At 38.5% G+C, this 72,089-nt stretch overlaps 1 pseudogene; it reads right to left on the bottom strand.

Moving 5' to 3' along the window:
* Window positions 1-4,805: 4,805 nt before the first annotated feature.
* LOC111154013 lies at window positions 4,806-47,584 on the bottom strand (annotated as a pseudogene).
* Between the last annotated feature and the right edge of the window lie 24,505 nt (window positions 47,585-72,089).

The raw sequence follows: 72,089 nt of genomic DNA on the forward strand, positions 1-72,089 counted from the left end.
TTAGGTCTTTGTCCATTTTATGTTAACTTTTGTATTTGGTGTAAGGTAAGGGTCCAGCCTAATTCTTTTGCATGTGAATATCCAGTTTTTTGGCACCACTTGCTGAGAAAACCATCCTTTCCCTATTTGTAGGCTTGGCAACCTTGTTGAAAATCATTTTACCATATATGCAAGGGCTTATTTTTGGGTCTTTATCCTGTTCCATTGGTTTATGAATCTATTTTTTATGCCCATATCATATCATCTGATTAACTGTTGCTTTGTAATATCATTTTGAAATTGGACAATCTGAGACCTCTAACTTTGTTCTTCTATTTCAAATTTGTTTAGGTTATTTAGGATCCCTTGAGATTCCATATTAATTTTAAGATATTTTTCTATTTATGCAAGAAAAATGTCACTGGGACTTTGATAAGGATTGCATTTGTAGATTGCCTTGGGTAGTATGAACATTCTAACAATATTGTCTTCTAGTCCACAACTATGGGATGTCTTTGCATCTAGTTGTATCTTCTTCGCTTTCTTTTAGCAATGTTTTATATTTTTCAGTGTACAAGTCTTTCACCTCCTTGGTTAAGTTTATTCCAAAGTATTTTATTCTTTCTAATGTTATAGCAAATAGGATTTTTTTCTTAATTTATTTTTCAAATTAGTCAGTGTTTGCTATAGAAATGCAACTAATTTCCCAGTGTTGAATTTGTGTCCTGCAAATTAGCTAAATTTAGTAGTTCCAACAATTCTTTGTGGAACCCTTAGGATTTTCTAAATATAAGATTCTGTCCTATGCAAACAGACTTTTACTTCTTTTCTGATTTGTATATCCCTTATTTCTTTTTCATCTTTAATTGCTCTGTCTAGAATTTCCACCACTACTCGAATAGTTTCGTGAATTGTGCTACAAGCCCTAGTTTTGTTCCTGATCTTAGAGGAAAATCTCTTTCTTTCCCTATTGAATTTTTGTTGGCTGTGAGCTTTTATATACAGCTTTTATTATTTTGGGGTAATTTCTTCTATTCCTTGTTTTTTTTTTTAATGTTTTTCTTGTAAAAGGACATAGAATTAAATTTTTTTTTCTGCATTGATTAAAATGATGTGACTTTTGACATTTTGTCAGTGTGGTACATTACATTCATTTTTTAATCTGCTGAACTATCCTTGCTTCCAGACGTAAACTCCACTCAGTCGCAAAGTACCATCCTTTCAATGTGCTGATGAATTTACTTTGTTAGTATCTTGTTTAAGGTTTTTGAATCAAGGGTGCCTTGGTGGTTCATTTGTTAAGCGTCTGCCTTTGGCTCAGGTCATGGTTGCAGGGTCCTGGGATCGAGGCCCATGTTGGGCTGCCTGCTCAGTGGGAAGCCTGCTTCTCCCTCTCCCACTCCCCCGGCTTGTGTTCCCTCTCTCACTGTGTCTCTCTCTGTCAAATAAATAAATAAAATCTTTTTGAAAAAAAGATTTTTGCATCAATATTCATCAGGGATATTGGTCTACAGTTTTCTTTTTGTGTCTTTATCTGGTTTTTGTATTGAAGTAATGGCCTCGCAGAATGAGTTAGTCAGTGTTCCCTCCTCTTCTATTCTTTGTAAGAGTTTGGGAAGGATTGATGTTAATTATTCTTTAAATGTTTTGTAGAATTCTCCAGTGAAGCCATCTGGTCCTGGGATTTTCTTTGTTGGGAGGTTTTTTGATTACTGCTTCAATCTCTTTCTTGCATTAAATGTAGTTCTATATTTTCAGATTTATTCTTTCTTCATGAGTCAGTCTTGGTAGGTTTCATGTTTCTAGGAATTCATACATTTCTTTTGGGTTGTCCAATCTGTTGGCATATAATTGTTCATAAACTTCCCTTTTGTAGCACTTTTGCAACATCCCAGAAGTCTCAATATTTTGTGTGTTTATTCTCACTTGTCTCCAAATATTTTCTAAATTTTATTTCTTCTTTCACCTATCAATTAGGAGTGCATGGTTAAATTTCCACATATTTAAGAATTTTTCTGTTTTCCTTATGCTAATGATTTCTAGTTTTATTCCATTGTATATACCTGGGTTCTTGAAACAGGCCTACTAATACCAGTAAAGAACATTTGTAACATTTCAAACGGCTTGCTCAAGTCTTATATATTAGCAATATAGTCAATATCTTCAATCACCTGAAACTATAACTTCAAGGCCCAAACATTATAAAATATGTAGGTCCCGGGTTTTTTTGTGTTTTGTTTTTTTTTTTTTTTTTTTTTTTTTTTTTTAAAGGCTGAGCTGGAAGTCTTGAAATGTCTTAAAAGTCAAGAGTTTGATGCTTAACAACATTTGATGATTCCTTTTACTCACCATAAAATTAATAAAATATCACTGGCTTATTTTTAAAAATATAGCCAAATATCACAATGAAACATTAAAATATATATATACATACACATACATACATATGCTCTCCAGAAGCAAATGCAAGCAAATATTGTGCTGTCAGTATAGTGCCACTCGGTGCATGTGTCTGCTGAACACTTCAAATGTGATTACTGCAACCAAGGAGCTAATTTTTAATTAAACAGTCACGTGTGGGGGCACCTGCGTGGCTCAGTGGGTTAAGCCTCTGCCTTCGGCTCAGGTCATCATCCCAGGGTCCTGGGATCGAGCCCCACATTGGGCTCTCTGGTCAGCGGGGAGCCTGCTTCCTCCTCTCTCTGTCTGCCTCTCTGCCTACTTGTGATCTCCGTCATCCTGTCAAATAAATAAATAAAATCTTAAAAAAAGAAAAAAACCCAGTCATGCATGGCTTGTGGCTGTTCTGTGATACGGTGCAACTGTCGCATAAGAGAAGTGGTAAGTCATGATTTTGTACTAATTGGTGACACTTTCGTTAGGGCGTGTGAGATGGGGTGGAAGGCATGTTGTAGAGTGACATAAGACAAACTTCAGTGTTTCCGGAGAAGAACCATGATAAAACCAGATGCTTTGTCCTATTAGAACTAGGATGAAGGAATTTGAAGTGGCCTTGGGGAGGGGAAGTGCTAAGTCACGTAAGCAGGTGAGAGTACATTAGCTGGAAGAATAGATTTATTTCGGAAGTTTCCTTTAGGGGCTCCTGGCTGGCTCATTCAGTAGGGTACGTGACTCTTGATCTTGGGGCTGTGAATCCAAGCCTCATGTTGGGTATTACTTAAATAAAACACCTTAAAAAAAAGTTTCCTTTAAAAAGAATTTGGACAAGTAGGTAACTTGATACAAGAAAGAGCTTTCTTTTTTTATTTTATTTTATTTATTTATTTGACAGAGAGCAAGATCACAAGTAGGCAGAGCGAAAGGGGGAAGCAGGCTCCCTGCTGCTCGATCCCAGCGCTCTGAGATCATGACCTGAGCCCAAGGCAGAGGCTTAACCCACTGAGCCGGCCAGGTGCCCCACAAGAAAGAGCTTTCTCCTGTGTGTTCCCTCCTCCTTGAGAGGAGCCTTGACCATGGCACCATTGCTCTACTATTACATTTTCACTTCTCACCGAGAAGCACATTCCAGGAATCATCCTGGAGTAACAACAGTTCTACTCTTCACACTTCGAACATGTTAATGGGAAGAGTACATGCTCTCACACTAAAAAGAGTATTTAGAGACAAAGTTTATAAAATCATTTCCAGTCCTCTGGAGGGGATCTCACCTCATACCTCTAGGGTCTGCAAGAATCAGTGTTTCAGGATCTGTATGTTAACATAATACTTAGTTTCTCTCAATGCATTTGTGCATTTTGACTGTGATCTCTGACTCTTACTGGAATCCAGAAGATGACTGGTTACCAAATTCTAAATAATTTTCTTAGGCAAGAAGACTTCTTTTCTGATTCCACCAAGTTTTCTCCTACAGATCCCATTTTCTCTAAACTTAAATTATTTAGACTATTCATTTCTGGGCCATGCATTTCTTTCAACTAAATTATGAATGATGATCTGCTATTCTGTCACTACACTCAGCATTAAAGACATTCCTTCACGTTTGGTTTCTTCTTCTGTGCAGCATTATTCACAATTGCCAAAAAGTGGAAACATCCATCAACAGATAAACAAAATGTCGAGTATACATCGTATGAAATGTTACTCATTCTTAAAAAAGGAAATTTTTTAAGGCAAAATCATGGATAAACCTTGAGGACATTATATTGAATGAAATCAGTGGGTACAAAAGACAAATATTGTTGGGACACCTGGGTGGCTCAGTGGGTTAAGCCTCTGCCTTCGGCTCAGGTCATAATCTCACGGTCCTGGGATTGAGCCCCGCATCAGGCTCTCTGCTCAGCGGGGAGCCTGCTTCCCCCTCTCTCTGTGCCTGCCTCTCTGCCTACTTGTGATCTTGCTGTCTGTCATATAGATAGATAGATAGATAGATAAAATCTTAAAAAAAGACGAATATTGTATAACTCCACTTATATGAGCTACCTAGAATAGTGTAATTCACAGAGACAGAGTAGGATGTTGATTGCCAGGTGCGGTGGGATAAGGGAGAATGAGGAGTTAGTTTATGGGCAGAGTTTCTGTTTGGGATGATGAAAGGTTCTGGGGATGGATCATGATGAATGATTGTACAATACTGTGAATGTATCTGAATTGCACAGCCACTGAATTATACACTTAAAAATGGTTTAAATGGTAATTTTTATGTTATGTATATTTTACTGTATTTTTTTAAATTTCATTTCTTCATACATGGATTGCATATAACCTTATAATGTAAGTTAGGTCATCTATAGAGAATGGCTAGTACTGGTTTTTCTATATTTTTCCTCTAGCGAAATAGTTTAAGAACATGGCAATCCAATTTCAAATCACATGTCCCAGGCATCAATAATACCCCCATTGAGAACCACAAAAATATCCCTCGTGATAAGATTTTGAATATTGCCATAATTATTAAACATCTCCACATTTAGTTTTTCCCCCCTGGTATTTTCAGTTTTAGGGATCACCTTGGTCTCTGGACTTTTCAAGAGTAGATATTCAATGGCCTTTTGTACATTAATGGCCTTAACGATGAAAATCATAACAGAAAAGGGTCTGAAATGCTGGCAGAGGGTAATGATAATGGCTCTGTCTCTCTCTGGCTACCAGATCAATTTCCCTTGGGATATATAGTTTTCATCTGTCACTGAAAACAGATTTTTGGTGATAAAAGAATGATCATGTTTTTCCATTGAATCAAAATACATTTTTCAGCATCCAGAAACATACATGTGTTTTGTTTTGTTTTGTTTTGTTTTGTTTTCTCTCATGGTTAGTTTTGTTCCTTCCACAATATTCAGATGTGCAAGAAATTTCACAAGAGAACAGGTCAGCAGCAAGCTCGAGAGGTGGCAAATTCTTTACAAGTCAACAGGCTCTTAAACCCACGAAAAGACAAGCAGGTTTAAGATCATAAAATGTTAAAGATGAAATTCCATCACAATGTCCTCTTTTCAGCTCTATTGCAAATTTAACATAAATCAGTGTTAATTATACTTTGTCATATGAGTTGCGCTTGCTTTAACCTCATACACTAAAAGCAATACTCCTTTCATACACAAAATCTGTTACACATCTGGCTTCTTTAAAATGAAGGTGAAGGGGCGCCTGGGTGGCTCAGTGGGTTAAAGCCTCTGCCTTCGGCTCAGGTCACGATCCCAGGGTCCTGGGATCGAGCCCCACATCGGGCTCTCTGCTCAGCGGGGAGCCTGCTTCCTCCTTTCTCTCTCTCTGCCTGCCTCTCCGCCTCCTTGTGATCTCTGTCTGTCAAAAAAATAAATAAAATCTTTAAAAAAAATAAATAAAATGAAGGTGAACATTTCCAGAGCCAAAAAGAATTTAGCAAAGCTAAGCTACAGGAATATGCAAGTTAGTAAGCTTTTCCTTGGTGCTACTGAGTAACAGTGTAAAGTCATCAAACTGATACTTAGAAATGGTACAAACATGTTATCTTGATAGTTTCATTTTAGTTTCAACACCAAACATTGTAGAAAGCATACTTGTTTCTGTTACCATTTTCTAGTTTAACTTAATCATGATGAGCAGTATTTGGGGTCAAAAGGTAAGTGCCCCAATTCTTTTTTTTTTTTTTTAAGATTTATATATTTGAGAGAAAGCATGCACACCTGAGTGTGCAAGAGTAGGCAGAGGGAGAGGGTGAGACAGAAACGTCAAGTAGACTCCAGGCTGAGCACCACAGGGCTCCACTTCATGACCCCTGAGATCATGATCTGAGCCAAAACCATGAGTCGGACGCTTAACCAACTGAGCCATCCAGGCTCCCCAAAGTGCCCCAATTCTATTTCAAGATTTGCCGTGCAACTTCCATGAGTGTGACCATATTTATGCCACTTCCCTTCCCTTTTATAAGGTTGTGGCTGAGGGTGCTTCTGCTAGTTTTTGAAGCCTGGAGTTTTCAATATCTACCATATGCTGAAGACCCCGGTTCATTGATGATCAAAATATTTTAAGGCTGATGGAAAACAAATCAGTATATCTTTTTAATGAAAGGAAAATAATCATAATTTTTAAATGCACACATTTGTAAAATTCTAACCAAGAGAATTTCTAACTATAAAAGCTTCACTGTCTATGGGAAGAGGAGAACTATATCAGATACATTAAAATCTTAACACAATTTTTGGGTGTGCCTGGTGGCCCAGTCGGTTAAGCACACACTCAGGTCATGATCTCTAAGTCTTGGGATTGAGCCCCATGTGGGGCTCTCTGCTCAGCAAGGAGTCTCTGCTTCTCCCTCTGCCTCCTCCCCCCTGCTCATGCTCTCTGTCTCTTTCTCTCTCTCTCAAATAAAAGCTTTTAAAAAATAAAATCTTAACACAACTTTTAAACTTTTTATTAGGACATAAAAAGAGGAAGAAAAATGTTAATCGTCATGAATGAAAAAATAAAATTTAACTCCCTAAAAGCCCAAATCTAAATGTTTGGCAAATTTTTAAAGCAAAACAAACATCAGAAAAGAGATATAATTATTATAAAAACAACCTCAGAAGCCAACTGTAATTTCAAAATAAAAATAAAGTACGTACTTTTCATCACTTTTTGTAAGTAGTGAATCCACTGTTGCAGTGTTGAGACTCCCATGAGGTCAATAAGTTTTCTCTTCAAGCAGTCATCTATATTTTGCATTCCATTTGATTTGATCTATTTACAAAATGCTATAATCCACCTTCTTTTCATGGTATAACCACTGAGGAAAGGAGTCTTCATTCCAATCTGACATTTCTTTTTTGTGTTCCCACTCCCTGGCAATAAAAATACCCACAATAAAACATTATTACCACAAATTATTTCTGAAACACATTCTTAATTTATTCCATTCTTTCCCTCTTTTCCCTCCATCTTTCTTGATTTATACCCTCTTCTCTTCCATAAATATTTATTAAACAAGATCCTGTTAAAGGAGTGAATTAAAAGCTCTCACTTTCGAATCTCACAAATGAATAGTTAATCATGGAGTGGTGATAATTTTTCTCATGCACTTGCAAGGTCTTTCTCAGCCTTTACCCGGTCCCCAAAGCTACTCCACTGCTAGCCAATTCAGGAGGAAATATTTGGGCACGAAATAGCAGGATTCAGTACCCCAGCTAAATATTGTGCCAATAACATTGACCTCATTATATAACAGATCTTCTCCTCAAACTCTACTTATCCATGAAGAAATCTTGAACGTGTTCATGAAATGATGTCCCACATTGTTTATTTTGGGTGCCCCAGAATCGGGTTCTCAGGTTAAACATTTCATTGCTGTGCCCAGGCTGAACAGATTATCGGCCTGGTCTGATTAGTGCTGAAAAAGGGAAGACCTCTTTATTCAGAATATTCTCCTATGAAATTAGCCTAAGCTTATTCATTGATTCATGTCAAGCTTTCACCCAGGTAAGACTCAGGTCATTTAAAAAAATTTATTATTGAAGTATAGTTGATATAAAATGTTATATTCGTTGCATGTGTACAATATAGGGATTCCACAATTCTGCTCATTCCTTAGTGCTCATTGCAATAATTATAGTCACTATCTGTCACCGTACATTATTACAGTATTATAGTCACCATCTGTTACCATACATTACTACAGTATTAGTGACTGAATTCCCTATGATGTACTTTCTGTCTGTGACTTATAAACTGCAAGTGTGTACATCTTAATCCCCTTTACCTAGTTCATCCATCTTCGTAGCCCTATACCCTTCTGTCAACCAACATTTTGTTCTCTCTACTAATGAGTCTGTTTATGGTTCTCTTTTTTTGTTTTGTTTTGCTTAGATTTCACACAAAAGAGAAATCATAGAGTATTTGTCTTTCTCCTCCTGACTTATCTGTTGAACATAATACCCTCCAGGCCTACCCATTTTGTTGCAAGTGGAATATGTAATTCTTTCTATGGCTGAGTGATATCCCATTGTGTTCATATATACAACATCTTTTTATTTTTCCATTTGTCTATTAATAGACACTTAGGTTGCTTCCATATCTTGGCTATTGTAAATAATGCTTTAATAAACATAGGGGTGTATGTATCTTTTTGAATTCATGTTTTCATTTTCTGTGCATATATACCCAGTAGTGAAATTACTGAATGACATGGTATTTCTATGTTTTGAAATCTCTATTTAAACTTGAGTTAGTTAGCATATAGTCTGTTCAGTTTTCCCAGTATCAGTTACTGAAAACATTCCCTTTTTCCCATTACATATTTTTACCTCTTTTGCCATAGACTAATTAGGTAAGTTCCACTGATCTATGCCAGTAGCCTACTGTTTTGATTACTATCGCTTTAGAGTGTATCTTGAAATTTAGGGTTGTGATACCTTCAGCTTTGGTCTTCTCTCTTAGGATTGCTTTCCTATTCAGGGTCTTTTGTGCTGCATACAAATTTTTGGATTATTCCAGTTCTGTAAAAAAAAAGATACTGTTTTGGTAGGGATTGCGTTGAATCTGTAGATTGTTCAGTGTAATATGGACATTTTAACAATATTCTTCCAATCCATGAGCATGGGCTATCTTTTCATTTGTGAAATTTTCAGTTTCCTTTATCAATGTCCTACAGTTCTTTTCAGAGTACACTTCTTTCATTTCTTTCATTAAGTTTATCCCTAGGTATTTTATCCTTTTTGGTAAACTTGTCAATGGAGTTGTTAATTTCTCTTTCTGACACTTCATTATTAGTGTATAGAAATGCAGTCAATTTCTGTAAATTTTATATCTTGCAACTTTACTGAATTCATTTATTATTTCTAGTAATTTCTTGGTAGAGTCTTTAGGGTTTTCTATGTACAGTATCATGCCATCTGCAAATACTGGTAGTTTTACTTCTTTGTTATCAATTTGGAAGCCTTTTATTTCTTTTTGTTGTCTGATAACTGTGGCTAGGACTTCTAATACTATGTTAAGTAAAGGTGGTGAGAGTGGACATCTTTGTCTTATTTCTGATCTTAGAGGAATCACTCAGCTTTTCACCATTGAGTATGAGGTGAACTGTGGGTTTGTCCTAGATGGCCCTTTATTTTGAGGTAGATAGTCGCTAAAGCTACCTTGAGAGTGTTTATCACAAATGTATGTTGAATTTTGTCAAGTGCTTTTCCTGCATCTATTAAGATAATCATAGGGGCGCCTGAGTGGCTCAGTCTGTTGAGCGTCTGCCTTCGGCTCAGGTCATGATCCCAGGGTCCTGGGATTGAGGCCCATGTAAGGGCTCCCTGCTCAGTGGAGAGTCTGTTTCTGCCTCTCTCCCATCTTATGCTCTCTTTCCCTCTCTGTCTCTGGTTCACTTTCTCTTTCTCAAAAAATAAATAATAAAATACTTTGAAAAGATAATAATATGGTTTTTATCATTCCTTGCCTTAATGTGATGTATAATATTGATTTGCAAATATTGAGCAATTCCTGCATCCGCAGAATAAATTGCACTTGATCATAGCAGGAGAAAAAAAATCCTCTTATTTTATTGTTTTGTTACTTAAGCACAGTTGACACAATGTTACACTAGTTTCACAAGCATAACATAGTAATTGGACAACTATGTGTTCAGCTGTGTTCACCACAAGGGTAGCCACCATCTGTCACCATGCAGCACTACTAAAATACCATTGACTCTATTCCCTATGCTGTACCTTTCATGCTAATGATTTATTTATTCCTTAACTGGAAGCCTGTACCTCCCACTCCCCTCACACTTTTTAACCATCTCCTCACCTTCTCCATTCCAGCAACCATCAGTTCGTTCTCCCTATTATGGGTGTGTTTCTGCTTTTGTCAGTTTCTTTGTCCATTTGTTTTGTTTCTTGGATTACACACATCAGAGTGATCGTATGGTAATAGTCTCTCTCTGACTTAATTCACTTGGAGCAATGCTCTAGGTCCATTCATGTTGTAGCAAACAGCACAATCTTGCTCTTTTTTTATGCCTGGGTAGTATCCCATTTATATATCACATCATCTTTACCCATTCATTTATCATTGGACACTTGGGTTGCCTTCATAATTTGGCCATGGTAAATAATGCTGCAATATACATAGGGATACCTATTTATTTTCAAATTAGTGTTTTTATTTTGGGGGGTAAATACCCAGTAGTGGAATTACTGGGCCATATGATAATTTTATTTTTAATTTTTTTGAGGATACCCATAGTATTGCCCACAGCAGGTGCACCAATTTACATTCCCACCAAAACCGCACAAGGGTTCTTTTTTTTTGTTTTTTTTTTTTTTTTTTTTTTTTTTTTTTTCCCCATCCTTGCCAACACTTGTTATTTCTTGTCTTTTTTATTTGGGCCATTCTGACAGGTATAAGGTGATACCTCTTTGTGTTGATTTTCATTTGCCTAATGATCAGTGATGTTGGGCATGTTTTCCTGTCTGTTGGAAATGTCTGTCTTTTTTAGAAAAATGTCTGCTAAGGTCCTCTGCCTATTTTTTTAATCAGATTGGGTTTTTTTTTTTTTTCGTGTTGAGTTGTAGGAGTTCCTTATATATTCTGGGTATTAACCCCTTGTAATATATATCATTTGTAAATATCTTTTCCCATTAAGTAGGTTGCCTGTTTATTTTGTTGGTTTTCTTCCCTATGCAAAAGCTTTTTATTTTAGTATAGTCTCAATAGTTCATTTTTTAAATTTTGTTTTTCTTGTCTAAAGAGACCTATTTAGAAAAATATTCCTAAGGTTTATGTCAAACAAATTACTGCCTCTTTTCTTCCAGGAGTTTTATGGTTTCAGGTCTCACATTTAGGTTTGTAATCCATTTTTTATTTATTTTTGGGTATGGTATAAGAAAGTGGTCCAATTTCATAATAAAGTTGCTGACAGAGAAATTAAGAAAACCATCCCATTTAAAATTGTACCAAAAGATAAGATACCTAGAAATTTAACCAAAGGTTAAAGGCCCATACTCTGAAACCTGTAAGACATTGACTAAAGAATTGAAGATGACACCAACAAGTGGAAAAGTATTCCATGCATGTGATTAGAATAAAGGGTCCATATTACCCCAAACAATTTGCGGATTTAATGTAATCCCTATCAGAGTTCCAATAGCATTTTTGACAGAACTAGAAAAAATAATCCCAAAATTTGTATGAAGGACAAAGACCCTGAAGAGCCAAGGCAGTCTGGAGAAAGAAGACCAAAACGGCAGGTATCACAATCTCCGATTTCAAGATACGCTAGAAAACTGTAGTAATCAAAGCAGTATGGTACTGGCACAAAAACAGACATGTGGATCAGTACAACAGGATAGAGACACAGAAATAACCCATACTTATCTACAAGTGACCCAACTAATCTATGACAGGAGGCAAGAATATATAATAGGGAGAAGACTATCACTTCAATAAATGGTTTTGGGAAAAACCATTGGACAGCTATGTAAAAGAATTTTTAAAAAATGGATTGTTGAATTTGGTTTGCTAATATTGAGAATTTTTGCATCTATATTCATTGGGAATATTAGCCTACAATTTTCTTTTTTCCTAGTATCTTTATCTTTATCTGGTCCACAATAATGCTGGACATGTAGGAGGAGTTTGGAAGTTTTCCATCCTCTTCTGTTTTTTGGAATAGTTTGAGAAGACTAGGTATTAGGTCTTCATTAAATGTTTGGTAGAATTTACCTGTGAAACCATTTGGTCCTGGACTTGTATTTGATTGAGAGTTTTTTTGATTACCAATTCAATTTTGTTACTAGTAATCAGTCTGTTTGAATTTTCTATTTCTCTCTAATTCAGTTTTGAAATACTATGTTCCCAGGAATTTACCCATTTTTTCTAGGTTGCCCAATTTGTTCACATACAATTTTTAATAGTATTCTCATAATCCTTTCTGTATCTGTGGAATTGGTTGTTATTTCTCCCTTTCATTTTTACTTTGAGTCCTCTCTTGTTCTTGATGAACTGGCTATCGATTTTATTTATTTTTTCAAAGAATCTGCTCTAATTTCTTTGATCTTATCTATTTTTTAATCTCTATTTACTTACACTCTGATCTTTATTATTTCCTTTCTTTACTGAGCTTGGGCCTTTGCCCTCTTTTTTTTAGTTCCTTTAGGTATAAGGTTAGATTGTTTTAGATTTTACTTTATGAGCTAGGCCTGTATTGCTATAAACTTTCCTCATAGAACTGTTTTTATTGTGTCTCAAAGATTTTGGACCATTGTTTCCATTTTCATTTGTCCACAAGTATTTTATTTCTTTGATTTCTTTGTTAGCCCATTGGTTATTTAGCAACATATTGTTTAGCCTTGACGTTTTTGCATTTTTGCATTTTCTTCTTGTAATTGATTTCTCATTTCATAACGTTTTCATCAGAAAAAACTCTCAATAGGATTTCAATCTTAAATTTACTAAAACTTGTTTTATGGCCTAACATGTGATCTGTAGAATGTCCCATGCACATTTGAAAGGAATACACATTCTGCTGTTTATGGATAAAATGTCCTGTATATATCTGTGAAGTCTATCTGGTCTAATGTATCACTCAATGCCCCTGTTTCTTTATTGAATTTTCTGTCTGAATTCTATATCCACTGATGTAAGGGGGGTGATCAAAGTCCCCTTCTAGTATTGTTACAGTTTCTCAATCTGTAAATTTTTATTTTATGCTTTTAGGTGCTCCTACAGTAGGTGCATGGATATTTACAGTTGATACATCCTTTTGTTAGAGTAATCCTTTTATCAATATGTAATACCCTTCTTTATCTCTGGTTAGTTTTCAAGTCTATTTTGTTGGCTATAAGTTGTGCTACCACAGCTTTTTCTTTTTTTACCTTTTTGCTTCCATTTGCATGGAATATTTTTTTCCAGCCCTTACGGTTTCTGTCTGCATATGGCTTTAGGTCTGAAGGGAGTCTCATGTAGGCAGCATATAGATGGATCTTGTTTGGTTTTTGTGTGTGTGTGTGTTTTTTTCTTGTTTGTTTTTTTACTCATTGTCCTACACTGTCTTTTAATTGGAGCATTTAGAGGATTTATACTTTGAGTAACTCTTGATAGGTGTATATATATGACATTACTGGCTTTTTGTTTTGTTTTTCTTTTTGCAGTTCTGTTGCTTTCTTCTCTTGCTCTCTTGAGTTTTGATGCTGGGATTACATTCTCATTTTTTGTGTATCAATAAGTCTTTGATTTATGATTAGCATGGGGTTCATATGTAGTATCTCATATGTACAGCAATTGATAGTAAGTTGATGGTCACTTAAATTTGAGCACATTCTAAAAACACATTTTTACTGCTTCCTCCATGTTTTATGTATGATGTCATTTTACATCTTTTTTATTTTTGTATTCCTTGATCAGCTTTTATAGATATAATTGATTTTACTACTTTTATGTTTCAATCTCCATACTAGCTTTGTAAATAATTATTCTACATTTACTCTGTTTACTTTTACCAGTGAAATTTTTTCTTCTCATAATTTTCTTCTAGTTATGGCCTTTTCTTTCCATTAAAAAAAATTCTCCCGAACATTTCTTGAAAGGCCAGTTTAGTGATGAACTCCTTTAACTTTAGTTCATCTGGAAAACTCTTTATGTCTCCTTTTAATCCTGAATGATAATCTGGCAGAGTATTCTTTGTTGAATGTTTCTTCCTTTGAACACTTTAATTATGTCATGCCATTCTCTTCTGGCCTGCAAAGTTTCTGTTGAAAAATCAGCTCATAGCCTTATGGAATTTCTCTTGTACATTACTAGCTTCATTTCTCTTGCTGCTTTTAAGACTCTGTCTTTATCTTTGATTTTGCTTTTTAAATTGTTGTGTGTCTTGGTATGGACCTTGGGTTCATCTTGTTTGGGGCTCACCTACTTTGAATCCAGATGTCTGTTACCTTCCCCCAGATTAGGGAAGTTAAAAGTCATTATGTCTTTAGGTTTTCCGCCCCCTTCCCTCTCTCTCTGTCTCCACTTGGAATATAGTAACATTCACATTATACTTGATGATGTCACACAGTCTCTTACAGTATTTTTACTATTTATTTATTTATTATCTTGCTGTTCAGCATGGTTGCTTTCCACTTTGTCTTCCACATCAGCGATCCATTCTTTAGCATCCTCTAATTTGCTGCTGATTCCCTTTGCTGTATATTTTATTTCAGTTATGTATTTTTTTTTAAGATTTTATTTATTTGACACACAGAGATCACCAGTAGGCAGAGAGACAGGCAGAGAGAGGAGGAAGCAGGCTCCCTGCTAAGCTCGATCCCAGGACCCTGAGATCATGACCTGAGCCAAAGACAGAGGCTTTAACCCACTGAGCCACTCAGGCCCCCAGTTATGTATTCTTTAGCTCTGACTGGTTACTTTCATGTTTTCTATCTCTTTGCTGAAGTTCTTACTGAGTTTATCAATCTTTCTTTCAAGTCCAGTGAATATTTTTATGACCATGAGTTTGAACTTTTTATCAGGCATATTGCTTATCTTTGTTTCATTTATCTCCTTTTTTGTGATTTTTTTTTTCTTATTCTTCATTTGGAATATAGTCCTCTGTTTCTTCATTTTGTTTCTCTTTCTCTGTTTGTTTCTATGTATTAGGTCAGCTATCTCTCCTGGTCTTGGAAAATAATGGCCTTATATAGAAGGATTTCTGTGGTGCTCTGTAGTATAATCTCCTTTGGTCACCAGAGCCAGGCCCTCCATGGGTTTCCCCTGTGTAGGCTACATGTGACATCCTGTTATGGCTGAGCCATAATTACTATAGGCATGTTGGTGGTTTAAGCTTATCCTCAGCCCAACTTGCTATAACGACCCACTTTGCTTATTGTGGGAACACTGGTGGGCCAGGTTTGCCACCTGTGGGCCTAGAAGACTCAGCTACAGACCCACTGGTGCGTGGGACCAGCCCTCAGCTCACCTGTCTGCTATTAGCCACTGTGACAGTTATGGAGGCATCAAAGAGCAGGGCACAGGATTCTCTGCACAGGCAGCTGAGAGGTCCAGCTGCAGGAAATGTGGGATGCCAGTATGTGTGCTTAGTTTCCCCACTCTTCAGTGCAGGAGGGGCTGCCCACTGGATGTAGCTCAGAGGGATGCCTGTTGGGGCAAGCAGGTTGGGTGAGACAGGTTTGCAGGGGAATGCTGGGATGGGTCACGAGGTGCTAGCAAGGGATGGAAAGTGTTAGAACTGGCTCCGGTAAGCATTTGGCCATGCAGCCTGGGGGAGGGTAAGAAAAATGGCACCTACCAGCACTTTCATTCCTGTAGAAAGCTCTGACAGATCCCTGCCCCACTCCAGTAGTACACATCCTAAAATTAGTAATAAATCTCCTTCACATATACCCCAGACACTTCTCAAACTGCTATTCCTGTACTATGTCTCAGGCTGTTATCTAGTGGCTAGCTCTTTAAGTGATGGGACTCCATTTCCTATTGCCTTCTGGCTCTCCTGGAGTTAAATCCTGATGATTTTCAAAGCCCGATGTTACAGACACTGGTCTTCCCATTGCAGATCTCTAAGATCAGGGATGTCCAATGTGGAGTCCGATTCTTTTGTTCCTCGGTGCTTGTGATATCCTTCCCATTTGTGGTCAGTTATGCAAGGGGTTGGTTTCCAGTGGCATCTTCACCCCTCCTACCTTTTTTGATGTGGCCTTCTCTCTACAACTAGCTGTGGAAGATCTCTTCTGCCAGTCTTCAGATGGTTTTCGGAGTTAGTTGCAGTACATATAGTTATTGCCTCATTATGTCCATGGGACGAGATGAACTCAGGGTCCTCCTAATCTACTATCTTTCCTCTCTCAAGAATCAGGTCATTTAGATATTTTTCCACTTAAACAGCGTATCCTTTTTGTCATCTACCTGCATTGTTGGGATTTGTGGTATAAATTTAAGAATTTAAATTCATGCATATTGAATTATATCAGGTTTATAAATGGCTCAAAAAATAATAAATTTGGCATTATCTTCTAAGGAACTTCCTGATATTACTAGAAATTATGGTTCAGGAAATACGGAAAGCATAGAAGTGTTAAGAGAACTCAAGTTGTCTTCAGTCTAAGAACTTCCTTTGGTGTAAAAGTTGGGCATGGATGATGACTGCCATGGCAGAGAGAAGGGATCTGTCTTTTTCATAAACTGTGAGCTTTCAGTGGGCTCATGATTTATTTATATGTTCTCCACAGGGTTTTGTAAAGTTCTTTGCATACAGTCGGTCCTCAGTAAACATTTGCTGAATACTTGAAAAATGGGCAATAGGTAAATGCTTACACCATTGAATGCTAGAACGAGAGGCATTTGCTTTTTCTGAACTTCACTTTATTTCCAGTATAGCAGGAACATCGCTTTTGTGAGTGAGATGGCTTTGTATTGACCACTGAATTTCCTGTGATAAAACTGAAAATATCCACAGAAATTGCTAGTTCATAGAACTTTAATCAAGATGGTTTGGCTGAAACATTGAGAAGCCACTGAAGAAATTTTCTAACTCAGTAGCTTATCTGAGACATTTTCACATTACCCAATTATTGAATCATCAGGAATAAATCTTAAGTTTAAATCAAAATAACCTGTACATTTTGAGAGTAGGCAGCTGAAATTAAGGGTTCCTTAGACTTTTAGATCTGACTCAAGGTGAAAATTCATTAAAATTTATATGAAAATAATTTCTAAGAATAAAATCCTTCCGGCAAAACCCAAGATGATTGGTACTCTTTATCCCAAGAAATGAAAAATTAAAATGGTTAATGTCAATTTTCTCAGAGTGAGAATGTCTTTTAGATTGATAAATTGTGAACACAGCAAGCAACTGCACAATAGACCTACTGTTACATGGTAAGATCTCAATGGAGGTAAAGTTCCTCGTCATTTCCTCTCCTACATTTGACCTTCAAAAAATGGGAAAATAAATTAGCCTGATATCTGCCCAGATATTAAAATAAAAATCAGTGGCTTAGAGAGATTGAGACACTCAACTCTCTGCATTTTTTTTCCTTTTTTCTTTACCTTTACCTTGATATGTTTAAGACATTCTGAGAAAGTAAATGGGTCAGGATTCTGGAAAACTGTTCTCTTGGTAATAGCAGGGATCCAAAGATCCAGAAAGAGACATGTGCAATGGGGACATGTTGGTTAAGAGGCATAAACTCTGAGTTATAAGATAACTAAGCTCTGGGGATCTAATGTATGGCATGGTAACTATAGTTAATGTATTATAGGCTTGAAATTGGCTGAGAAAGCAAATCTTAGGTGTTGTTATAACACACTGAGGCACCTGGCTGGCTCAGCTGGTAGAGCATGTGACTCTTGATCTCAGGGTTGTAAATCTGAGCTCCATGTTGGTTATAGAGATTACTTAAAAATAAAAAAAAATTTAAAAAGTATAAAAATACTAACTATGTGAGGTGATGGATATGTTACTCAGCTTGACTATGGTAACCATTTCACAGTGTATATTTATATCAAAATATATACCTTAATGTGTATCATTTTTGTCAATCACACCTCAATAAAGCTGGGAAAAAATAGTTCTGGGTGAGGTCCAAGAATTTGGATTTCTAACAAACTTTCAAGTGAAGTTGAAGCTAATCCAAGGACATTACTTTGAGAGCCTTGTCCTAAATTCTTATATTCCTCTTCTTTATTTTATCCCACCTAAAAACATCTTCTGTGCTGGCTGTTTTATTCTCCTAGGTAAAATACTTCCATGACTTTCCATTATCTGCCTACTGTATTAGGACCAAGCTCCTTTGCTGGCTTACAACCTCCTATGAGCATTCACTTCTCCAGCCTCCTCCTCATGTACTCTCCACCTTCACAGGACACCCCCCCACCCCCAGAGGCTATTCTCTGTACTTTAGCATCTCCTTGAGAGTAGGACTTAGGTCACTTATGCATTATAATGTTTTAATTGTCTAGCACTGTGAGCTTCACCTCAAGATACAGGTCTTAGCAATTAAGATGGTGACTATATCTGGTCAACTGAATTCAATCCATCAACATAAAACCCATCTAGGGAAATGAAGGGCTTCCAGAGCCAGAGCGACAGAGACCTCCAAGAGGGACAAGGGAAGTAGTTTCCAAAATTGAGAAAGATTGCCTGAATCCCAGGCAAGTGAGAATAATATTCCACTCATCAAGGGCACCAGAGGACGGCAGAAGTGAGGGGCCAGGGTGTCTGGACGGTGACAGTTGGGTGGAGTGGCGGAGTCATGGAGACATGGCTATAGCCTCTTGAGGATAAAGTAGATTGGGATTCCAGTTCCAATTTGGTCATTTGCTTTGTGTAACTTACCTTGGCCAAGCTATTTAATGTGTCTGTGCTTAAATGTGAAATGAGCCTAATGGTCATTCCAGTGTTTCTACTAAGGATCCTATCAGACCTATCTTTGGCACAAGGTTAAAATTTGTCTCAATGGGGAACTTGGTTTCTGAAATTTGAAACATTCTTCCATGTCTATCCCAGGTAAGGTTGAAGTTGATAAAAGACGTCGATACCTGGCTGCCTTGTAAATCTGAATATTAAAACCAGACATTGGGACATTAAAAATAGGATTAAAGATAGGTATAAAGGCATTCATTTCAGTCTGTCTTCTCTTAGTATTAAGCATGCATATGTATATGTATATATATACATTTTGCATTTCAGTAGGGGATCTGTAATAAACCACGATAGAAACTGACAGATGAATTATCAACTAACTCTGTTTCTAGTATGAAGTCTTCTCATGTGGCAACCTGTGTTTATTTTCCCATCATGATTATCAATAAAACCCTTAAAATTAAAAAAAAATTAACTTTGAAGAAGTGAGTATTTGAGGAGGTAGCATCTGATTTGGTAGCCAGGCTTGAGAGAGAGAACACTTAGTGAGAAAATGTATTTATTATGTTAACAAATGAAAGAGAAACAGGCTTAGTCCTTGGACTTGTGGAAAGGAATGAGGTCATAGAACCTGACTTGGGCCTAAAAATGGGGTTTAGAATTTAATGAGAACTCTTGGGTATGGAATTATCTATGAATCCAACCATTCCTTATATATGCACTTTATCAGCTGTGAGGAAATTTACATCTCTGCTTCCACGCAGTGGTAGAAAAAACTAGACAGTTTGAATGAAGCAGGGAATCCCAAAGTAAATGTGTCTATTAGAAAGTAAAACAGGGTCAGGCATATTATTGTCATAAATAGAGCCCACTTTAGAAGCATAATTGGACCCAAAATACATGAAGCTGTGCCAGACCAGGAATTTGGGATTTCCTATGAACAGGCAGGAAAGTGTATAACGAGAGTTCTCCCAACCCAGGCTACAATGATGAGAATCTCAAGAGGGGGACATATGTGGCAAACAGGGAAAATGGAATCAGCCTTGGTAGATTCTTCCTGGAGAGTTAAGACATGGCCTTCGAAATGGGAAGTCCTCTTTGTCTGCATGATTATGTCCCCTTCTGTTATTAGTAAAGTCTTTTCTTTTTTTTTTCTAAAGTCCAGCCTGTTTTGTCTGAGCCATAGGATAAAGGAATTGTTCCATACCTTGGTCAGGAAATCAAAGAGTGAAGGTGACAGGGGTAAAGGGAAATCTTACAGAAATGTAGGGTCAGTTTTGCCCTGCACTCTGTCCTTGTATCATCATCATGTTTAAAATGGATTTGAATTTTAATTTCTAGGCTACTATGTTATCCTACTTGGTGTTCTGAACCCACATCACAAATAGAAGGCCTCTCTAGAGCAGCAACTACCAAACTATGGAATCAAAATATCTTAAAATGATCCATTAAACTGTTCCATGGTCAAATAATTATGAAGTTCTGCATTCTATCCCTACTTGAAGGGATAGATACTATAGTTACTGAAAAGGGGCTGCAAATAAACATACTTAATTATCTTCCCAGATTGCATTTCACTTATTTTTCCATTCAACAGTGGAGAATCTTCTGGGTGGTAGATATCACACTAGGCTGTGAGATAAAATGGTGACCCTCAATGGCTTCCTATCATGTATAGATGGCTTCTACGCTCTGCCTATACCTCTGACGTTCTCTCTCCTTTATTCATTGTATGGCAGCTCCAGTGGTTTCCTTCACAGTTCCTGGAACATTCCAGCATGCTCTTGCCTCTGTTCATAAACCCTCTCTTGGGGATGTTGTTTCCCCCCAAATTCACCTGGCTCACTTCCTCATTTCATTCAAGGTGCTGTTCAAGTGTCTCATTCTCAGGTTTGTATTCAAGACAGGCCTTACCTGGCCTCTTTTAAAATAGCATTCACCAGCGGTATGTGGGTGGCCCAGTCGGTTAAGCATCCAACTCTGGATTTCAGATCGGATCATGATCTCAGGGTGGTGAGGTCGAACCCTGTGTCATGCTCCATGTTGAGTGTGGAGTCTGCTTAAGATTCTCTTTATCTCTCCCTTAGCCCCCCACCTCTCACCCCTGCATGTGTTCTCTTTCTCCCTTTCTCTCTAAAAAATTAAAAAAAAAAAAAGAAAAAGAAATAGCATTCATCTTTACATTAAAATTCTTTATTCTGGTGACTTTGTTACAAACCTGTTTGTTGTCTTTTTATCCCACTAGGCTGTTGAATTCCAAAAACCTACAGCTATGCCTGGAAGATAGAAAGTCCTAACTATTGATAAATTGAATAAATAAATGTTGAAAAAAATAGTTATGATTATTGCCTCACAGAGCTTATAGTTCAGAAGATTAAAAAATGTTTGAAATTTAATGGTATGATGAGTGTTGTCATTGGGGTTATAAAGTGCCAGAGCTGAGAAGCAGCATGGTCTGCTCATGAAATAGAAGTTGAGTTTACCTGCCAAAGCAAGGCTGTGTAAGGGTGAGATGACAGGCTTCAGAACTGGGCAAGTCTTTGTAAACATTAAAGAGTCTGGATTTCCTCCCTAGAGCAATGAGATCATACAACAGGTTTTAAGCAAGGAAAAGTCATCTAGATTTTGGAAACATTAGTCAGGGTGCAGTGTGGAAAGTAGATTAAAGGAAACAAGACTGTGGCCAAGGAAATCAGCTCTGGAGATTGTTGAGATAATCTAATGGAGGTATGAGGGTAGTTCATACGATGATGGAGGCAACAGCAATGGAGAGAAATGGCGGAGTTCAGGAGCTATATGGGAGATAAAATTCATAGGATTTGGTGATTTAATGTACAAAGTGAAGCAATTAAAGAATGATACCATTCTCACCCCCTCTTTTCTTTTTTTTTTATGTAGTATCTTTAATATCCTGCAGGATTGGTGTTCCATGGACTATGTTATAGAAACACAGTCTCTAAAAAATTACCAGATCTAGAAGTATTACAAACCATAGAGAACTATGGGCAGATGTAAAGTGCATCATTGGTTATACTCCTTAAAATGACAGGTGAAGAGATGACCTGTATGGGGCCCTGTGAGCGTCCTAGCTGCTGAACGGACTCTGAGGAGTAGGGGGATTTATAACCCAATCAACATTCATTGATCTAAGGGAGCTTGATTGGGAAAAGTTTCTAGGCAGGACTGGTCTGAACACAAGCCTCCCTCTTTGTCTATAAGGCCTGTTTACCTGTGGAAAAGACTTTTTTTCTTCCTAAGATAGAAAATGTTTCCATTGCTGGGGATCCTGTGGTCAGGGCCTCACAGGGAACATGTGGAGGCCTCATGCAGTAGAAGGCTTCTTGGTCTCGATAATCCAGATATTTCCAAAAATTCAGCACTTGAGTTTAGGGTCAGACCACACTCAGAGGATCCAGGAAGTGTCACTGTCAAAGTGGCCTGTGAAGGTCACTCTGTCATGGCCTTGGTTCCCTGCCCTCCCAAGAGCTGATCCCCCTCACTGGGATGGATGAGCAGGAGAGACAGAAAGACATGACCCTCCCAGAACAAAGTGACACTGACTAGGTACTGTTGTTGAAGTCTGTCACCTTTCCTGAAGCACCCGCCTTCAGGGCTGGAGAGGACATCCTGGCCCTCAGGACATCCCCACCATATTCCTTCCTGTATCCCAAATGGTCCCTCACCTCCAGCAGGATGTCTAGCGGATGCCCCCTGCAGTAGGCATCTTGAGGGGAGAAGATGGTGGTTGTGCTGGGTGTGGCACTGGTGATGGGGTTCCCATTGGTGAAAGGTCTGCGTGGGCTCAGCTGCTCTAGTTTCTCCATGATTTCTTTTATTCTCAGCTCAGTCTCTGTTAGTGAAACTGCTGAATCCAGTGGTACTTCAAAGGGTAAGGACTTTCTGAACATATTCTACTGCTTCAGGAGAGTAGGGATTCTCAAATTGAGCAAGAACTGAAGTGTTCGGCGAAAAGGGGTATATATATTATCAACAAATAATATGGCTTCTTTTCAGTATAAATTATTATGGTCTGGGTTGTACACATTTCAGTAGATATAATCACATATCAAAACGGTTTTCAGATTTGGAATCCTAAGAATCCATGAAATGTGACTTCCTCTGCTGCCAACAGATGCTTTCGTTTTGAAAGTCACTGGCTTAAAATTAATTATATAAAATAAAGATACAGTATTTTTGTGATGTTCATTGAAACTAAACTGCACCTTTCATCAAAAGAGCCCTGTGGGTCTCACTTCCCTGAAGTGGGAGTTTGGGTGCTGAGGAAACTACCAGCTGAGCCCACATGTGTGGGTTTGTATCCCGTTTTGTTCATTAGGTCATGGTCTACATATTCTTACTTCAATACACCACTCCAGCTTCTCCACACACAAAGCATATGAGTTACATAGAGTGCTCCCAACAATATAGAGACAGATATTTGATCAAATGAAATAGGTTTAGTTGACAATGTCATTGTATTCACCTGGACAGCAAGGTAACTGGAGGTAATGTCATCACCAGTTTAAAATCTGTTCAGGAGTCTCCCAAGTCCCATAGAGGTACATTTAACCATGGCCTAAAATGACATGGGTGAAGTCACACTTGGAAACCTACCCCTGTTTATTTGTTAAATGGCTTGTTTTTGTTTTTGTTTTGCTTTGTTTTACTTTTCAAGTTGACTGCTTTTTTTTTTTTTAACTGAAAATGGCTCTATCATTTTTATTGAAGTGTAACATACAGTGTTATATGTTAGTTTCAGGTGTACAATATAATGATTCAATAATTCTATACATTTCTCTGTGCTTATCAAAATAAGTGTAGTCTTAATCCCTTTTATCTGTTTTACCTATCTTACCTACTTCCCTCCTGGAAACCACCAGTTTGTTCTACATATTTAAACATAGGGTTTTCCATTTTTGTTTTTGTCTCTTTTTTCATTGCTGGTCTTAAATTCCACATAACCCCTTACACCTGTCAGAATGGCTAAAACGAAAATCGCAAATGTTAAGTGTTGGTGAGGATGCCTGATGCACTGTTGGTGGGCATACAAATTTGTACAGCCACTGTGGAAAACAGTATGGACTCTTTCCATCATTTAGCTGTTGTTGCTAATGCTGCCTTAAGGGTAGTGTGCATGTATCTCTTTGATGCAGGGTTTTTTGGATAAATGCCTAGTAGTGCAATTGCTGGGTCATAGGGTAGCTCTATTATTAACTTTTTGAGGAACCTCCATACTGTTTTCCACAGTGACTGTGCTAATTTGCATTCCCACCGAGAGTGTAAGAGGGTTCAAGTTTCCTCAAAATATTAAAAATAGTATTACCTTATGGTCCAGTATTTCCACTACTGGGTTTTAATGAAAGAAAATGAAAACACTAATTCAAAAACATATATATGCACCCCTATATTTGTTGCAGCATTTTTTACAATACCAAGATATACAAGTAACTCAAGTGTTCATCCATAGGTGAATCGATAAAGATGTGGTATGTATATAATATATGTAACCTTTATCCATTCATCTGTGGATATATGTGTGTGTGTGTGTATACACACATATATATAATGGGATATTACTTCACCATGAAAAAATGAGATCTTGCCATTTACAACAATATGGATGGAGCTAGAAGGTATAATGCTAAATGAAATAAGTCAGAGGATGACACCATATGATTTCACTCATAGGATTTAAGAAATAAATGAAATTGAGTGCTTTGTAATATTTACACAGAAAGTCTTAAAGTCCAGGTATACTATTTCCTCTCATAATTGTTATCAAAAACTTTTCTGGAATAAGATATTTAGTTATGCCAAAAAAAAATCGTATAACCCCTCCTATATTATACCCTCTTAATTAGTTGCCTGAAAGAAAGATTCATACAAAATCCATCTTCCAATTGATGAGCAAATAGCTGTGTGTTCCCCAAGATTGCCCTTGGATGTCTGTCATCGATTTAAATATTTTTCATTAAATTATAAAATGTTATTAAAAACATTTACAAATTCAACAGATGAAAATGGAGACTTACACTGGTACTAAAATAAAAGTAATTTAAAATAGTATTTCAACTGCATTTCCCCTCAAATAATTTTTTCACTAATATATTTCTTCTTAATGCTCTATTGGCTTTGTCCATTTTTTAATTTCCATGTCAATGTTTTCAATTTCTGAGTTGACAGTTCTTTATATAACAAACATCTTAACATTCAGTCTCTCAATTTTGCAGAAAATATTTGATTAATTGCTTGACATTTTAGAAGGGTTTAATATTTACAGTTAAAGCACTGAACAATTCCTTTGTGACATATTTCTATTGCCTCTAATCTTAGACTGTTCTCCACATTTTCATTTCTAAATATTTAATTTTATTTTAATATTTCTGTGATTGAACTTTTTATTCTTTTGTATACCTAGATTCAACCCAGTGGATAGAAAAGTCTGCTCTACTCATTATTATGATAAAGATACTCTCTGCCCTCTTACTGATCTTAATAATTTTAATTTAATTATTGCTAATTAATTACGAAAGGAAGACACACAATTACCATTTGCAGCCAATATGATTATATCCCCAGGAAAGCCAGTCTAGTGAGAGGAACAAACATGTAAACTTACTACAAAAAAGTAAATAACTTGAATGATACACAAGCAAAATTTCATGGGTACCTAAAATACAGTAGCAAATTTGGCCTGGGATAGTTAAGAGTGGCTTCATGGGGGTGGGGAATGGAATAGAAGTTATAGTTCAATATATGTGAAAAATATATGATGAATATATCAATATATGTGAATGTGGTGTTTCCATGTGAAGTGATGAGAAAGGTCTGGAAAAAGATACTGGTGATGATTACGTAATCTTATAAACATAATTAATTTCATTGCTTTGTACACTTCAGTGGTTAAAATAGAAAACTTTTATGTTATCTATAACCACAATGTTTATAATTAATAATGTAATGTGCCAAAATCCATTGAATTACAGATTTTAAATGGGTGAATTATGAGGCAGGTAAATTTTGTATCAATAAAGTTGTTTTTTTTTTTCCTTGAAAGAATGGCTGTACAGGGCTGATGATATTTGATTCTCAAAAGATCGGAAGACGATTACCAGATAGGAGGGGAAAAAAAATCTTTTTTAGATAAGAAAAGCTATCTTTGGTATGGGGATTTTTCTTTTCAGAAAATGTTATTTTCACTATATTTCTGTAAACCATGTTCATAAGTCCAGAGCCATTAACCTTCTTGTAAGCACAAATTTTGAGTCCGGAAAGTGACTAGTGTCCAAAAAAGACCCTAACCTAAATATTTTAAGATTTAAGGGCCTGGAGAAGCTCTGCGGAGCAAACTTAATAAAGACAGTCATCCATCTTCGTTTCCTTGTGTCTGACATACGCTGTCATTGATAATAACTAGGCAATTCCGCTCCCGGATCTTTTTGTAATAAGAAATATCCTACAGTTCTTCCATTAGAAAGATCCACGTAATAACCAAATTAAAGAAGAGTCTAGGCTAGGGCGCCTGGGTGGCTCAGCCAGTTAAAGGACTGCGGTGGGCTCAGGTCATGACCCCAGGGTCCTGGGATGGATCAGGTCCAGCTTCCTGCTCAGTGGGGAGTCTGCCTCTCCCGCTCTCTCTCTCTCTGCCCTTCTCCCCCACTCATGCTCTTTCTTTCTCTCTCTCTCTCAAATAAATGAGTAAAATCTTTAAAAAAAAAAAAAAAAAGGAGTCTAGGGACACGTGGATGTTTCTGTTGGTTAAGCATCTGTCTTTGGCTCAGGTCATGATCCCAGATCGAGTCCTGCATCGGGCTCCTTGCTCAGCAGAGAGTCTGCTTCTCCCTCTCCTCTGCCTGCAGCTACCCTACGTGTGCACTCTTTCTCACTGTCTCTCTCTCTCTGTCAAATAAATCTTTTTTTTTTTTTGAAGATTTTATTTATTTATTTGACAGAGATCACAAGTAGGCAGAGAAGCAGGCTCCCTGCTGAGCAGAGAGCCCGATGTGGGGCTCCATCCCAGGACCCTGAGATCATGATCTGAGCCAAAGGCAGAGGCTTTAATGCACTGAGTCACCCAGGCGCCCCTCAAATAAATAAATCTTAATAAATAAATAAAATAAAATAAATAAAATAAAATAAAGAGTCTAGGCTAATAGGTGATGAAGACATTCTGGATGATTTTTAAGAATTGTAACTTTTTTTTTTTAAAGATTTTATTTATTTGACAGTCAGAAATCACAAGTAGGCAGAGAAGCAGGTAGAGATGGAGGGGGAAGCAGGCTCCCCACTGAGCAGGGAGCCTGATGTGGGGCTCGATCCCAGGACCCCGGGATCATGACCCGAGCCAAAGGCAGAGGCTTTAACCCACTGAGCCACCCAGGCGCCCCGTACCTTTTTTTTTTAATTGAAGTATAATCAACATACAGTGTTGTATCAGTTTCAAATGTACAATATAATAATTTAACCCTCTGTACATTACTCAGGCCTCATCACCGTAACTTTGCTCCTAATCCTGTTTTATTTCACTCATCCCCTCACTCCTCTCTCCTCTGGCAACCACAAGTTTGTTCTCTGTATTGAAAAGTCCATATTTTTTGTCTCTTCTCTTCATTTGTTTTGTCTCTTAAATTCCACATATGAATGAAACCATATGGTATGTGTCCTTGTCTAATTTACTTCATTGAGCATTATGCCCTCGGGGCTCATCCGAGCCATTGCAAATGGTAAGATCTCATTCCTTTTTATATATTTTATTCCATTTTATATTCCATTATAAAGTATACATGCACACCATTACTTATGGTGCATATATACACTCATACACACACACATCCCCACACCCCACATCTTCTTTATCCATCCATTGATGGACAGTTGGGTTACCTCTGTATCTTGGCTATTGTAACTAACATGACAATAGACATAGGGGTGCATATATATATTTTGCTAGTGTGTTCAAAGAAGAATGGTAACTTATTAAAATGGAACTTCCAGAACAAAGTGTTCATCTGGTTACTCAGGACTAACATATTTGTCCTTGAGTCTGTTAAAATTCTTGCCTTTACCACTCATTTCCCAACACTGGGTCCTAAATGACTAAGGGAAAAACTCTGAAGTTGAAGAGTTCAGATCTCTTCCACTAGCCAGCAGTCATGCCTGAAATCCAGCTAAGTATTACCAGTGAGTGAGAAAGCCAAGGATTCAGAATAGGCCACTTACGACATCAGATATCCCAAGAAAATATGGATTTTTCCTTCAACACCAACACAATGATTACATGCTCCAGTAAAAACAGGGAGTCACGGTTCTTGGTATCACCATTTATTACCTCTGTAATAATGCATTCGACAAAACTTCATTTCCTCATTGTTAAAGCAGAGTTCTTTACACATGGGACATTGACATTGAAACAAAATAAAAGAATACATCTATTTAATTCCAGATGCGCCCTACAAATTACAAATCACTGGATCATCTTTTAAATCTTTTTCTGGGGTGCCTGGTTGGCTTGGTGGGTTAAGCCTCTCTATCTTCAGCTCAGGTCATGATCCCAGGGTCCTGGGATCGAGCCCTACATCAGGCTCTCTGCTCAGCAGGGAGCCTGCTTCCCTTCCTCTTTCTGCCTACGTGTGATCTCTGTCAAATAAATAAATAAAATCTTTTAAAGAAATAAATCTCTTTTTCCTTTGGCCCATTTTTTATTGTGTTAAAATATGCATGACATAAAATTTACCATTACAACTATTTTAAGCATACAACTTAGTCCCATGAAGTACGTTAAGCAATATATTGTTATTTTAAGATATTTTCACTTTTTATTATGGATTTTAAAAGCATACAGAAGCATAGAGAAGTGTAAGCACACTCAGTTCTGCAACATAGCCATCACTCAGTTTCAGAAGCCAAATGCGTCTGGGTCCCCAGAATCAATCCCACTTAATCACCATGGATGATTCTTCTAGTGCATTGTTGAATGCGGTTTGCTAATACTCTGTTGAGAATTTTTGCATCTTGTTCACGTAGTTTTCTTTCTTTCTTTTTTTTTTTTTTGGTAGTGTGTTTGCCTGGTTTGGGTTTCTCTTGTTATCAGGGAAGTGATAGTCTTTCAGAACGTAGTTAGAAGCTTTCCTTTTTCTTCTGTTTTTTTTGGGGGGGGATAGTTTGAGGAGATAAGTACTAACTAATTTTTAAGTGTTTGGTAGAATTTATCGGTGAACTCATCTGGTCTTGAAATCAATGTGAGTTTTTAATGATTGATTCCATTTCATTACTAGTAATTGATTTTAGATTTTTCTATTTCTTTCTGACTCTGATTTGGAGGATTGTATGTTGTGAGGAATTCAGCCCTTACTTCTACTTTGTCCACTTCGTTGTTATATGATGACCAAACCTATTTCATCTCTATTGCTATCCACTTCCTGCCCATCTCCCTCTTACTAGATTATTTCGAAGAAAATCATATTGTTTAATCTACAGATACTTCAGAATGGGTTATAAAAGATGAATACTTGTTTTTTTGTAAAAAACATAAACACAAACTATCACTTTACCCAAATACACAATAATTCCGTAAGGTTTGTGTACAAATTTCCCTTAGTGTTTCATAATTCATTTTTTCTTTTTATTGAAGTATAGTTGAACAATATATTTCAGATGTACAACATAGTAATTCAACAATTCTGTACATTACAAAATGGCTACCACTAGAAGTATGGTTACCATACTTATTATATGTCACCATATGATATGACATTATATGTCACCATACGTTATTAAACTATTAATAACTGTATTCTCCATGCTGTACTCTTCATCCTCATGACTTATTTTATAACCGGAAGTTTGTATATCTTAACTCCTTTACCCTTTTTGTCCATCCTTGACACCCCTCCTTTTGGAAACCACCAGTTTTCTGTATTTGTATCTATTTCAGTGGTATTTTTGTTTTGTTTGTTCACTTGTTTTTTATATTCTATATGAAGTAAAATCATATGGTATTTGTCTTTCCCTGTCTGCTTATTTTACTAAGCATAATATCTTTTAGGTCCTTCCATGTTTTCATGACTGGCAAGACTTCATTCTTTTTTAACAGCTGAGTAATATTCCTGTGTGTATGTGCGCGCACAGACGCATATCTTTATTCATTAATTTGTTGATGGACACTAAGTTGCTTCTATATCTTGGGTATTGTAAATAATGCTACACTAAACATTGGGGTGCATATATCTTCTTAAATAAATGTTTTGGGTAATAACTGGGTATTTGGGGATAACTGGGTTTTCCTTGGATAAAAACCCAGTAGTGGAATTGCTAAATCATATATTATTTCTCTTTTTAATTTTTTGAGTAACCTCCATACTGTTTTCCATAGTGGCTGCACCAATTTACCTTTCCACTAGCAGTGCACAAGAGTTCCCTTTTCTCCATATCCTCACCAACATATTTGTCTTTTTGATACTAGCCCTTTTGTCAAGTGCAAGGTGATATTTCATTGTGGTTTTGATTTGCATTTGCCTGATGATGAGTGATGTGGAGCATCTTTTCATGTGTCTGCTGGCCATCTGTGTGTCTTCTTTGGAAAAATGTCTATTGAGATTGTCAGCCTATTTTTTAATTGGATTAGTTCGGGAGAGATTGTCGAAGTTGTATAATTTTATACTCTTTGGATATGAACTCCTTCTTACATTATCAGTTACAAATATATTCTCGATTCAGTAGCTTGTCTTTTCATTTTGTTGATGGTTACCTTTGCTGTGCAAGAGGTTTTTACTTTGTTGTAGTCCCAATGGTTTATTTTTTTGTTTTTCTTGCCCTCACCGGCGGAGACATAGCCAGGAAAATGTTGCTAAAGCTGTGATTTCTTTGAGGAGTGTTATGGTTTTAGGTCTCACATTTATGTCTTTAATGCATTTTGAGTTTATTTTTCTGTATGGTGTAAGAAAGTGGTCCAGTTCCATTTCTTTAACACGTAGCTGCCCAGTTTTCCCAGCACCACTTCCTGGAGACTGTTGTCTTCCTGTATGGATCCTTGCCTCCATTTTTGTAGATTAATTGGCCATAGAAATGTGGATTTATTTCCGTCTCCTTATTCTGTTCCATTGATCTATGGGTCTATTTTTGTTTTAGTACTATAGTGTTTTGATTATTATAGCTATGTAGTATATCTTGAGATCTGGGATTGTGATACTTCTGGCTTCATTCTTCTTGCTCAAGATTGCTTTGGCTACTCAGGGCTTTTGTGGATCCATACAAATTTAATATTATTTCTTCTAGTCCTGTGAAAAATGCTATTGATATTTTGATAGGGATTCCATTGAAAGTGTAGATTGCTTTGGGTGGTATAGGTATTTTAACAATATTTTTCCAATTTCTTAGCATGGAATATCTTTTCATTAGTGTCCTCTTTAATTTCCCCATCCATGTTTTATAGTTTTTAGGGTACAGGTCCTTAATCTCTGTGGTTAAGTTTATATCTATAATTTTATTCTTTTTCATGCACTTATAAATGGGATTCCTAATTTGTTCCTGCTACTTTGTTAGTCGTATATAGAAATGCAACATATTTCTATATATTAATTTTGTATCTCACAACTTTACTGAATTCATTTATCACTTCCAGTAGTTTATTTGATGGTGTCTTCAGGGTTTTGGATGTACAGTATCATGTCATCTGGAGATAATGACTGTTTTACTTCTGCTCTTCCAACTTGGATGCCTGTTTCCCCTGTCTGTGAGGACTGAGGACCTGTGGCGAGGTCTTCTATTACCACGTGCAGCAAAAGTGGCAAAAGTTGACATCCTTTTCTCTTCCTGATCTGTTTTTCACCCTTAAGTATGATGTTAGCTGTGGGTTTGTCATATATGCCCATTATTAAGTTGAGGTATATTCTCTCTAAACTCATTTTGTTGTTGAGAATTTTTATCATGAATGGATATTGAATTTTGTCAAATGCTGTCACTGAAGCTATTGAAATCATCATAGGATTTTTGATCCTTCATTTTAATGTGGAATATCCTGTTGATTCATCTGTGGATATTGAACCCCACTTGATAGCTGTGAATGATCTTTATAGCAATTGTTGAATGCAGTTTGCTGATATTTTGTTGAGAATTTTTTGCATCTTGTTTATCAGAGATACTGGCCTGTAGTTTTGTTGTTGTTGTTGTTGTTTATAGTGTGTTTATCTGGTTTGAGTATCAGGGTTTGAGTATCACTATTTTTGGGGATAGTTTGAGAACAGATATTAATAAATATTAACTCTTTTTTTTTTTAAAGATTTTATTTATTTATTTGACAGACAGAGATCACAAGGAGGCAGAGAGGCAGGCAGAGAGAGAGGGGGAAGCAGGCTCTCCACTGAGCAGAGAGCCCGATGCGGGGCTCGATCCCAGGACCCTGAGATCATGACCTGAGCCGAAGGCAGAGGTTTAACCCACTGAGCCACCCAGGCGCCCAATATTAACTCTTTTTAAAATGATTGGTAGGCTTTATCTGCGAACTCATCTGGTCCTGGAATCAATATGAGTTTTTAGATTTTTCTATTTCTTTCTGACTCAGGTTTGGAGGATTATATGTTTTACCAATCCTATTTCATCTATATTGCTATCCAATATGGGATAATGAAGGAAGTGTCAGAGGCAAGAAGCATTGAAAGACATGATATTGAGTGATCCAGTCCAGATTCTGTGCCTTTTATCATGTTTCCAATATTCTCATTTTCATTTCTATCCTGACCCTAACTAGATTTATCAAATTTACATAAGGCAAGAACAGGTGTAGGCAGACCTGGGATATATATGCTGCATTTTGTTTTAACAAAAATACAATAGAACTAACTACTTAGTGTACAGTACTATGGAGTTTTTAAGATATATTTTATTTATTCATTTGACAGAAAGCCCAGGCCGGGGGAAGGGCAGAGAGACAAGGAGAAGCAGACTCCCCACCAAGAAGGGAGCCCAATGTGGGGCCTGATCCCAGGACCCCAGGTTCATGACCTGAGCCAAAGGCAGATGCCCAACCAGCTGAGCCAGCCAGGTGCACCTGTTCAGTTCTATGAGTTTTTTTTTTAATTTTTTTTTAAGATTTTATTTATTTATTTGACAGACAGAGATCACAAGTAGGCAGAGAGGCAGGCTGAGAGAGAGAGTAAGGGAAGCAGGTTCCCTGCTGAGCAGAGAGCCCGATGCAGGGTCTGATCCCAGGACCCTGGGATCATGACCTGAGCCGAAGGCAGAGGCTTTAACACACTGAGCCACCCAGGCGCCCAGTTCTATGAGTTTTAATATGGCTCTAGGTTTGTGGAAGCATAATCACAATTCAGACCAGGTCCATCATCCTGATAAACTGGTTCCCTTCTCCTCTGACCTTCAGCAACCACAGACCTATTCCCTGTAGCTGCAGTTTCACCCTTTCCAAAAATATCATACAGTTCCGGTCTGTAACCTTTTGAAACTGACATCTTTCCACCAGCATAATGCAGAAGATCTGTCATATGGTCGTAGGTCTCAATACGCATTTGTTTCTTTTGCTGAATGGCACTTCATTGTACGGATGTACCAGGTTTGTTTGTTTGTTTGTTTGTTTAACCCATTCACTCACTGAAGAACACTTACTTGTATCCAGCTTGGGGCAATTACGAGCACAGCCGCTTAAACATTCATGTATAGGTTTTTTGTGAATGTAAGTCCTCATTGCTCTATGGCAGTGGTTCACAATCGGGTAATTTTGTTCTTCAGGGAAACTTTGGCATTGCCTGGAGAACTTTTTTTTTTAAGATTTTATTTATTTATTTGACAAAGCGAGAAAGACCACAAGTAGGAAGAGAGGCAGAGAGAGAGAGGGAGAAGCAGGATCCCCGCTGAGCAGAGAGCCTGATGCGGGGCTCGATCCCAGAACCTTGGGATCATGACCCGAGCCGAAGGCAGAGGCTTAACCCACTGAGCCACCCAGGTGCCCCCTGGAGAACATTTTTGATTGTCACAACTAAAACAAGATTGGTGTTGTGGAAGGAAGAATTGCTAAGCATTTAATGGGTAGGAGTCAAAGTACATTATTTTACAATGGACAGGATAGCCCCACTCCCCCAAAGCTCGATTCATTGGCCTAAAACATCAATAATTCTACAGTGAGAGACTCTGTTCTACAGTTCATATATAAGAATAAGATTTACTAGAGTATCTATTATATATACTCTCTCTATATGTTATATATACATATACTAAATATGTACTCACTAGAGTACTTACTAGAGTATATTTACTAGAGTACATAGAGTATATATTACTAGATAGAGAGTATATTTACAAAAGTGTATATTTAATTGTATAAGGAACTGCCAAACTCTGCAGACAGGGTGTGATTTTTGGCATTCTCACTAGCAATGAAATTTTCAGTAGTTCTACATTCTCACAACCAGGTGATACTGTAGGATTTTCTTTCGTTTTTTGGAGTTGGTGGGGGTTTTTTGTTTTGTGGGTTTTATTGCCATTCTAATAGGAATCGCTCATCAGAGTTTTATTTGGTGTTTCCTTAAAGGTAAATAATATTATCTTTTTTATTTCCTCATTTTCCATCCACATCTCCTCTTTGGCAAAGGATATATTCAAGTTTTTTGTCCAATTTTTTATTGTTTGCATTCTTACTGTTGAGTTGAGAGTTCTTTAAATATTAGTTGCAAGTGATTTGTTAAGTATGTGATTGGCAAATATTTTCTCCTGGTCGGTAGTTGGTCTGTTCGTTTTCTCAGCACTGTCTTTCACAAAGGAAAATGTGTTAACCTTCAAGAAATACAAGTTAGAATTTTTTTAAAAATGTATGGATTATGCTTTCAGTGTCCTGTCTAAGAACTCTGACTAAGCACAGGTCATTAAGATATTCGGGTTTGTTGTGTGTGTTTTTTTTTTTAAAGAAACTTTGATGGTTTTAAATTTTACATGTAGATCTATGATCCATTTTCTTGGGTCCATGTTCAAAGGAGTGACACTGATACAGAGTGAAGGCCAAGCAAAGCTTTATTTCACACCAAGCATTGAGAATCAAACTGACCGGCCAGGTCCATCGCTTTCAAAGAGGCGACCTCTCTCTGCCTTACAGACTAGCTTTTAAGGGCAAAAGCCATGTGGTTGGGCCTGGCCATGCACAGGTGGCCAATGAGATTGTAACACAGAGAAAGCTGCACAGTCCTGCTAGGTCACACGTAAGTGACCAATTGAATTACAATTTACCCTATAGTAGACATTTGAACCAGCCTATCACCTTGGTCAGAATTGGCGCCCAAAAGGCACTCAAAGGGCGGGGCCCATACTCCTTGGTAGCTAGGGAGACAGTATGCGCCCCCACTGATTGGATACCTCCACCTGGCCTGACCACCCTTGTATTTGGGCTTTGTTACCTGGGACTGGTTTCCCGGACTTGTTTTTAAGTAAGTCCCCTGGGGGGGGGGGGGTGGCAGGGACAGTTTAAGTTTTACTGCATAAACAACAAAATCACTGTTTCACCAGATGGCATCTGTCTGGCTAAATAGTCCCTTACACATTTGAGTTAATTTTTGTATGAGGTATGAGACAGATTGGTCCTCATTTTCTTACTGTATGGATATCTGAATGATCCAATCACTTCTTGTAAAACTATCATTTTTCCATTGAATTTCCCTTCTCCATTTGCCAAAAAAAAAAAAAAAAAAAAATCAGCCACATCTATGTGGTTACACTTCTGAACTTCCTGTTCTGTTCTTATCATATTTGTGTTTATCCCTCCATTAATTCTATCCTGCACTGATTGTTGTAGTTTTGTAGTAAGCCTTGCAATTTTGTAGTATGACCTCCAATTTTGTTCTTTAAAAAGTTATTTTATGTACTCTAGTTCCTTTACTTTTCTGTGTTAATTTGGGAATCATTTTGTCTCAATCAGCAAAGCTTCCCATGGGATTTTGTTTCAAATTGTTTTAAGTCTATAGATTAGTTTAGAGACAATTAAAATATTAACTATATGGAAGTCTTCCAATCCATAAATATGATTTGCCTCTTCATTTATATAAATCTATAATTTTTTTTATCAGCGTTCTATAGTTTTCAGACTACATTTTATCTAGTTTTTTATAATTTTATCTCAGGATTTCCTATTTTAACCTCTTGTAGATGGTATTATTTATTTTATATTTCTAAATTTTCTTTGATAAAAAATAGAAATGCAACTAAATTTTTTGTGTTGACCTTCAATATACTATAATCAGTGAACTTTCATATTAGTTCTCAGAGCATTTTATAGGTTCCTTTGGATTTGTACATAGATAATCGTGTCCTGCAAATACAATGGATTTTTATCTCTTCATATTCAACCTACATGTGCTTGATTTCTTTTTTTTGTCTCAGTGCAATGGCTAGCCCTTCTGGTATGATGTTGAAGAGGAGTGGTAAAAGTAGACATCTTTGCCTTATTTATGAAAAAGTACTCAATTTCTAACCGCTGACTATAATGTTTGCATGTATTTGCTGTGCATGTTGCTTAATGGATTAAGAAAGTTCTGGCCTTGGGGTGTCTGTGTGGCTCAGTCGGTTAAGCATCTGCCTTCAACTCATGTCATAATCCCAGGATCCTGGGATGGAGCCCCACACTGGGCTCTCTGCTCAGGGGGGAGCCTGCTTCTCCTTCTCCTTCTGCCTCTGTCCCTGCTCATTCTCTCACTCTCTCTCTAAAATAAAGAAAATTGTTTAAAAAAAAAAAAATCTGGGTTTTTAAAAATTGAAGTATAGTTGGCATACAATATTATACTAGTTTCTGGTGTATATCATAGGGATTCAACAATTATATACAATTCAAAATGCTCCCCGTGATGGATATAGTTACCATCTGTAACAATACAAAGTTATTAAAATATAATTGAGGGTATTCCTATGCTGTACTTTTCATCCTGGTGACTTAATTTATAACTGGGGGGTTTAATCTCCTTGTCCCATTCAGCCTGTTTCCTTGCCAACCACACCCCGCAGACAACTATCACTTTGTTTATGAGTCTGTTTGGTTTTTGTTTTTCCTTTGTTGTGTTCATTAGATTCCAAATATAGGTGAAATCATATGGTACTTTTCTTCTTCTGAGTTATTTCACAAAGCAGCACATCTCTATGTCTATCCATGTTGTTACAAATGACAAGATTTCACTCCTTTGATACATGAGTAATATTCCATCCTACACATATTTACCACCTCTTTTATGCATCAGCAAAAAAAAAAATACTTGGGCCACTTCCATATCTTGGCTACTGTAAATAGTGTTATCCATTTGGTCACACTGTGTCTTTTGATTGGAGCATTTAGGCCATTTATGTTTAAAGCAATTAATATAGGTCTGTACTTACTATCATTTTCTTGTTTTGTAACCATTTTTGTAGTTCTTCTCTGTCCTTTCTCCTCTCTCCCTATTCCATTATGGTCTGATAGCTTTCTTTGGTGTTATGCTTGGATTCCTTTTTCTTTATTTTTGGGGTGTCTATTACAGGATTTTGATTTTTTATTACCTTTAGGTTCATACATAAAATATCTTATGCACCTATCAGTCTATATTAGGTAGATGGCCTCATTAGTTTGAACTCATTCTGTGCTTCTGGATCTGGATGTCTGTTTCCTTCCCCAGATTAGGGAAGTTTTCAGCTATTTCCTTAAATACATTTTCTGTCCTCTTCTCTCTCTCTTTTCCTTCTGAGATTCCTATAATGAGGATATTGTTATGCTTGATGACGTACTGTGTTCCCTTAACCTATTCTTATTTTTTATTATTCATTTTCTTTTTGCTGTTTAGATTGGTTGTTTTCTATTATCCCATTTTCCAGATTGTTTATCCATTCGTATGCCTGCCAAGGTCCTGCTGATACTTGTTTGCCGTGTTGAAAACAGTGTCCTTTCAATGACTAAAAGTGACTACTATTCTGCAGTGCACATAGAAATGTTTAAGAGCACTTATAATAGAGATGACACTTCCATCTTCCGTGCTATGTTGCGAACAGTATTACATCAGTTAATGGGAGTTTTGCACAATCTGCAATGCATGTGGAAAGTGTTTAAGAATGCCTCCAGTAGAGAAGTATAGGTAGAGATGTGTTTAAATATGCATGCAGTAAAGATGTTTCTAAGAATGCTACTTGCTTAATATGTTGAGAACGGTATTATGTCAGGAAATGAATGTATCGACCAGACTATATTGTATGAAGAGAATTAATAAAATATACCTGTACATTAAAAAAAAAAAAGTGGTCTTGTGATGACCCATCACATAAAGCCTCCTGTTCACCAAAACCAGGCACGTGAAGAGCATCTCCTATGTGGTTTGGGTGCACACTGCCACTGTGGCTGAGCTGTGTTTGCCTTCAGTCCAGTTAGCATTAATGGCCCACGTGCTTTTTGTGTGTGTACTGGGCAATGTTTGGTCCCTGTGCCCCTGAGTCCTGTCTGGGGCTACCATGGGCTTATAGCTGGGTGGAGTCAGCAGTCAGACAAGATCCTGTTCTCAGCCTGTCTTCCAAAGCTGCAGTCACACTGAACTGTAGGGTACTTTCCTTCTTCTGCCCCCTGAGAAGCTTTCACTGGTAGGCAGGGCTGGCTGTCAAACTGAGGCCGAACCTAAGTGCATCTGCTGGGGCTGCAGTCACCCCAACCTGCAGGGTGTTTTCCCTACCTTGTTCACTATGAGGCTTTCATTGGTAGGTGGGCCAGTAGTCAGACCAGATGTCTGCCCCTAGTCCCTCTGGCATGGCTGCGGGTGCACTGATCGGCAGAATACACTCTCTGTGCTGCCAGCTGTAAGGTTCAGCTGCTGGGTACATTATGTGTGTGGATCTCTTCCCCTCTCCCCAGGTCAGGAGTCCCTTTGGAATGGTGCTGGTCCCTGCTGGAGCTGTTTGCAAGGTGTGTAGGGGTAGGAACTGCTTTGTAGGGATGCTGCAGAGTGGGGATGTTGGGATGGAGCGGATCTGCAAGAGAACATGAAAATGGGGCCCGTGGCGCTAGTAAGACAGGTGGAAAGTATTTGATTCTTGTTACATCGGATTTGGGAGTGGGGGAGGAGAGAGTAGCACCCACCAGCACTTTTGCTCTTGGAGAAGTCCCTTAAAGATCTCTGCCATCCGCACCCCAGAACCTGTTCTGATATTAATAAATGAATCTCCTTATATGCCCCCAGGTGCTTTTCAAAGTGCTGCTTCTATGCTGTATGTCACCCAAGTTATTTGTTATCCTGGCTCTTTAAGGGTGGGGTCTCCATTTCTCATCACCCTCTGGCTCTCCCAGAGATAAGCCTGCTGAGTTTTAAAGTCTGCAGAGTTAAACCCTGCTGATGGTGAAAACTCTCAAAGCTACGTCCCACTGGGTTTCAAAGTGAAAATGTTATGGGGACCCATCTTCCCAGTGTGGGTTTCCCACGTCTCGGGTACCCGTTGTGGGGTCTGATCTTCTCCTCCACGCTTGTGGTATCCCTCCCATTTGTGGTTAGTCTGGCAGGGGTTCTCTTTGGTCTCCTAGCCTTTTTGATGTGGCCTCCTCTCTACCATTAACTGTGCAAATTTGTTCTGGTCTCTTGGTTCATTTTCAGGGTTCGTTGCCCTCATGTGGCTGTTATCTTGGTGCGAACATGTGATGAAGTGAGCTCAGGATCCTCCTGTTGTGCTATCTTCCCAAACTTCTTTATAGTTAAAGTCCATGATTTCTTCAGTAATATCCCTTCTTTCATTCCAGATGTTGGTTATTTATGTCTTTTATTTCCTTTTAAGTTGGGCTCACATTTTATCAATTTTATTGATCATTTTAAAGAACTAGTTCCAGTTGTATTGATTTTTGCCCACTGTGTTTCTTTCTATTTTTAATAATTTCTACTGTACTCTTTCCTTCTTGCTTTCTCTAGATTTTTTAAAGTGGAATATTACATTTTGAACGGATACCTTTTTCCTTCTCTAGAATAACCACTTTATGTTATAAATTTTACTCTAAACACTGCTTTACCTCTGTATAACAAGTATTAAATTATATTGCCATTTTTGTTCAGTTCAAGGTGTTTCCTAATATCCCTTGAAACTGTTGCTTTGATCCATACAATTGTGGTATTTAATTTCCAAATGCTTGGAGACTTACCAGTTATTCTGTTATGTATTTCCAGATTAATTTCATTATGGTCCAAAAACTTACTTTGTAGGACTCCAATTATTTTAACATTTAAGTTTTGTCTCATGACTCAAGATATGTTTTATCTTGGGGAGTGTTTCCTGTGCATTGAAAAGAAATGCTGCTGTTGAGTGAACTATGTTTTAAATGTCAATCAGGTCAAGATAATTGATTATATTCTTTAGTTCTTTTGTGTTTTGCTTACTATTAGTTTCCTTGGGCTGCCATAACAAATTTCCACAAACTTGGTGGCTTAAAACAACACTATTCTCCCTCCAGGTATGGAGGCCAGCAGCCTTAAATTAAGGAGTCAACAGCTGACTCCTTTGGAGGCTCTGAGGGAGGATCTATTAAAAGCTTCTCTAACTTCTAGTGGCTGCTAACAATCCTTGGTATTCTTGACTCATAGAGATGTATCATTTTAATCTTTGCCATTATCTTCCCATCATCATCCCCTCTATATATTGTTTCCTCTTCTCTTAAAAGGGCACTTGTCATTAAATTCCATGTCCACCCTAGGGGCGCCTGGGTAGCTCAGTGGGTTAAGCATCTACCTTCGGCTCAGGTCATGATCTCAGGGTCCTGGGATTGAGCCCCGTGTCAGGCTCCCTGCTCAGTGTGGAGCCTGCTTCTCCCTCTCCCAATGTCTCTCCCCTCCACTCATGCTCTCTCTCACATGCATTTCCTCTCTCTCAAATCAATAAATCCTTAAAAAAATAAGACATAATAAAAAAATTAGGTCCACCCTAATCCAGGATGATCTCCTCTTGAGATCCTTAACTTAATTACATCTGCAAAGAGTATTTCACTAACTACCTGTCACTCAGTGGTTTTAGGTAGACCTATCTTCTTTGCAGGATACCAGTCAACTTACAACATTACTAAGAGCACTGGAAAAGTCACGGGCTCTTATCAATTTCGGACTTGTCCTTTCTCTTTTCATTCACAGGTGCTTTATGATGTATTTTGAAGCTCATGTCCGTGGTACACAAACTTGTAGTTAAGAATTTAGGGTGCATTGACCCTTTTATTATTGTGTAATGATCCTATTCACTTCTGGTGACTTTTCTTTCTCTGGAATCTACATCTGATATTCATAAATCCATACTAGTATTATTTTGGTTCATACTTGCATGGCATATTTTCACATCCTCATCCTCTCACGACCAGCGTACTGACATTGATGTAAAGTCAAGATACAGAACATTTCCGTCACCCCAAATCTCCTTCACGTTCCCCTTCTTAGCCACTCTCACTCTCCTCCCACCTCCACTCCCCCTTAACCCCTTTAGCCCTTGGCAATCATTTACCTGTTCTCCATTTCTAAATTTTGTCATTTCAAAAATATGATGTAATGGGTCCCCATAACATAGGAGTCATAAAGATGAGCAAGGACAAAGAATTTTTGTACCAAATCCTTAAAATTAGACATATAAGGAGGAAAGTCTCTTTAAAATAGTAGTAGCAGGGCTAGGGTCAGCAGTCAACGGTCAATTGCACTCTTAGTTCAATTGCCTCATTCTTTAATAACCCATCCCCCATACATATATATTTAGGGAAACTGTTTTTCAGATAAGTGTTAGAGATAAATATGTGATGAATATATAAACATACTTATGTATACAAGCATATATATAGTGTGTGTGTATACACTTCAAATACATGTTTCATATTGTTGACCCTAATACATAGGGTCTTTCTCAGAAGACTCTAACCCTTTTTGTTCACCATGATCCATGAGACTATCATCTGTTACTACATAATTCTCGTCTTCTCTCATTTTCTAACCCATCCTAACCCTTCTACTCACTGAAGATTTTGAAGACTTTAGCTGTAGTCTTCTTCATTATTAAAATCTCTGACATCCTCCAGGTAGACCTCAGGGCCCATGGAGACGAATCCATTGATACCGAGATCTCTTTGCTCCTTAACCTTCTCAGTTTTAGAGCCCTATAAGAGTGGTTAAATGGCTGTGATGACATGGATGGAACTAGAGGGTATTATGCTGAGTGAAATAAGTCAATCAGAGAAAGACAACTATCATATGATCTCCCTGATATGAGGAAGTGGAGATGCAATGTGAGGGGTTTGGGGGGGGAGGAAGGGAATAAATGAAACAAGATGGGGACAGGGAGGGAGACAAACCATAAGAGACTCTTAATCTCATAAAACAAACTGAGGGTTTTGGGGGGGGGGGGGGAGAGGGTGGTGAGGTTATGGACATTGGGGAGGGTATGTGCTATGGTGAGTGCTGTGAAGTGTGTAAACCTGGCAATTCACAGACCTGTATCCTGGGGCTAATAATACATTATATGTTTATAAAAAAATTAAAAAATTTTAAAAAAGAAAGAGTGGTTAAATGGCAATCCAGCTTCCTGTTACCCTGTCAGCTTAAATGTAGCCACACCCTTTCTTTCCTACTTCCTGGATGTCTCTGTTCGTTTCTTTCCATAAGAATTTAATTATAGTCAAGTCTCTCTCATATGGGGAAAAAATTGTTTTTGAGCCTCCTATTTCCTTTAACTACTACCCTAACTTCTACTTATTCCCCAAACCCACTCAGTTAAGCTCCTCGTGAGTTCTCTTCAATCCCTGAGCTCATTTTCTCTCCCACCACTCACTTCTTTAACCAGGGCTTTTTTTTTTTTTTTTTTTTTTTTTTTTTTTTTTTCCCCTGGTTTTTTTTTTTTTTTTTTTTTTTTTTTTTCCCTCTGCCCCTTGAGGCAATATAATTAGCAATTTCTTCTTCTCACTCTATAGCTCACCCAAGAAACTGCCACAGACTCCAGTGACTTGAACTGACATTTATATTCTGATTCTCCCTAAATCAATCTTTTATTTATTTTTTTTTTAAAGATTTTTTTTATTTATTTATTTGACAGAGAGAGATCACAAGTAGAGAGAGAGGCAGGCAGAGAGAGAGAGAGAGAGAGAGGGAAGCAGGCTCCCTGCCAAGCAGAGAGCCCGATGCGGGACTCGATCCCAGGACCCTGAGATCATGACCTGAGCCGAAGGCAGCGGCTTAACCCACTGAGCCACCCAGGCGCCCCTAAATCAATCTTTTAAAATGAGGTCTTTCTCCGCTTCAACAGTCAATTGAAGCAACATCTCCATTTGGATAACCTAAAAACACCTCAAACGAAGATTGTTCATATCTAAATGTTACCTTTTTCTCCCAAAACCATTTATCCTACTGTTCTATAGAATGGCCTGTGTCAGCCAGGCATCTGTACATCCTGAAATAATTCCTGCTTATAACTCCAGCTCTTTATCCCCAGAGTTAATCACTATTTCTGTCAATTCTATCCCAAACTGACTTTTCTCCATCCTCATTGTCAGTACTTTAAATCACCATTACTTCCTACCTAGATCCCTGGACAGCCTTCTGTTATTTGATAGGTGTTTATCAAGCACTTACTATGGCCACACACTGTTCCAGGCACTTGAACTACACCAACAAATAAATACAGATAAAAATGCTTGCTCTTATGCAGGTTACCTTTTAGAAGGGGAAGATAAATGACAGTCAATGAACATTATAAATACATAAATTATGCAATACTTTAGAAAGTAGAAAGTATTATTGCAAAGACATCAGATGGAGTAAGGGAAATGCTAAGACCTAACACGGGGGCTGTTTCTAGTGTTTAATAAAGAAGACAACATTTGAGCATAAGACTTGAAGGAAGAGAGTTAGCTGTATGGAAACCTGGAGGAAGAAAAGCCAGAAGAAAGCCATTGTAAGAATGTCTCGGGCCAACTTAAGTGGGTGTTTGTTTCCTCTGTTTAACTGGGCCTGAAACACTGTGGTAAGAAGTCTGCACCGTTCCGTGCTACATGTAGAGCCACTGAAGGTGGTTAGGGTAACACATTCAAATTTTCATTTGAGAAATATCATCTCAGACTCTTGAAAAGTGCTAGACGCACAGTCTATAGTCAATAAATGTTTGTCGAATGAATGATGAGAGCAGGCTTAGACGGGAGGCAGGGAAATTAATTAGAAGAATATTTCAACACCCAGGATGAGGAATGACAGAGAACTGAACTAGATCGAGACAATAGAGATGGAAAAAAAAGGATCGATTTGAGAGATATTTGGGGGTAGAATTGATGAGGCTTAGTGGCAGATTGCTTGTGGAGTTTTGGTTGTGTTGACTAATGAACTGTGGCAACACAGGAGAAATGGGAACAGGAGCAGGGAATTTGTTTTCATTCAATTTTGTCAGTGCCAAGAAGGGTGGTAAGAGAGATGAGAAAGTCAGCGCATTTCTTCAGTTATAGCCCCAGTGAAAGACTGAGGTGGTGAGAAGCATATACAAGGTCTCGGCTCTGGGGCTACATCAGCAGAGTCTCAGACTTTCGTGGGCATAGTAGCAGGGGAGCTTGTCCATACTTAGTAATCTCAGGCTCAAGCCCAGAGATTTTTTTTTTTTTTTTTAGTAGTTTGGGAGCAGGGCCCAGGAATCTGCATTTTGCACCCATGCACAGACATGGCTATTGTTCTGGTACATAGAATGTCCAGACCTCACTTTAAGAAACTTTAATGTTAGTAGAAGATGATGGGACCCAAGCATGTGAATTAAAAGGCGTAAATGTGAAAGAAAAGCGAATCAGAATGAAAAATCTAGAGAGCACAGATATTACAGACAGAACTCACAAAGGGAAACAAGTCTTCTGAACTATGTATGGTCTGAGAACTCCATTATCAACCAGCTCACATCATTGTCTCAGTGTCCTAGACTTAGTCTTTTTTTTTTTTTTTTTTTTTTTAAGTCATCCCTGTGCCCAACATGGGACTTGAACTTAAAACCTTGAGATCGGGAGTTACATGCTCTACTGACTGAGCCAACCAGATACCCCTTATGGTCCTTTTTTTATTTTATTTTATTTTATTTTATTTTTTTATTTATTTGACAGAGAGAGATCACAAGTAGTCAGAGAGGCAGACAGAGAGAAAGGGGGGAAGCAGGCTCCCTGCTGAGCAGAGAGCCCCATGCGGGGCTCGATCCCAGGACCCTGAGATCATGACCTGAGCCGAAGGCAGAGGCTTAACCCACTGAGCCACCCAGGCGCCACCCCCTTATGGTCCTTTTTGTTTAGACCTGGAAGTTTGTGTTAGACACAGTTCAGAGAAACTCCTTTAAAAGAAGTTGTGTTCAAATTTAGAAGTGTCTTGATCTCATTGGTGCTGTCATTGCTGAAAGATTTTGACTGAAGCAAGAAGATGACAAAAGCTGAAATCTTGAAAGAACAGTTTTGCACTAAACGGGTGGGAGAAGGAAAATGGAAAAAGATAAGAAAGATTGCAGATGGGATGCTTGGGTGGCTCAGTCGGTTAAGCCTCTGCCTTCGGCTCAGGTCACAATCCCGGGGTCCTCGGATCGAGGCCTGTATCAGGCTCCTTGCTCAGCAGGGAGCCTGCTTCTCTCTCTGCCTCTGCCTCCTTGTGCTCGCGCTCTCTCTCTCTCTGACAAATAAGTAAATAATAAATAAAATATTAAAAAAAAGAAAGATTGCAGAAAGGGAAAACTTAAAAAAAAAAAAACAAAAAAACCTAGCTAGACTATGCAAAACAAATAAGACCCGTATGAAGAAGGTAGAGGGCTGAAACAAATTTCAATGGATTGGAGTCTCAGAGGCCAATGTCAGAGAATTTTTAGACGAGATGGTTAGTCATGCCAAATACTACAGAGTTAGCTGCATATCCATCTGTCCCTGAAAAACCACGTATATGTTGTCAAAGGGACTAATGTTAAAAAGAGAAACCTCTCATTCCCATCTTTTCTAAGATGATCTGTTTTAAACTTTTAGTTCCTGCCTTGATAATCAAGGCAAGTTTCCAAAGTCACTATGACCATCCCAGAAATTCTGAAAAAGGAAACAATTTCTACCTTTGTGTGGTATCTTGCAGCCAAGTAAATGATCCAGACAACTAAGAAAAATGGCAACATTTGCAATAATTACGAGCTATGGCATTTGGAAACAAAGTAAGGATCCTGGCAGAGGATGGGAAAAATAATTACACATTAACTCAAACATAACATGCCTGGGGTGCCTGGGTGGCTCAGGTTAAGCCTCTACCTTTGACTTAGGTCATGATCCCAGGGACTTGGAAGTGAGCCCGGTATATGGCTCCTTGCTGGGGGGGTGGGGGAGGGGGAGTTTGATTCTCCCTCTCCCTCTGCCCCTCCTCCCTGCTTGTGTTCTCGCTCACAAATAAATAAATACTTCTTTTAAAAAATGACATTGCTCTGCATACTTTGCTCAGAACTTTCCAGAACAGGGTTATTTATGTTCTAGACAGCTGCTATCTCCTGGGTTTTGAGAAGGTTCCATTAGATGTTCTACAAGAAATCAGACACGATGGTCCTTCCTGAAGCCAGGAACCAAACTGGTTGAAAGACTCTTGGTTCCTGACCGTTAGGTTAATTCTTCCGTTTGAAGTGACATCAAGAGCTCTGAGCCTTTTTTCTCATCAGGTACTCTGTGGGTATAGCAAAGTTTTAGCACCTATTTGGACTAAGAATTACACTTTAGTCTGGTCCCCTCCGATGCATCCTAGTGTCTAAGTCTCTCTGGGCTACACAAACGTATGTATTACCTGGTGTTTTCTCTTCCTGACCTTATCTGCCTCATCAAACTTCAAATCTCCCATTTGGTTTTTAGGCAGCTTGTTTCTCCCTCCAGCTTTTTAATCTCCTCATGTTGAAGTAGTTGTGAAACATTGCCACAAGGGGCAAGGACACATTCTTTAGAAAAAACCATTGTTGAATGGCCGGAATTTTAGTTGTCTTTTAAACCTAGAATCCCAAAGGAATGCAGCAAACAGCTAAATTATGGCAGTGTTTCTCAAACTTTTTTGCTTGGGACTCACAGGAAGAAAATCCCATCAAATCTCATTCCAGAGCATACACACAAAACCCAAGTCTGGTAAGACAATACTTATCCTAACTGCATGAAATATACTGTGATATTTTCTAGTTTCTCTATTTTACCCCATTCCATCCTATTCCATTTTTAGAGTACTTTCCGTGTCCAACGTTTGAAAAGCACACACTGACCAGTCTGTGGTTCTCTCTCCTGGCTCTGCCATTGAACCTGAAAATGAGAGTTGGAGGCCCCCACACGTATGGGTAAACGTCTTTATCCTACTCTCTCGGAGCGGTTACAACCATGCAGAGTTGCTTTGGTTCAAGCAGGCCTTTATTTCAGGGTTGGTGTTTCCCTATGAGCTTCAGTGATCCAAAGTTGAAATGCCATTGGTGGCCACGGTGTGCTGGCTAGCGTCCCAGACCTCCCTCCCCTCCGTGACCTGCACCTGCTCACTCCACAGAGCCAGAAGAAAGCCACCAGGAGGGAGTTCTTCAGTCTGTTTTTTTGTTTTGTTTTGTTTTGTTTTTAAAGATTTTATTTATTTGACAGACAGAGATCACAAGTGGGCAGAGAGGCAGGCAGAGAGAGAGGAGGAAGCAGGCTCCCCGCTGAGCAGAGAGCCCGATGCGGGGCTCGATCCCAGGACCCTGGGATCATGACCTGAGCCGAAGGCAGAGGCCTAACCACTGAGCCACCCAGGTGCCCCTCTTCAGTCTGTTTTAAGAATAGATCGAATCACAGCCCACTCACCTGTGGCTGGGGCCTTTCATATATTTATGCCGAATGCATTTCCTTCGTTCATGCCTTTGTTTTGCTGTCATGGGGAATCTCCACAGTAGCAGGAAAAATACTTGAAAAAGTGGCAAGGGGGAAAAAGAGAAGCCCTTGTCTGTAGTTCCTGAATAACCAAGGCTTGATTTGGCTAGTAAGAGCGAACTCTGTGGATATGAGTGCCACTACCACTAAAGGTGGAACGTGGTCACAGTATGGCCACTACAGGTGGTCTGTTACCATCATATTACACTGGCTGTACTCAGTTTGCTTTGCTTAGCCTGGGGAGATTGACAGAGATAGAAGTGTGGGGAGAAGCATAAGATTTCAATGATCTTATAGTGCTGTCTAGATATCGATACGTGAATAGACATACGCATGTGTTTTTCCTATGCATGATAAATGCATGTACATATTATACTCGTGCAAGTGCATCTGCGCCAACCCCTCCCGGCATGTATGCATATAACTGTAAGCATATCAGGACGGTGACCGTGGCATGTTGGAGACTGGCACAGAGACATGGTAGATAATTTCTAAAGGAATTGCTGGGAGAGGGGGGAAAAAGACAATGCGTAGGCCCTGCCAGCCAGTCCTTCCCCACCCCTGAGGAGGCCCGTTTCTCTGCTGCCCTGTACTACGGTACTGTGACAATTAGAACAGTGGGCCCAGGAGTCTTCTCTCCTACGTGGAATGAAATGAAAACATTTGGCTCCATAAATCCTTGATGATAAATGCGTGCTCTGGGCTCCTGGCGTAATTACCACGGCTGTAGAGATAATTGCATGATAAACAGACAAGGGCTTCATACCCCGAAAATATATAATGAGCTCATGTTGGTTTGGTAATAGTCAGTGTTAGGTCCCAATAATGGGTCCATGATTAAAGGAGTGAGACTGATATAAAGCGAAAGTCAAGCAAAGCTTTATTTCACACCAAGCATCAAGAATCTAACCGAACGTTCGGGGACACACCTCTTACTAGAGAGGGCCACCCTTCTCTGTTTCACAGACTAGCTTTTAAGGGCAAAGGCCTGCAGTCGGGCCTGGCCACGCACAGGTGACCAATGAAATTATAACACACACAGGAAACTCCACAGCGATGCTAGGTGACCAACTGAGTTACAATTTATCCTAGTAGACATTTGATTTAGCCTATCACACCTTGGTTAGGATTGGCGCCCAAAAGGCTCCCAAAGGGTGGGGCCCATACTCCTTGGTAACCAGGGAGACCGTATGCATCCCCCACTGATTGGATGTCTCCACCTGGCCTGACCCACCCTTGTATCTTGGGCTTTGTTACCTGGAGCTGGTTTCTGGGACTTGTTTTTAAGTGAATCCCCTGGGGGAAGGGGAGCAGGGACAGTTTAACTTTAATGAAAGCCTCTTGCTAAGCAGGTCCTTACAGCCCTTACAGGACTTACAGGTCCTTACAGGACTCAGAAAGGTAGTGGCAGACACTACCTCCCCCTTGTAACAGAGAGCCGGGGACATGGAGGGGGGCCACAAAACTGGGCTGAGCTCATGGTTCAGCCCCTGAGGTGAGGCCAGAGCAGCAGACCCCTGACCTGTGTGGGCCTGCAGCCCCCAGGAAGGAGGGTTCAGCTCCACAATTCTTGAGATGGATCCGCGAGGAAATAAACCTGATGGACGGCTGATCTTTGGTTGAAGAAACATAGTCCTGATTTGTGTTTCTCAACATTATTTTGCCTGGCGGGGAGTGGGGGTGGGTAGTGAGGTCGCATTTGGGGAGAAATGGTGTTAGGTACTACAAAGCACGTTTTCCTATTGTGCTAATTTTACTCAATGATTGTGTGTGTTGGTGGGGGCGGTGAGATTAAAGGTTTTTAATTGGTGAGTAACTTCAGACATTTTTGTCAGTCTGAATTTCAACCATAGGAAAATGCAATATTTGCTTGTTATTAAAAAAAAAAAAAAAAGAATTTCAGTCTCTTAGCAGGATCTTTTTATAGCAATATCCAAAGGCCCCTAGAGGTTAAGGTTTATTCTTTCTTTTTGGAATACATTTATGGAAAGCTTTGAGCTAAACTCTGAGAAACGGTCTTGGTTACACACTCAGGGAAAACCGTGAGAATGTGTGAGTGTGTTGTCAGCACCCTTGTGGGAGAAGTTGCTCTGACTTCATGAACCTAACTGTCCAGTCTGGGGACAGTGGGGGAAAAAACAAACATCTGTTCTAGGCAGAACATTAAGAACCCATTCCTGATATTTCCATCCATTTGGAAGAGTAGTAATCGTTTTTAAGAAAGTACCCAATCTTCTCTGCTTCTTCCTGCTTAAGAAGGCCTGCTCGGACTAGTGCTGCCTGGGCAGGAGGGGAAGCCGTCTGATTCTGGGATTCAGTATTAGAAAGACCACTGGCCTACAGACACTCAACGTTCTCCAATTTCAGCTTTCTTACACATAACAGTGGGTTTTGAGGGGGTGGTTCTCCCTTTGCTTACTCTTTTCTATTTCTAAACTCATTCTGAACTCAGTAGAGAGGAGAGAAGGTATTTATTAGAACCCCCTTTTATTATTTTTTAAAGATTTTATTTATTTGAGAGAAAGCACTAGCAGGGTACCAAGGGCAGGAGGGCATGGAGAGAAGCAGAGGGAGAAGCAGACTCCCTGCTGGGCAGGGAGCCAGACGTCAGGCTCAATCCACAAACCCTGAGATCATGACCTGAGCTGAAGGCAGACATTTAACCGACTGAGGCACCCAGGCACTCCTAGAACCCCTTTCAAAAAAACATGAATTGTGTCAGTACTGCATGCCATCAACTACATTTGAACTTTTTGTTCATCTTCTCATCTTCAGTGAGGAGGAAGGTCAGGAACTCCATACTAAACTCCTTCACAATGTAAGAGAGATTGACAGATGTCAAAGGAGGGCAGTGAGGGGTATTAGCAGAAGAGAATGATCCTCAGACACAGGAGAAATTCCACAGAACAGGGTGGGATGGATGAAACCAAGAATGGTTTTCATCCCATATTCCATAGTTAGTGTCCTCTGGTCTCAAACAGAGTGAACAGATTGCCCCTCAATTTGTTCCCAACATGTCATCCATTCCATTATTAGAGCATATATCCCACAGATACAATTTTTTTTTGTTGTTTGAACAACTTGGTTGAGTTAGAAAATACACACCATAAAATTCACCCAGTTTAATTATGCAGTTCACGGACTCTTAATAAATATACTTATGAAACCATCACCAAAAATCCATTTTAGCACATTTCCATTGTCCCCAAAAGATCCCTTATATCCATCTGCAGTCCCTTCTCATTCCCACTTCCAGCCCTAGATGCCTATTAATCTGCTTTCAGTCTCTAGGCCTTTTCTGGATGTTTTGCATAAATGTAAACATTCAATATATGGTCTTTCACTTGGCATGTTTTTTGAGGTTTTAGTCAAGTGGCAACAGGAATCAGTATTTTATTCCTTCATATTGTTGAGCTATAATCCACTGCACTCATAGACCACATTTATCCATCAGTTGATGGACATTCGTGTTGTTTCTCCTTTGGAAGTCTTCCCAATAGTGTTGCCATGAACATTTATGTACACGTTTTTGTGTAGACCCATGCTTTCACTTCTCTTGGGTATATACCCTAAGAGTAGAATTTCTGGGCATATGGTAACTCTGTGTTTCAGATTTTGAGATGCTGCACGACAGTTGTCCAAAGCAAATGGACCATTTTATATTCCCACCAGCAATGTATGAGGATCCCAATTCTTCCACATCCTTGGCAACACTTGCTTTTCTTTTTTTCTTTATGGCTAGTCCAGTAGATATTAAATAGTATCTCATTGTGATGTTGACTTGCATTTCCCTAGTGACTAACGATATTGAACATCCTTTCGTGTGCTGATTGGCCTTCTGTACATCTTCTTTGGCAAAATGTCTATACATCCCTTCTGTCCGTTTTTAAATTTGTTTATTTGTTTTTATTATTGAGTTGTAAAAGTCCTTTATATAGCTAGATGGAAGTACCTAATTGGATGTATGAGGGCAAATATTTTCTCCCATTTTGTGGGTTGTTTCATTTTTTTAAGTGGTGTCCTTTGAAACACCAAAGTGTTCAATTTCAATGAAGTAGAATTTTTTTTTTTTCCTTTTCTTCCTTGTGTTTTGGGGTCCTATCTCAGAAGGCTTTGTCTAACTAGGGCCACAAGTATTTCCTTGTATATTTTCAAGAGTTTTGTAGTTTTCCTCTGATATTTAGGCCTATAATCTATTTTGAGTGAGTTGTTGCATATGCTGTAAGGAAGTAGTCCAACTCTATCCTTTTCCTATAGATACTGAATTGTTCCAGCACCGTTTGCAAAATAGACTATTCAGACTGCTCCTTTCCATTGAATTGTCTTGGCACCCTCACCAAAAATCAAGCAATTATTAATATACGGGTTTATTTCTGGACTGTGAGTTCCATTCCGTCCATTTACAACTTGATCTTCACGCCAAGATGACACCAGCTAAATTACTGTTACTTTGTAGAAGGTTTCAAATTGGAAAGTGTGAATTCTCTGACCTTGTTGTTGTTGTTTTTTTTTTTTTCCTCTGAGATTGTTTTAACTATTCTGTGCCCCTTGAATTTCCACAAGAATTTTAGGACCAACTTGTAACTTTCTGGAAAAAAAAAAAATCCACTGAGAATTTGATAGAGATTGTGTTAAATCTGAGGATCAAATTGAGGAAAATTGTCATCCTCATAATATTAAGTTCTCTTATCCATGAATGAGGGAGATCTTTCATGTTTTTAGGGTCTTTAATTTCTTGTAACAGTGTTTTGCAAAATTTATATTATAAACTTTGTACTTAAGTATTAGATTTTTTTGCTACTAAAAATGAAATGATTTTCTTAATTTTCAGATTGTTCATTGACAATTTATAGAAATAACAATTGATTATTTATGGCCATGGGCTTTATTTAGAAATCTGTTCAGACTTCATATTCTAATTAGTCTAGTTTGTTTAGAAATATAAATTAAAATAATCTAATATGATTGGAAATAAAATCTAAGGCATGTATTTTATAATTATTTTAGTACTTCCACTTCTTTTAAATTTTTGTTTAAATTCCAGTTAATGTACAGTGTAATATTAGCTTCAGGTGTATAGTATAGTGACACAAAACTTGAATACGACATCCAGTTCTCATCACAACAAGTGCTCTCCTTAATCCCCATCACCTATTTCACCCATCCCCCACCCCCATCTTTGCTCTAGGAACCATTGGTTTGTTCTTATAGATTAGAGTCTGTTTCTTGGTTTGCCTCTCTTCCCCCCACCCCCATGATTGTTTTGTTTCTTAAATTCCACATGAGTGAAATCATATTGTATTTTTCTTTCTCTGACTTATACTATATCATAATAAAGGGGACAATCCAATAAGGTCTAATATTTATAAACATTCACATACCCATCACATCTCTCTCTCTCTCTCTCTCTCTCTCTCTCTCTATATATATATATATATATATAAATCTATTTCTGTCATTATGTCATATATATATGACATAATGACAGAAAACAGTAGGAAAAAAATGAGGGGCCCCTGGATGGCTCACTTGGTTAAGTGTCTGCCTTCAGCTCAGGTCAGGATTTCAGGGTCCTGGAATTGAGCCCTGGATCAGGCTCCCCACTTTGCAGGGAGTCTGCTTGTGCTGCTTCTTTGCCCCTCCCCCCACTTGTATTCTCACTCTCTCTCTCAAATAAAATTTTTTTAAAAGAAAAATAATGAAATCAAGAGATGGTTCTTTGAAAAGATAAACAAAGTTGACAAATCCTTAGCCAGGCTCAAGGAAAAAAAAAAAAAAAACCTCAATAAAATCAGAAATGAGGAAGAAGTAACAACTGACACAACAGAAATACAAAGGGACAAGATTCAACATCCATTAATGATAAAAACTTTCAACAAAATCAGGATAGAGGGAACATACCTGAACATCATAAAGGCCATATACAAGAAACCCAAGGCTAACATCTTCCTTAAGGTTGAAAAGCAAAGCTTTCCATATAAAGGTCAGAAACAAGACAGGATTTCAACTGTCATCACTTTTATTCAACATAGTACTGTAAAAGTCCTAGCCAAATCAGAGAGGAAAAAGAAATGATGCATCCATAATGGTAAAGAAGTTAATCTGTCACTGTTCACAGACAACGTGATACTGTCCAAAGGAAATCCTAAAGAGTCTACCAAAAAACTACTAGAAAGTAATGAATGAATTCAGTAAAGTGGCATGAAATAAAATTATTAGCCAGAAATTGGTAGTGGTTTTTATACACTAACAACAAAGTAGCAGAAAGTGAAATTTAAAAAGAAACACACTATTTACAATTACATCAAAAAGAATAAAATATCTAAGAATAAACCTAGCCAGAGATGAAAGACCTGTACTCTGAAAACTCTAAACAAGTAGTGAAAGAATTTGAAGGTGACACAGATGGAGAAATAGTCCCATAGATTGGAAGAACTGTTATTTTCAAGTGTCCATATTACCCAGAACAATCTACAAATTCAATGCAATCCCTGTTAAGATACCAATAGTATTTTTGGCGAAACTAGAACGAATGATACTAAAGTTTGTATGGAACCACAGAAGATCCTGAATAGCCAAAGCAATCCTGAGAAAGAAGAACAAAGCTGAAGTATGATAATCCCAGATTTCAAGGTATACTACAAAGCTATAGTATCAAAACAGTATGGGGCTGGTGCAAAAATACATACATAGATCAGTAGAACAGTACAGAGACCCAAGAAATAAACCCACATACATGTAGCCAATCCATCTATGACAAAGGAGGAAAGAATATGCAATGGGGAAAAGACAGTATTTTCAATGAATGGTGCTGGGTGAACTAGACAATCACATGTAAAATAAAGTGGACTACATACATAAACATAAACTCAGAATGAATTAAAGACCTAAATGTGAGACCTGAAACTATAAAAATCCGAGAAGAGAACATAGGCAGCAGCTTTTCTGACATCAACCATAGCAACCTATTTCTGGTTAGGTTTCCTAAGGCAAGGGAAACACAAGTATAAATAAAATATTGGGACTACATCAAAATAAAAATTTTTGCACAACAAAGGAAATCAAAATAAAAAGATAACTTACTAGATGGGAGAATATACCTGCAAATGATATATCTAATAAGGGTTAAATATCCAAAACACATAAAGACCTCCTACAGGTCAACACCAAAAACCCCAAACACTCCAATTAAAAAATGGGCAAGGACCTTAATAGCCATTTTCCCAAAAAGGACATCCAGATGGCCAACTGACACATGAAAAGATGCTCAAAATCACTAATCATCAGGGAAAGGCAAATCAAAACCACAATGAGATCTCCCCTCACACCTGTTAGAATGGCTAAAATCAAGAAGATGAGAAACAACAAGTGTTGACAAGGATGTGGAGAAAAAGGAACATTGAACACTGTTGGTGAGAATGCAAGTTGGGCTAGCCACTATGGGAAACAGTATGGAGGTTCCTCATAAAAATAAATACCATGATCCAGTAATTCCACTACTGGGTATTTACTCAGGGAAAATGAAAACACCCAAAAATGTTTATTGAAGCATTATTTACTGGATAGATGAATGGATCAAAACTAGATGATCTGGTCCAGTGTTTCAAGGTGGGGTGGGAAAGTAAACCACATCATTCCCTAGCCTTCCTGCAGCTCCTCCCCATGGCCATTCACAGTGTCAGGGTGGAGCTTTCCTTTGTTACCCTGTCTCCATCTCTCTGGCCATTCTGTTTGTTTGTTCAGTAGCTGTTCAGTCAGCCCTCACTTGTTCCTCAGGAGGAATTTTTCTATTTTTAGATGAAGTTCAGGCTCTTCCTACATTTCCATCTTGAACCAGAACACAATTATATATATTTTTTATCTTTTCTATTGTTGATGTAGTATATCATGTTGATTAGTCTGTGAGTATTGAACCACTCCCCCCCCCCCCCCCCCCACCGCATCCAGTAAAGCAAATGTTATGCTCAGTGGTGTCACGGAATTCCCTTAACTTAATCTCCTATTTATTATTTTTTCTTTTTGTTGTTCAGCTTTGTTGCTTTCCATTACTCTGTCTTCTAGCTTGCTGCTACATTTTCCTGCTTCCTCTAGTGTACTATTTACTGCCTCTATTGTATTTTTAATTTCAGTTATTGAGCTCATTATCTATAATTGGGTCTTTTATATTTTCTATCTCTTTGTTGAAGATTTCAGTGAGATTGCACTCTTTTCTCAAGTCCAGTGAGTATCTTTATGACCATTACTTTAACTTCTCTATTAGGTATGTTCCTTATCTCCATTTTGTTTAGCTCTCTTGTTGTGATTGGTCCCTTTGTTTCATTTGGGGCATATTCCTCTGTCCCCTCATTTAGTCTAACTCTGCGTCTGTTCCTATGTGTTAGGAAAGTCAGCTATATCTTCTGATCTTAAAATAGTGGTCTTGAGATAGAAGAGATCCTGCAATGCCCAGTAGTGCCATGTGCCCTATTTATCAGAATCGGTTGCTTTGGCTGTATCACCTATGTGTGTTACGTGTGCCCTACTGTTGTGGCTGAGCCACTTTGTCCTTCAATCCAGTCATCTCAATGGCTTCCTTTGCTAGTTGGGGGCAGGGTTTGGTCCCTGTGCTGTTGCTCTGCCTTGGGCTTGACTTTGGTTGAATCAGATGTTTGTTAGTGGGCAGGGCTTGCAGTCAGACAAGATGTCTGCCAGTGGTGTATCTGTTGAGGTTGCAGTGACCCCAAACTACCAGCCTCTCTCTGGACCACCTCTTTTGAAGTGTTCATTCATGGATGGGGCTTGTAGTTAGACCCGGTATCTTCCCCCAGCCCACTGCTGTAGCTGCAGTTGAACTTGTGTAGATAGTTATTTCCCACCCCACCCTCACCCCCAGGCAGGACTGCCTTCGGGGTGGTGCTGGCCACTGTCAGATGTGCTGTCACAATGCTATGCTTGTGGCATCACTTAGGATGGATGCCTACCAACTGATGTGGGTTGGATGGGGTGACTTCACAGGAGATCGTGGGGCTGGGGTACATTAATAGGGTATACACTGCTCTGCTTTTGGGAAGAGACCTGGAACTACTTTTGAGGAGCTCCTGCCTAGGGGGGGCAGATTGGATGGGTAGATCCGGGTGGGGCACACTGTTAGCAAGAAAGGTGGAGAGTGCTTGCTCAGGTTCCATTACAAAAGCCTCTCAGGGGATAATTCAGGGAAGCACCCTGCAGTTTTTGTGCCACTCCACTTCTGGCAAATATCTCATTCAACCAAAGTCAAGCCCAAGGCAGAACAACAGCACAGGGACCAAACCATGCCCACAACCTATATCTAGGCTGGCGGGCAGCGAAGAGAAATCATGCCAGCCAGCTCTTTTGTTTTTGGAGAACTCTCTAAAGATTCCTGTCCCTCCTGCACACAGTCCAACATTAGTAAATAAATCCCCTTTCTGTAGAAACCCAGCCATTTTTCAAACTGCTCTTTCTATGCTGTATCTCAGTGGTTGTTGGTTATACTGTCTTTTTATGGGCAGGGACTCAGTTTCCCATCTCCTTCCAGCTCTCCCAGAGCAAATCCCACTGATTTTTAAAGTTGCTAATGTTAAGCTGCAGTGATTATAAAAACTCACAAAGTTAAGTCCTCTGTTTTTCAAAGCCAAATATTATGGGGATTTGTCTTCTGAGTGTAGGTCTCCTGTGCCTGAAGTGCCTAGTGTGAGGTGTGCTCCTCTCCTTCTCCATACTTTCAATGCCCCTCTTTCTTGTGGTTAGTCTCACAGGTTGGTTAGTTCCCAACTGGGTCTCTACCCTTCCTACAGTTTTTCAATATGTCTTCTTTCTACAAGTAGCTGTGGAGAATCTGTTCTGCCAGTCTTCAAGTCATTTTATGGGTTATTTATGCTGACGTAGTTGTTACCTAGGTGTACCCACGGGATGAGTTCAGCTTAGGATCTTTCTACTCTGCTGTCTTCCCGTCCCATTTTTTTGTCCCTTTGTTCCTTCTTCACTGCTTTCTTTTGTATTATGTGAATGCTTTCTATTGCAACTCTTAATTCCTTTAGTGATATTTTAGGCAGATCTGTTAGCTATGGATTCTCTCCATTTTGATTTCTCTGGGAATGCCTTTTATTTCTTAACCCTTAATTTTGAAAAATGGTTTTGCTGGGTAAAAGATGCTGGCTGATGAGTTTTTTTGTTTTTCCCATCTCAGTACTTTAAATATATCATTCCATTGCCTTCTTGCTCCATTGTTTCTGATGAAAAGCAGCTGTTAATCTTAGTATGATTCTCTTCTACATGACTAGTCATTTTTCTCTTTCTGCTTCCTGGATTTTCCATTTTTCTTTCAACATTTTTTTACTATTTTGTGTCTGGATGTGGACCTTTGTATACTATTCTATTGAAAGTTGGTTGAAATTCCTGGATGTATAGATTTGTGTTTTTAATCAAATTTGAGAAACTTTCAACCATTATTTTGTGGTTCTTCTCTCTCTTCTTCTCTTCTCCTCTCTTCTCCTGTGGTTCTCCCATTATGTATGTGTCATTGCTTTTAAGTTGTACCACATATCCCTAAGGATATTTTCTCTCTCTCTCTCTCTCTCTTCTTCAGAATGTATAATCCCTATCAATTTATCTTCAAATTAGCTAATATGCCTACTTAAATCTATTAAGGACCACTAGTGAACCTTTTAGTTATTGTCCTTTTCAACTCTAGAATTTTCTTATACTTGTTTTTTTTAATAATTTCTCTGAATTGATCTTTAATGAGATTTTGTCAAAATACCCTTCTCTCTAGAAACAAATCTTCCCTTACCTTATTCCTTTAACATATATACAACTGTTGTTTTGAAGCTTTTGTCTACTAGATCTGACACCTTGACCCTCTTTGAGACAGTTTCTCTTTCTTTTTTTTTTTTTTCCCTTCCCCAATCATACTTTCCTGTTTCTTTGCATGGATCATAATTTTTTGTTGTTGAAAACTGGGCATTTTAGATAATATATTGCAGTAACTTTATGTTCTAATCTCCCCCTATAAATTGTGATGTTGTTGTTTGCTTGTTTATTTGTTTAGTGACTTGGCAGGACATTTTAGAAAAGCCTATTTTTCCTGGGGTATGCAGATACTGATGTTAGTCCTCAGAAAGTGTAATCTTGGGCATTCATGCAATCACTCTGAGATGACAGTGGTTTTTTCAAGGTTCTCCTTTACTGTCTCTTATCCTGATCTTTCTGTTAAGCTCTCTGCATCAGTGGGTATAACACCGAGCTGCTTGTCCAAATTTTGAAGGGTCCCACAATGAAACTAAATCAATAATCCCAGGGTTCCTAGGAATGCGTCCAAAGATTTAGAGAATATTGTGAAATATTTTAACATTTTGGGTTATTTGGTGTAAGTAGTTTTGAATCTATCCTGAGTTGGTAGCTCCATATCTCATTCAATTAGTCTCTCAGTCTTGAGAATAGATCAGTTCAGTTAAAGGGTTGTGTCTCATGTCGGGGGTGGTGACCTAGCCCAAGTTAGGTCTATATGATGCAAGTGTGTGCACCAGGTATTGAATAAGGAGAAAAAGTAATTGTTTCAGATTTCATAAATCTATATTTAATAAAGTATGTCATAAATGTATACTTTACCAAATTGTTGGAAGTCATAATTAGCTTACTGGAAAATTCCCTTAAATCTGGAAAACAAAAGATTAAAGAACCAGCAGTGTTTTAAATGGAGGTCATAAAAAATTATAATCATCCTAATCTATTCACTCAGTCATATGTAATCAATCATTGATCTTTTGTTAGCAGTTTTATGAATCTACTTTTTCCTTAGAGTTCTGAATTTTTACCCAGTTCTGTGGTATGACCTAAAAATTATCAGAAACTTTTACTTGTCAGAGACCTTTCCATGAATCTTGAAGATAAAGTACTCTTGCAAAGGCATCAGAGTAAAACAATAACTGTTTATAAATGACAAAATGACCTAAAAATGTCAATGGTTAGATATCTGATGAGAGTTTATTATAATGCAATTGACAAAGAAATTTGATTATTTCTGTGACATATATTTTAAAATAACTGGAATTATGACTGGTAACATTACACATTCGATTTTTAGGAATTTCATGTAACTTCTTGAATACTTATATTAATAACATATATCTATATGAGGATATTTATAAGGAAGGTATAGCATTATTTCTTATTTGAGTATACTTCCCATGTAATTTAACACATCAAATAAGTCTAGTTTAATGTCTCTTTTTATAAAGAGAGAAAACGAAATTTTTAATATGTTCCAGGGACTTTGAAAACTCTTGAAGTTCCAGTTCAAAAAAACTTCATTTAGATCTTGATTTGAAAAAGTTTGTCAAAAGTACCAAAAGGTTTTGGGCACGTGACTAAATAAGATCAGAGAACATTATGAAACAATACTCATTATTTAACCAAAGTGACAAGAGATCTTAAAGGCAAATACAGAAGGTTACATAATTTTATGCAAACCTAGCTCTTAATATTGAGAAGACAGTTTTCTTAAGTAATCAAAAACCTGATTAAGACAACATGAAACACGGGAAATTATTTTGATAAAACACAAATCTTGGCTTTCTAGTCAGATTGTTTAAAAGGTAAAAATATTCCACAATCTCTTATCAGAAGCAAACCAATACTCCAAGAAAACTTTGTTCTTTTAGCAGGTCCAAGACAATTACATAAGCGTGCTACTGATATTAAAGCTTTAAAAAAAGAGAAATCCATGTAATAATGATTCAATTTTAGCTAACTTGACCATACATAATAAAAGTCTCTCTCTCTCCTCCCCAACTTGCTATACCACTTTGTTCTTTATTTTCCTTCCCATTCTGAGAACACCAGCTTTACTTTAAAATAAAATGACTTTTTGTTTCCCTTCACAAAAATGTATCTCCATCCTTCATACCTTTTGTGCTCAAAAACACATCCTATTCCCCTTCCATAGGTTCTTTTATTATTTCTAAACGTTTTAATCACATATGTCAATTAGAAAGCTTAGCCTTTAGAAACCTTAATTTCAAGTAAAAAGTAGGAAGTAAGCAACTGTGAACTGTTACGCCAACTTTCTTTAGATTGATAAAATTATGAGTAAGTTTCAAAATTTCTAGAAACGTCTTTCTTCAGAGCACAGTATTTCAATGTGGCACAAGGCATGTTCACTCACCCACCCAAATATCATTAGTTTCTCTGTGTGACGAGGGGACGGAAGGCAAGCTGAGGACAAAGCAGAAGCTGACACCACCACACATCCTGTGGTATGTAGGTGACATTCTTCAGTCACTCCTGGCTGCCCTAAATGGAAAACAAATAGTCGTGTAGAGATCACCGTCCTGCAGGACCTGAGTCTCCCTCAGTTCACAAATGTCTTAGTGATCTACAAGAACAAAGCATTTCTATCAATAACCCAGCTTCCAGAAGGAAATGTAGTTAGAATTAAATGTCCTTATAACCTGAAGCCCGTTGACAGATACTGGAAGCAGGTAGAGTGTAAGTTTCCTCTGGGAAGTTCCCAGCTATCTTCATGTTAATGCCTTGCTAGAGGGAAAAACAACCTTTACTTGACAAGGGCAAGGCCTGGGTATCCTGTGGGTCTTCTTTAACATGTGAAAATCCTTTTGAAACTTCCCTTTTCCCTTACCTCCCCTAATCCCATAGTATATAATCAGCCACCCTTCACAACCCTGGGACAGCAGCTCTTTCCGCCCACGGGTCCTGTCCCCTTGCTTTAATAAACCACCATTTTCACCAAAGACGTCTCAAGAATTTTTTCTTGGCAGTGGGCTCCAGACTCCACCCCACTGAACCTCATCTCTATTCCAAAACCCCATCATCTGTACTAAGAGATCAAAAGTAGGTAGAGAAACCTACCTAGCAACTAATGTTTTAATATTTTAACTTATATGGAAATGATCTAGGCACTCAGGGAGCTCCCATCATTTAATTTAACTGAGCAACATTCTAAAATTAGAAGTAATCAAAGGTTTAGGAAACTATTTTTAAGTAGACATACCATAATTATTCCCAAAAAGGTAACCTAAAAACTGTTAGCTGGCTGAAAACCTGTCTAAATCACTTGATCCCAACAATTCTGATTAGACTACCCATGAAAATTTCATTAGTTCACAAAATCACCTGTTACCCCAACAAAATTTTTGCCACCAATTTTGTAATAGAAATAACATAAAATTATTTGACTAATAAACTCGGGTGAAATAAAAGATGTTTATCTGCATTATATTTAGGGCTGATAACTCTCATACATATCTACTTTAAATAAATGAAACTAACTAGCTTTTATTTACTAAAGGTTATCCCAGATCATGTGAACTCTAAATGACTTGGGTTAGTTTCTATATTTCCGATTTTTAGGAACACTTAATTTTATGTGCTTATTTTTAAGCTGATTAAAGAGAGTTGTTTTATAGCTAAATTTGGCAATCCCATCCAAAGGTAGGAAAATAGTACACATCTGCAACATACCAGTATAGACACAGACAGGCTCCAGCATAAATCTTAAAGGTTTCATTCCAGAATTTTAGCCTAGAATTGGATACAATATAAAACTCAGTAGTTTATAAATAGCAGTTGAATCCAAGTAGCGTCTGGCAGAGGAAAAAGTAAAGATTACCCACTTCAGTGGATAAAGCTTGTTACTAATTGTGGAAACTTTTAAAATTTATATTTGTCCTTGACAGGGAAACTTAAGGAGGCTGTGGACTAGATTTTGGGCAAAAGAGCTCTTTTAGCAGTTATATTTTAAAAGGCCTCTTTTGGTTTGGGGTTTGAGGTTTTTGTTTTTGTTTTTCCCTTCATTCTCCAGTGATTGTGAGCAGAGCTTTAAGTTATCTCCTGGGATGTTTACATTTCAAAGTCATGGTAAGATTTACATCTTCAAGGGACAGAGAAAGAAAATGTAAATTTTACCCTAGGAGGTTTAGTGCGTTTTTTGGATCCTTTTGGCAGTCCCAATTAAAATGTAATAGTGCCATCCTGTAATTAGGCGAGTGCCATGTAAAGAATAATTCTCTGGACTCAAGGTCAAGTGGGGCATCTTCAGAGTTGGAAACAAAGAGGGGTCAGTTGGGTCCCTGTTTAGGGAAATGATAAAACCCAGGAATATACAGGAGGAGGAGGGCTTTTCATTAATGTTTTCTATTCACTGAGAGCCCTCGCTGTGTCGCTGTGATGGAAGTGCTAGGTAATAAATATCCAAGTGACAAGTGGAAGGACTCTGGTTTGACAGTCAATGGCTCTAAGGGGGCTTTGCCTTCCCTTTTCCACTTTCCTTCAGCAGGGGCCTCAATAACCCTGTCAGCTTTTCCCTTGGTGACAGGAATGAATGCCTCATGGGGTGTGATGCTCAGTTCCCGTCCACTCAGGAAAAAGCCAAAGAGTCTTGGAATCTGTGTTATCTTGGAGGAAATGAACATAAAGCCCAGATGGGTCTTTAAGGAAGTTATAGATGGTAGGGTTTTTAGAGACACTGCCCAGTTCATACATTTCATTCACTGTGAGTAAAAATCTAGACCCCGTTCCAAACAAACAAACAAAAATCCATAATAGCCAACTAGCTCCCCTCTCTCCTTCCTGCTGCATAAAATCTCTAAGAAAGGTTTAAATTAAGGTATAGTTTTTGATTTCAGTTTCTGTTGTTTTTATCTGGTAACTTTAATTTTACGTGTTGTTATCAGAAATGTTTGGATAATGTCACTGCGAGGCTTCCTTAATAAGTGGTTTCTTTCTTTTCCAGAGTGTCCCAAGAGATTTCTCGAGCACTGGGGTCTGCCAGCATTAGCATGTTATGCACAGTGTTTTGGAGAGCCCCAGGCCTCTGGAGCGTAATAACGGAGTCTTGACATGTTGGCATATGGCACTGCGTCATGTCCGGGAAGCATTCACCGGGTTTTGCATTTATCAGAAAGTTATCTTACTTCCTCAGGGTTCTTGGGAGGCACCGCACATTTATATATGTCCACTAATTTGTTAACATCACACCAGGGATTGGACCCATGATATCCCATGGGGTCAGGGGATGAAGAGTAATAGTAATGAGGGAAGTGGTGACAGACCATAAGGCTCTGTGTATTTTCCCTCTGGTGCCATCACTGGTTTCTGGTTATAAGGCTCTTCCACTCTTCTGGGTTAGGACACATATTCCAAGCGTAACCCACTAACTCAGTGGCCACAAGTGGAGGTCTCCTGTCCTCCTCACCTGCAGGAATCTTTTCCTTGTACCTTTAGCCCGGAACCTCTCTGTGTGCTGTGACAATAGCCTTATAATCCAAACACCCTCATTATATATCCTTGGCCTTGAGGCATGAAGGACCCTTATGCACATTAATATTCAACAAAGGCCTTTATTGTCTCATTGACTGTGTGGCCTCGATCAGTCTGGTCTGGGAATATATTAAATTATTACAGTGGTTGTGACCTTTGAGTTGGATACAGCAGGCAACACACTACCTAGGCAGTATGCAAATCACATCGCAGCATGGCAGACCCCCCAGCTAGTGGGACTCTTTTTCCGAAGGATTAGGTGCCTAGTAGGCAAGTTTCAGGAATAGGGTATTCCCCTGGCTAATCCCAATTGTTTTGTGCCAGTATCAGGCTATCAATAACCAATGCTGGGGTTAGACCAACCCTTGTAGTTCTTGCAATAAACATCAAGAAACCTTGAAAAGTAAAGGTTTATTTACAGAATCTGGACATTATACAGCATACCTGGGGCCACAAAGAACATGGGAAGTAGAGAGAGAGATGGGATCTGAAGTTCTGCTTTTACTGGGGATGAGGATAGGGGCTTAGAGTTTCACAGGCTCATTCTTTATTGGTGAATTTAAAACCTAGTAATGGGAATTTACAGTGTGGGAAGAGAAAAAAAAAAAGTGGCACAAATGGCCAGTTATTGAAATCAACAAAGATCTCTAATACAAAGACGCCTCCTTGGGGAAGGTGGCCTGGTTCTTTATCTAGTTGAGTGGCTAGCCCTGTGTTTATTAGAGATAGCCATCTTTGAAGTGGGTGTTTCAGCAATCAAAGCCTGAACCAGGCACTTGTGTTACCAAAAACGAACCAAAACGCTCTCAGGGTTTACACTATGGGATGGGTGTGTGATATGTTCAGGGGTGTGTTTTCGGTGTGTTTTATGTATCAATATGTATATTGTAAATGCGGGTTGGTGCTTGTTTTTCCTTTGGTAATTTTGTCCATCAGGACTAGACAAAAATTCAGCTCACATAAAGGCTATAAATATACGAAAAACACAAATACAGTAAGAGAGCTTTCCACCATGAGCTGAAATTCCAGCTACTGTGAGTGTGTCACAAGCATACAGTAGCAATCTAGAGTAGAAGTTGGGTCTCTAGGACCTCTTTAGAAATTATTTGGCAAAACTATGCCAAATAATCAGAGAAAGAATTATCATAGGATCTCCCTGATATGAGGAAGTTGAGAGGCAACTCAACTTGGGGGGTAGGAAAGGAATAAATGAAACAAGTTGGGATTGGGAGGGAGACAAACCATAAGAGACTCTTAATCTCACAAAACAAACTGAGGGTTGGCAGGGGGAGGGGGGTGGGGAGAGGGTGGATGGGTTATGGACATTGGGGAGGGTATGTGCTATGGTGAGTGCTGTGAAGTGTGTAAACCTGGCAATTCACAGACCTGTACCCCTGGGGCTAATAATACATTATATGTTAATTTAAAAAAATGAAAAAATTTAAAAAACAACTATGCCAAATAATGATTTTTTAAATTTCAATTCAATTAGCCAACATAGAATATATCACTAGTTTTTGATGTAGTACTCAGTAATTCATTGCATATAACACCCAGTGCTCCTCACATCATGTGACTGATTTTTAAGATCCAGAAACTCAAGGTCAAAGTGGTTTTATGATTTAATAAAGACTACATGGCTAATTAAACAATGAATTTAGGACAAAACAGGTCTGTCACCCACCAGTCCAGTGAATTTCACTTACACCATGTTATAGTATCTGGGAAAAAAAAAAACCAACTCTCTTTGGACTGAGAGTCCATAGATAATATTTGAAAACAAGTCAGAACTGATGTGAGACTATATATTTTAAATCTCAATAGTCCTCATTTGAATTATTTGGGAAATTTTCCCCACCTTCAAATTAAGGGTAATTGTGGAGTTGTGGGACTTTCACTATAAAGCAAACCCTGGCACAGGCTCCACGTGAGAAAGGAATGTAAAGCCGAGGATGCCGCTTTGTGTGGGAAGATGGTCTTAAAAAGAGGAATGAACCTGCTACTGGGGAGTACTAGTGTTCGTTTTCCATGCTTTGGTTCTTCTAAAACAATCAGGGTCTTAATGAGAGGGGGCCAATTCTGAGGTCTGGAGCAGTCCACAAATCATAACAAAGGTGGTAGGGACAATGGGTAGAATGACATGGTTGTCTGAAGATGGGGAATGCGTCTTTGGAAATCTGGAAAATGTGCAGCAGGGCCAAATAAGACCGACTGCTGGGTGGTTTTTCCTAAGATGCTGGACAATATAGAACAAACAGAAACTTCAGAATCAGAAAGATGCACATTCACTTCCTGACCCTGTGACCAGCTCCGTCTCTTTTCTAGTAAAATGAGGATAATAATACCTGCACAGAAGTTTGTCATGAAGGTACAGGTTTTAGTGCAAGTAAAGGCCCTTGGGCATTGTCTCCTTAGGATAAATGGTAGCTTTATTTAGCATCAGGCTATGTAGGAGGGATCAGTTCCTCTAACTTTGATGTTCTCAGTTCTCCTTTGAGGTCCTGGACTCAGACCCGGACTTTATTTCCATGTTTGCCACCTACACACTCTGCCCTTATGACTTCAGATTTTAAATTATTTTTAACTTGTCAAATTATCCCCCACCTACACAGAGTCTAACAGTCTGTTCTGGACCTCCATGTCCCATTGAGTTAACACTCAATGCTAACTATGTGGGGTTCAGAGAAGTTTTCAGAATATGTTAAAAAGTACAGGTCTCTTTGCATGCTTTGAGATCTTTGGACTTTTCACACCCCTTCATTTCTTTTTTTTTTTTTTTTAAGATTTTATTCATTTACCCTACAGACAGAGATCACAAGTAGGCAGAGAGGCAGGCAGAGAGAGAAGAGGAAACAGGCTCCCTGCCGCGCAGAGAGCCTGATGCGGGGCTTGATCCCAGGACCCCGGGATCATGACCTGAGCCGAAGGCAGAGGCTTTAACCCACTGAGCCACCCAGGCGCCCCACACCCCTTCATTTCTAACACTGATAAATTGAGTACTGATATAACCCTCATTACAGTATGGCTACCGATGGGGTTAAAATCATCACCTATGTTCATAATACTTTAAACTTTGAATGAGTTTGGGACATACCTTTTTCTTAACGGATCATCCAGCTGGAATAGGCTTACAACCCTACCATTATAATTGAAGGGATTTGGGGTGGGAGGAATCAGCATTTCAAATTATTTAGCGTATAACTGGCTGAGAAAATATTTTTGAAAATCGCCAACATTTTTTGGATTTATCTTAAGTATTATATTCTGTATTTTACCAAGATAATAGTATTACTGTAAAGTAGGTAGGAAAGGTATGGCAAACCTATTATAAGCATCTATAATAAAACTCTAATTTATGTTTTTATAAATGGGTGTCTAAGATAATATATGATGTCATGTGTTAAGTGTATACTACTATGTATGTCCCTTTAAGAGAGCAGTACCTTCAAGGAGCTCCTTTTCATCACGGTGTACAGAACAGTCTGACAGTAGATGTGAAAAATGACATACTGTACAGGTTTTTTTTTTTTTAAGTCAGTTTATTGAGGCATAATTTACAGATAGTAAAATTCAGCATTTTTCATATATAGTTCTGAGTTTTGACAATGTGACCATTACCACAATTAGATGTAGAGAACTCCATCACCCAAAACCCCATCCCATGTTCCTTTGCGGTCCCTACATGCCGTGTGTCTATCAGCAGTGTGTTCCTTTTCACTGATGAGTAGTTTTTCATTTTATGGATGTATCCCCATTCGTTTACCCAGTTTAAGGACACTTGGGTTATTTCCAAGTTTTGGCAGTTTTGAGTATAAAACATTCATGAGTGGGTTTTGTATGAACATAAGTTTTCTTTTCTCTTGGGTGGTGGTCATGCTGATAAGTATGATGTCTGTCTACTTTTAACATTATAAGAAATTGCCAACCTGTTTTCCGTAGAATCTGCACTATTTTTGCTTCTTCTTTATCCTTCATCAGTCGATGGACATTTGGGCCCTCTCCATAGTTTGACTGTTGTTGATAATGATGCTGCAAACATTGGGGCACATGTACCCCTTCACATCTGTGGGTTGTTTTTTTTTAAGATTTTATTTATTTATTTGAGAGAGAATGAGTGAGAGAAAGCATGAGAGAGGAGAAGGTCAGAGGGAGAAGCAGACTCTCCAAGGAGCTGGGAGCCCGATGCAGGACTCGATCCTGGAGGTCCGGGATCATGACCTGAGCCGAAGGCAGTTGCTCAACCAACTGAGCCACCCAGGCGCCCCACATCTGTGTTTTTATAGCCTTTGTGTAAATACCCAGTAATGCAATTGCTGGGTCATAGGGTAGCTCTATTTTTAAATTTTGAGAAACCTCCATACTGTTCTCCAGAGTGGCTGTACCAGCTTGCGTTCCCACCAACACAAGAGGGTTCCCTTCTCTCCACATCCTCGCCAACATCTGTTGTTTCTTGTATTGTTAATTCTAGCTATTCTGACCAGTGTGAAGTGGTGTCTCATTGTGGTTTTGATTTATAGCTCCCTGATGATGCTGAGCACTTTTTTGTGTGTCCATTAGACATCTGGATGTCTTCTTTGGAAAAGTTTCTATTCATGTCTTCTGCCCATTTCTTAACTGGATTTTTTGTTTTTGGAGTGTTAAGTTTGATAAGTTCTTTAAACCCTTTATCAGATATGTCATTTGCAAATATCTTCTCCCATTCTATAGGAATGTTTTAGTTTGCTTTGCAGAAGCTTTTCATCTTGATGAAGTCCCAAGAGTTCATTTTTGCTTTTGTTTCCTTGCCTCCAGTTTCTGGTAAGAAGTTGCTGTAGCCAAGGTCGAAGGGGTTGCTGTCTGTGTTCTCCTCTAGGATTGTGATGGTTTCCTATCACACATTAGATCTTTCATTCATTTTGAGTTTATTTTTGTGTGTGGTGTAAGAAAGTGGTCCAGTTTCATTCTTCTGCATGTTGGGGTCCAGTCTTCCCAACACCATTTGTTGAAGAGACTGTCTTTTTTCCATTGAATATTCTTCCTGCTTTGTCAAGGATTAGTTGACCATAGAGCTGAGGGTCCTCTTCTGGTTTTCTATTCTGTTCCATTTATCTGTATGTCTGTGTTTGTGCCAGTACCATACTGTCTTGATGACTACAGCTTTGTAATAGAGCTTGAAATTGGGAATTGTGATGCCGCCAGTTTTGTTTTTCCCTTTCAGGATTGCTCAGGGTATTTGGTGTCTTTTGGGATTCCATACAGATTTTAGGATCGTTCAATTTCTGTGAAAAAAGTTGATGGTATTTTGATAGGGACTGCATTAAATGTGTAGATTGCTTTGGGAAGTATAGACATTTTAACAATGTTTGTTCTTCTAATCCATGAGCTTGGAATGGTTTTCCATTTCTTTATGTCCTCTCCAATTTCTTTCCTAAGTGTTCTATAGTTTTTGGAGTACAGATCTTTTAACTCTGGTTAGGTTTATTCCATGGTATCCTATTGGTTTTGGAGCAGTTGTAAATGGGATCAATTTCTTGATTTCTTTTTCTGCTGCTTCATTATTGATGTATAGAATACAATAGATTTCTATACACTGATTTTACATCCTGTAACTTTGCTGAATTCTGTAGTTTTTGTTTGTTTGTTTTTAAGACCCTGTAATAGATATGTAGTAGTATCTCATCATAATTTTAATTTTTATTTCCTAAATGTCCAGGGATGTTAAGCATCTTTTTAGATGATCATTTGCCATTGTTGATGAAATGAATAAGTTTTTGCCCACTCCTTAATTGGATTGTTTATTTTCTTATTGAATCTTGGGAGAGAGAGAGTGTGTGTGTGTACGTGTGTGTGTGTGTGTGTGTGTGTGTGTGTGTGTGTGTGTGTTTATTCTTTCTCATCTGAGTCCAAAGGCTTGAGAGCTGGAAACATACCTGAGGGCAAGAAGAGATAGGTGTCTCATTTTAAGTAGTGAGACCAAATTCACCATACCTTCACATTTGTAGTCTCTTCTGGCCTCAGTGGATAGGATGATTTCTGTTTACACTGGTGAGGGGTGAAGGAAGAGTGATCTTTACTCAGTCTACTTGGAGTCATTAATTCCTTCTAGAAACACCCTCCTAGATATTCCCCTAAATAAAACTTTACCAGCTATATGGGCATTTTTTAGCCCAGTCAAGTTGACACTTAAAATTAACCATCACAGCTCCCAGAGACACAGTTCACCTCAGTGACTGTCCCTGTCTGATAATTCCAAATCTGTGTCATCTCTAAGACCAATTTTATTGTTTGCCTTGCTCTTTACCATGGATTATTTTTCCTTATTAATTTTGTGTGTTTGATATTTTTTTTAATTATTGCCAAACATAAAGTTGAGAACCGTATACACTGAAATAAATACTATATTTATGCACAGAAAAGTTATACCCGTTCTCCAAGGCCATTAGTGTGTGTGTGTTGGGGAAGGGGGATTCACTTAGTCTAGGCAGGAATTGAGGTGGATTTGGGTTTTTGTTGTTGTTATGATGACTTGGCTTCACCATCGGCTTCAAAATTCTCTGAACCTACTGGTATTTAGGGTGGATATCATTTTAAGAAAGGGTTTTTCTCAGTGGTCCTATTTCGTTCTTAGCGTTCTCCTTCCCTGTGTCTTACAACGAGTCTCTCTCCAAGCTCTTGCTCCTTCCCTCATGGTTGATTGTTGTTGCTTTTCACTTGGTGCTGTCTCCCCAACTGGAGAGAAGAAGTGGGACTCTCTGGTGTTCTGACTCAGCCTCAGTCTTAGGCATGCTTTGTGTCCCTAGGTTGGATGGGGATTGGAGTGGCTTTCTCAGGGATCCTGCCTCCCTCCCTGCAGCATTAGGAAACCTCTAATGGTCTGGATCCAGGTCAGTTTCCTGCCCCACCTCCACCCCCAAGAGCACACAGTTTTATTTCTCCTCCATTTCCCCAGCTATAGTCTGTCTTCATAGGTGCTCTAGAAAGGCTACGGTTCATGGTCCTTTCCAAGCAGCATAAGGCCTTAGTTCTTAGTGGGGGGGATGCAGGGGAGACTGCATCTTTCCCATCAAGGAGCTTCTCCCTCCTCCAGGCCTTCTCCTCCTCCAGGAGACTTTGCCCAGTCTTCTGCATGGACCCCAGTGTAGACATAGGGTACTTACTGACCATTCTTCTGGTCAAGAAGAGAAGAGTGGTCAGTAAGTACCTTATGTCTTTACTCCTAAGACTTCTGTTCTCTCACACACTCAGCCTACACTCTAACAATTTTTTTTTAAAGATTTTATTTATTTATTTGACAGACAGAGATCACAAGTAGGCAGAGAGGCAGGCAGAGAGAGAGGAGGAAGCAGGCTCCCCGCTGAGCAGAGAGCCCTATGCGGGGCTCGATCCCAGGACTCTGGGATCATGACCTGAGCCGAAGGCAGAGGCTTTAACCCACTTTAACCCACTTTAAACCACAATTTTTTTTAATGTAACTAAATTCTTGTTACTTGTTACTCATTGTTCCCTCAAAAGTCAGTTTTGTGTCCCTTTTGTCCTTGGAAGTAGTCTTTCATTAGATTTTAAGTTAGATGGTTGGTCTGTGGTCCAGTTTCTGGTTAAGTTAAGCAAGAGTTAGCATTTGGTAGATCATCTGGATTTTTCCTCTTGCTGTGGGAGTAATAGTGTTCCTGCTGGCTAAATATATCGAGGCTGAAGTTAGAAGTCCTCTGGGGTTTCTGTTAAAAGATATAAAACTGTTTTAGGGAGACAAGATCCTTGAACCAGAGAAGAAAACTCTGATTTTGTTGTTGTTGTTGTTGTTGTTGCTGTTAAATTTGTTTATATATTTTGAGGGTGAAAGATAAAGAGAGTAGGAGAAGGGGCAGAGGGAGAGGGAGAGAGAGGATCTCAAGCAGACTCCCTGCTGAGCACAGAGATGAGGCAGGGCTAGAGGCCATGAGCTGAGCTGAAACCAAGAGTTGGACACTGAGCCACCCAGGAGCCCCAGAAGACCCTAATTTAAAGAAAACCCATGCTCTGTCTGCTGATTGGACACTGTCTACAACTAACAGTAAGTAATTGTGTGCTTCCTTCCTTTTAGAGAGAGGAAGATGATGGCATTAAATGAGAATGAGATGTTTTGCTAAGAATGTAAATTTGAGACTGTATACTAATTTCTAACTGAAAACAGTATATTCATCTAAATTAGTGGACAGTATACTATAGTAAGTGCTAGGACAGAGGTTCTTAATGTGTGTGTGTGTGTGTGTGTGTGTG

This window comes from Enhydra lutris, unplaced genomic scaffold, assembly GCF_002288905.1.
Source record: "Enhydra lutris kenyoni isolate GAN:26980312 unplaced genomic scaffold, ASM228890v2 scaffoldscaffold34, whole genome shotgun sequence".
In the NCBI taxonomy this organism is placed as follows: domain Eukaryota; kingdom Metazoa; phylum Chordata; class Mammalia; order Carnivora; family Mustelidae; genus Enhydra; species Enhydra lutris.